Here is a 60,948-nt window from a genome sequence, read left to right as displayed (position 1 = left end):
CAGGATTGGTGATGATGAAGTAGTTGAAGTTACGAATTTTGTTACCTGGGAATCAAAACAGTCCCTGATCCGTGGAACAAGGAGGACAGATGAAGCAGACTAGCACTGTCAAAAAGGGCTTTCCTGGCCAAAATAAGTCTACTAGTATCAAACATAGGGCTTAATTTGAGGAAAAAATTCCTTAGAATGTACGTTTAGAGCACAACACTGTATGGTAGTGGAACATCAACTATGTAGAAAACGGGAGAGAAGAGAATTCAAGCATTCGAGATGTGATATTACAGAAGAATGTTGAAAATTAGGTATACTGAAAAAGTAACGATTGAGGAGGTTCTCCACAGAATCGGTGAGGAAAGGAATATATGAGAAAAACTGACAAGAAGAAGATATAGGTTGGTAGGCCATCTGTTAAAACATCACGGAACAACTCCCATGGCAATAGAGGGATCTGTAGAAGGTAAGGCTGCAGAAAAAGACAGAGACTGGAGCACACCCAGCCAATAACTGAGAACGTAGGTCGCAGGTCTTACTTTGAGATGAAAAGGTTGGCACAGGAGAGGAATTCATGGCGGGTCGCATAAAATCAGTCAGAAGAATGACGACTCCAGTAGTTCCCTCTGGAAAAGTGTGTGACATTACAGTTCACAGCACCTGGATCTACTGAACAAATTCAGCCTCTGGATGTTTATTTCTTACCGTGCCTATAAAACATGTTATCACAGTTTATTTAGCTATGTCTTAATGGATAGCCAGTTTCATGATGATCTCCACGACAGACTATTCTACATTCGGTTGCATGCCATCACATTCCATCAGTTCTCAGCACCCCGTTACACCAATATGGTCCTACATGCATTCTTAAAGAATGGACACCTAGCTGAACTTCGTGAACGGTTTGTGGCCCCCAATGAGTTCGCTTTCGATCTCGATGGTGTGAAATTTGTGATCACTGTGACACGCTATTTTTCATTTGGTATTTATGGTGCAAGTTAATGGTTTGTTTTGAACATCTCCTGAATGTCGACGACATCCATTTTCTAAAGTGTAATACATACATCCCACGGAAGGTTGATCTGTGCACCTCCGGAGCACTCATTTTCTGTCGCCCTCCTGATGCCCATGGTCAGCCGTTAGCAGCTAATATTTTTCCTGTCATGATTGTTAGCAGAACTCTTTCGGATGAGCCTTGCTAAAGACTGAACTTGCGGCCTCGCATGAAAGGCGTTCCTTGTTAGAGTGCAATGTATTCAGCACTCTGCTGTTTTCTTAACAAAGCTGTAAAAATGGAGCCACTAAACACGTAGGACGTACCACTCATCCAACCACAGTGTCACTATGTAAGCTACAGTTTCAGTTTTATAAGTATCTGACGTTGAATGAGAACCAGATATTCCACATACTTTATTAAAGGTTCGAGAAGTTTATTTGATGAAACAGTTATTATGAACACAGTACAGACATGTATCACATTGACCACACAATACAATAACAAAACTGCAAAAATGTTCAGGTTTACATTCGCATCCGGCGGAAGAGAGATCACAGAAATTATATATTATACCCAGTTGTCATGTACATAAGAAATTCTTTACCGCTATCGCAAAAGTAGTATGTTATTTTGTTGATGGAATTTCACATGCCTAAACACTCATTGACGAACATTGAAAGTATACCCAGGCTTCGCAAAAGCCAGTTTACTCCAGTGTCGTAAGATGTGAAACTAAAGCCACACTGAATGTGCAGTAAAGCGTGATCTATGGTTGACTTGAAAACGATAGACAGTCCTTACGCCAGCAGGTAAAGGGTGATGAAAAAGTCAGTGTAAATTTGAAAACTTAATAAACCACGGAATAATGTAGATAGAGAGGTAAAAATTGACACACATGCTTGGAATGACATGGGGTTTTATTGGAACAAAATGTCCGACATCTACATCTACATGACTACACTGCAATTCACATTTAAGTGCTTGGCAGAGGGTTCATCGAACCACAATCATACTATCTCTCTACCATTCCACTCCCGAACAGCGCGCGGGAAAAACGAACACCTAAACCTTTCTGTTCGAGCTCTGATTTCTCTTATTTTATTTTGATGATCATTCCTACCTATGTAGTTTGGGCTCAAAAAAAGTATTTTCGCATTCGGAAGAGAAAGTTGATGACTGAAATTTCGTAAATAGATCTCGCCGCGACGAAAAACGTCTTTGCTGTAATGACTTCCATCCCAATTCGCATATCATATTTGCCAAACTCTCTCCCCTATTACTTAAAAATACTAAACGAGCTGCCCTTTTTTGCACCCTTTCGATCTCCTCCGTCAATCCCACATGGTAAGGATCCCACACCGCGCAGCAATATTCTAACAGAGGTCGAACGAGTGTAGTGTAAGCTGTCTCTTTAGTGGACTTGTTGCATCTTCTAAGTGTCCTGCCAATGAAACGCAATCTTTGGATCGCCTTCCCCACAATATTATCTATGTGGTCTTTCCAACTGAAGTTGTTCGTAATTTTAACACCCAGGTACTTAGTTGAATTGACAGCCTTGAGGATTGTACTATTTATCGAGTAATCGAATTCCAACGGATTTCTTTTGGAACTCATGTGGATCACCTCACACTTTTCGTTATTTAGCGTCAACAGCCACCTGCTACACAATACAGCAATCTTTTCTAAATCGCTTTGCAACTGATACTGGTCTTCGGATGATCGTGTGCTCAGCCGCCACTTTCGTCATGCTTGGCCTCCCAGGTCCCCAGACCTCAGTCCGTGCGATTATTGGCTTGGGGGTTACCTGAAGTCGCAAGTGTATCGTGATCGACCGACATCTCTAGGGATGCTGAAAGACAACATCCGACGCCAATGCCTCACCATAACTGTGGACATGCTTTACAGTGCTGTTCACAACATTATTGCTCGACTACAGCTATTGTTGAGGAATGATGTTGGACATATTGAGAATTTCCTGTAAAGAATATCATCTTTGCTTTGTCTTACTTTGTTATGCTAATTATTGCTATTCTGATCAAATGAAGCGTCATCTGTCGGACATTTTTTGAACGTTTGTATTTTTTTGGTTCTAATAAAACCCCATGTCATTCCAAGCATGTGTGTCAATTTGTACCTCTCTATCTACATTATTCCGTGATTTATTCAGTTTTCAAATTTATACTGACTTTTTGATCACCTGGTATTTCGAAGTTTTCGGTTTTGAGTTTAGACCTTTCGAAACGGTTCTTAAATCGTTACATAACTGTAAATTTAACTGTCGATAGAAGAAAAGCCCTAAAGCCACAGAGTTAAAATATTCCTTTGCAATTACTTATACTCTAAATAGCGCCCAATACTTACGTGACTTTGACTTTTGGAACAGAATCATTTCACACAGTATGCACAATTTAGTTGTGCCAGAAGTGACTTCATTTACCCTCTGCACAAATAAGAAAAATAAAACTAACAAAAATACAAAGGAATGATCTAGGAACCTGAATTCAGCCATGCCCTTCAAGTTAAATCACTATCGGGCAAATCACTGGTTTTGCTCTGATACTTTGTAGATGTTGTACACTACTATGCAACTTGGTTATGACTCTCCTTCGTAGACACCTGATCGTACTTTTCCGCGCCTTCATTCTTACTTCTCCGCTCTCTCCTTAGATCTCGAAGAATTTCACTGATGGGACGATTCTTTGTCTCCGGTAGGAAAAAGAATATGTACACGTTACTGAGGAGACAACAAGTGCTGAAGAACCAGTAGCAGCCGTAGAGCTGCAACCAGTCGACGAGTATGACATACGACTTCATGACGAAGGTGGCGACCAGCATCTGGCAACCGAGGCCGATGGAGACGCCAACCGGTGCGGCCTCTGGAGCGAACAGCTCGTTGACGATCACGAAGAACAGCGGGCCGACGCCTATGGCGTTGAGAAAGAGCAGCAGCGACATGGCGGCCACAGGCAGCCACCAGATAGAAGCCACGTCCGATCCGCGGTCCTGGGCGAAGGAGTAGCCGCCCAGGGCGAGCAGGCAGGCGGCCATCCCGCCGTTGGTGGCCATCAGGAGTGGGCGACGCCCAGCCCGGTCCACCAGAGCGGAGGATACGAAGGTCGCCAGAAACTGCAGGGCGCCAACCACTACGGCTGACCAGGCCGCTGTCGAACTGTTGCCGGTTGCGGAGAACATCTGCACTAAGTAGTTCAGAGCTATCGTAACCCCAGCGAACTGCTGGTTGAGGATGATCATGACGACGGTAATGAAGCCGAGGCGGCACGTCCTGTCCTTGAAGAACTGGACCACCGAAAGCCCTCTCCCCCCGTTTTCCGACGCCCCACTGTCGAGATTCGACCGCAGCTGTTCCAGCTCCTGACTGACGTTGTGGCCGGCAGCGCGGAACCATCTCAAGGACTTGACAGCGTCGCCGTCTCTACCCTTGGACAGCAGATACTGTGGTGATTCGGGCAGGAAAAAGAACCCCAGTAGGTACACAATTGGCAAGATGACGGCCATAGCACAAACGATTTGGTACGAGGCTACGGCGCCCATGAGGTAAGCGATCAGAATACCACCATTGAAGAGGAGCCCAAAGAAAGTTCCGACAGCGCCCCGTATATGTTCCTGTGCCGCCTCGGTTATGTATGTCGTGGTGACCACAGGTGTACAGCCGGCAGCAAATCCAGTCAAGACTCGTCCCACCAGCATGGTGGCCAGTGATGGCGCCAGCATGATGATCACTCCGGCCATGGCCGAAATGGTACCCACCAGATAACCGGCGACCTTGTAACCCCAGCGCTGGCTTATGAAGCTGCAAGCTGCAGGGCCCACGATCCAAGCAATGAAGAGGACCGTCGCCACCCATGATGATTCGTCTTTATTCAGCGGCCGATCCAGCGGAGCGGTATCGTTGGCTGTCCCGTTGTTCTCCAGAACAGGGATAGCCACAGCCGACCACCCGACGACGTAACCAGTGTTCAGCGATATGAGGTTAGCTATAAAGAAAGAGCAGAGACTTTTAACACACATGTGATAGGCGAAGCGGAGACAATAACAAACTGTACCGTAATGTCTAAACTAATCTACAGTGCGGTCAAACTAAGAATCTAAAACTAATCTACAGGTTGGCTGAACCAAAACTTGTATCCTTCACTAGGCAACCTAAACGACATAGAGAGCATTAGAAAATTATCTAAATCGAGTCTGTATACCGAAAAAAAGTAGCTCAAGTCAAACGTGACCTATAGAAAAGTCACACAGAAATGTAACTTCATTTGGCTGTCCTTGTGAAATTTAACAGGTCTTTTGCCAGTAGGTCATCCTTACAAATTATCTGTGCTGCATGAGTTAAGGCTTCCCTATCAACCTGGGTGTGTTCAGTTCTGAAAAGTTTCTGAGTGAAGTGGTGATTGGACGTCTCAATACGTTTCTTTTTTATTTTTTGTACCCATTCGTGAATGATGATATTACTGTCTTATGCGTAGTTTACCTGCCAGCTTTATTCTTGCCATCCTGTAGATTCCAGTCTGGGTAATTGTTTTTTCTTTAATGGATAAAAATACACAAGTACACGTGTACACCACAAGCTCTGAATTGGAAGCCTTAATTGGCCCTTTATGATGCTGTTCATCATACATTTGAGTTAGGAATTTAATAGCCATCTCTGGTGACTGTTCTTTTAATAAAGCACGATACGTCTCTATGAAACCACCATCACTGTCAATAGAAAAGTCACGAAAAAGTGGTTAAAAGTTTAGTAGCAGCACACACCTGATGACGAATTACACAAAAATGAAGTTCACTGACAATCTGATGTATAAGATTACCAACTGAAAATAACTTTGGTATCAACTGAATAAAAACGTCAGCCTGTTTCTTTCTCTGAAAGGAAAAAAAATGAACTCAAAGCTTGCCTTAGTATCTGAGAGGATCTCCAAGAAACAGTGACACAGTTCTGTGAAATTATTGCTCCTGCAATCATATCATCTGGAAACGTGTTACAAGGTATTCATGTTTAAATGATGTTAAACGGTTCCTTATAAAGCTACTTAAATTCACAAAAAATCTGAAAAAAAAGTTTTACGCTCACAGGACTTCATAGCGCCTGATATTTGAATCCCGAAACTCTACGCTGTTATGGATCGGCTGCAAATGGTAGAGAACAAGCTGTCAAGATTTAAGCATCTAAAGATTTAAGACCGTAAGCTGTCAGCGGTTTGCATATGTCTTGGAGAAATACAGCCCATTAAAGTTCTTAACTTCAAGAATGACACCATTTACACAGAACACTCGAATTGCGATACTGCGTTTGGTGGCCCGTAGAATAATATGTACTACCGAAGCTATTCTGTGTGTTTCCATACAACAGATTCTGTGATAAAAGCTATTTAACGGAACCAGAAAATGGTGCTGTAAAGACAGCGAAGTCTCCTAAAACACCAAAAGTGTAACATGACAGCGTCAGATATTCAGCTGGATTGTTTATTGAAACTCGCGGCGTTTTAAGCTACGTTCAAGAAGTACAGAGCTGATGGATAACATTGGAAACTGTGATTATGATTGTAGATGGTGTAGACACATTTGGGAAAGATACATCTCCAAATCATAGTAACAGATATCAGGAAGACTTGCAGATGGTGTAAAGACTAGCAATTGCCCGTTGTTAAACATATATAACATTGCACATAAAAAAGGTAGATGAGGCGACTCGCTATCGACACTCACTACAGTTATACGCTGAGGACCATTGATTCACGAGATTGAATACCAACAGATGGCGTTTTGGCAAGTGTCGTGATAAGCAAGCGAAGCATAGACAATTGGGGAACCATTCTAACGACTGCACGGGCCGAAAATTCGGAGATCCACTGACATAAGCGACTCTGACGAAACGTAGGTTTGTTTTGACCCGGCGGGTGGGAACGAGCAACTCGGCGAAGCTGTTCGCGTGGTATTGACGTGACCATCAACGGAAATGGTTAAGGGACAGTGAAATCACGAGTAGCACACTATGCACGGCAGATTGACACGGGTCTCCTCAGCAGATGAAACACGGTTCATGTCACGAAAGGTCGATTGTGTTATCCCGATACGACGTCATCCAGGTGTATGACGGCTTGAAACATGCACCACGCCAGGGACGGAGGCTGGCGGGGCCAGAATTTGCTAGCGAGGTCCTTCGCCTGACCTGAGACCTCTGGTAGTAGTCCAAGTCATCATGACAACTGTGGTCAACGTAAACATTATTTAGGCTCGTTTACATCCCTTCACGCTTGATGCCTTCCGCGACATACGCACGAGGCGTGTTTTTTAAGTAAGTACTGTTTTGAAATTTAAAAAAAAATACTTGCTAAGATATCTCAATAATTTTATTTTCACATGAAAGCCTGCACCTTAATCTACGCACTGACGCCATTACAGTCCGATTCTTCCTTGCTTACGCTGTGTACTGAGTGATTAAGATGCCTCCGATAATTGTGAGTCCCGCCGACTGTGAAGTACGGGCTGTTACAAGATTTCTTAGTGCTAAAGGCGTAAAAGCACTCGATATTCATTGTGAGATCTGTGAAGTTTACGGAGAAAACATTGTCGGTGATGTAATGGTAATAAAGTGGGTGAGAGCATTTAAAGATGGTCGCGCAAATGTGCATGATGAACCACGGATTGGGCGTCCTTCGGTCGTTATTGAATGTTTGGTGCAGGAAGTGAACAATAAGTTGAGAGAAAACAGACGCTTTACGATTCCCTCCTTGCGGGATGACTTTCCTAATGTTTCTCGTAATGTTTTGTATGGCATTGTGACCGAGCACTTGAGTTACCGAAAATTGTGCGCACGTTGGGTACCGAAAATGTTGACGGATGTGCACAAAACCAGACGTTTAGACAGTGCATTGACTTTCCTTGAGCGGTACCACAACGACGGTGATGATTTCTTAAGCCAAATTGTTACGGGCGATGAAACATGGGTGACCCACGTCACACCAGAATCTAAGCAATAGTGCATGGAAGTTGAGCAAGGGCATCGTTTTGCTGCAAGACAATGCCCGTCCGCATGTGGCGAATCAGACCCAAGATCTCATCACATCTTTTCGATGGGAAACTCTAGATCATCCTCCGCACAGCCCCGATCCTGTGCCCAATTACTACCATCTGTATCTGCAATTGAAGAAACACCTGGGCGGTCAGCGTCTTCAAGACGATGACGAAGTCAAAACAGTGGTGATGCTGTGGTTAACAAGTCAGGCGGCAGATTTCTATGAGGAGGGTATTCAAAAACTGGTACAACGTTATGACAAGTGCCTCAATATTGACGGAAATTATGAAGAAAGGTAGATTAAGGTACAGGCTTTCATGTAAAAATAAAATTATTGAAATATCTTAGCAAGTCTTTTTTTAATTTCAAAACGGTACTTACTTAAAAAACACGCCTCCTATTTTCGGAAAAATCAGATTCTGAGGGGCGTTCGATAAGTAATGCAACATATTTTTCCTCGGCTAGTTCCGACAGAAAAATACTTCAGCCCCTATAGTTTCATGAAGCTCCGATAGGTGGTGGCGCTATACATAGCCTTCGAAATGTCGTCTTGTCGCGAATGGGTCGCGGATGTGAGTAGAAATGCATAAGATTGCATAAGACGTACATGTAGGAAAGCAACGTAACGTCAGCCAGGGCGCTGGGAAGCAGTAGAGGTTGTGTTTTTGTGGCAAGGCAGCTACATGACCTGGAGCTGGAGCTACATGGAGCTACATGACCAGCTACGACAGAATGTTCTGGAAGGACGGAAGGACACGGGAGACGCGTGTGATCGACGGGGATTGCATCAGACGGGCCTATACAAGCAGGGCTGCTGGTGCTGCTGGAAGATTCCTTCGACAATTACCTCAGACGCTGGACCTGAGTTACTCTGCCCTCGGGACGGGACTTCGTTTCTCGTGGCACTTAGCTGCACAGGGTACATGCAGGACAGCCCAACTTACATTCAATGTGTTGGTGTCTCGTAGGGTTCGACAGTGGTCTTATACTACCTCGAGTTTCATCTCAGTTATTTCATCAGAAGTATACGTCCTTTATCCCACCGAGTTCCCTTATGTGCAAAGAATTTCCAGCTTGTTTTGCCGCACCAGGACTTCGAGTTGGACGAACCACCTCATTTACTGAATTTAGCGTCTAGCTCCCACCCTGATCCGCTTACCGGAAACTACAGACGCGACAGTCTGTAATTGAGGTGCGTTCCAAGCAGAAAGCTCTCATTCAGTTTCTTTTGGTGGAAATGCGCAGTATCACAGGAATTAATGGGTGCTTACAGAATATCTACGGAGATCTAGCAGTGAACAATAGCACGGTGAGTCGTTGGGAGAGGCGTCTGTAATCATCGCAACAAGGTCACGCAACCCATCCGATCCCCCTCGTGTCGGATGCCGGCACACAGCTGTGACTCCTGGATCGTGCGGAGACTCTCTTTCGAGGTGATGGGCGGATCACAGGCACACGCCTCGCTGTTCACTGTTGGTAGCGATGACTTATTCGTCCGCCAGCTGGGTTGTTCAGAGTTTCTCGCAGCCTAGCCTAAGACCATAAAGAGGCACGAACGACAATGTGTGCGGAAATACTCGCGCCTTCGAAGCTGATCGTTAGTTTTATGTCAAACAATTTCACAGGCGATGAAACATGGGTTCATAACATCCAACCGGAAACAAAACGTTATACCTCAGCCGGTGAATTTATGGCGACGGTTTTCTGGGACTCTGAAGGGGTTATTCTGTTCGATGTCCTCCCTCACGCTGCAATGATCAATTCTGAGGTGTAAAATGCTACAATTAAGAAATTGAAGAAACTGCTTCATCGTGTTCGTCACCACAAAAATACAAACGAACTTCTTCTTCTCCATGAAAACGCAAGGCTTCAGTCATGTTTGCGCAACCGGTAGGAGCTCAGAAAACTTCACTGGACCGTTTTTCTTCATCCAACATACTGCCTGGATATCGCTGCTTCCGACTTCCATCTTCCAGGTCCATTGAAGGATACACTCCGCGGGAAGCTGTTGGTGGATGGTGGGGAGGTTATTGATAACAGCAAGACGTCAGCTTTAACGTCGACGCCATACAGGCCCGCCCAGTAAGGTGGTGTGAGGCCGTCGTATTGAACGGAGGCTATGCGGAAAAACAGATATTTACAGCCAAAAGAATGGGGAATAATACTATGAATTGGAGTCCTGAATAAGACCACCCTGGTTTCAGAAAAAAATGTGTTGCATTACTTATTCAGCGTCCCTGTTATGAATGCCGGACATTTGCCACACCGGACATTTGCCACACTTGCCCCTTCCCCAGTTAGCTTGCCTTCGCCAGGTAGCTTGAGTAGCGATCCCTCAGGTAAGGGACGCCCTTCCCCGCACTACCTCCGTCCGCTTTCAAACCGCCGTCTCCACATCTTACTCGATACAACCAGTACGTAAGGGACCTTTTTCTTCGACATCTTGGCCAAATACAGAGCTTCTTTTCCGAAATCGAAATATTTATAACTTTTGGGAAACGAAAGCAATACCGACGATTATGTCAGCATGTTATTAGTTCTGCCAAGTATAAATATAGATTCCTCTGTCTGTACGGTAGCTTCCTTTCACGCTTACTGATTGCGATAGAAACAGTCCATCGGCATGGGAGCAACAAGAAAGGAACGATGAAACGAGAATGCAAATGTACGCTAACCATTTCTTTTTTATCACTGCATTTGTGCCTATTTTAATTACTACAACTGCATACCCAAAAGACACTAGGGAAAGAATAAATGGGTTTGTGAATGTTTGAAAAGAAGAAGGACATACTCCATATTAATTTACTCTCTAAAAACATTAGTTAATAAAATGTAGTGGGACAATGTTCAAAACAACTGAAAACAGGTTCACTAAATAGAGATAAGAACATCTATGATTGACATGTCATCTAAAGTCGACTTACAATTTTAAAAAGTTATGAATAAGAAAATGAACTAATACAGAATGCTACGCTTGTAACGTACATTGTTGTTCTACATTGTTTAGCTCTGGTATTTACAGGGTCACAGAGAAAGCATCTTAGGTTCTCGAGGGAAAAGCCGTAATTGTAATTATCTGCGCTACAACAGAAACAAGAAGGACAACTTAAGGAAAAATAATGTGAGCTCACTATCGACTTTGAAGCAGATAGTTTCTGTGACTTAGTATGGGCAGAGGTTATGCTGGACAACCGGAATAAATTAATAACTGGCTCCTTTTACCGACCCCTGTCTCAGATGAAACAGTTGCTGAACAGTTCAAAGAAAAGAAAACTTGAGTCTCATCACAAATAGGTACCCTACTCATACAATTATACACTCCTGGAAATGGAAAAAAGAACACATTGACACCGGTGTGTCAGACCCACCATACTTGCTCCGGACACTGCGAGAGGGCTGTACAAGCAATGATCACACGCACGGCACAGCGGACACACCAGGAACCGCGGTGTTGGCCGTCGAATGGCGCTAGCTGCGCAGAATTTGTGCACCGCCGCCGTCAGTGTCAGCCAGTTTGCCGTGGCATACGGAGCTCCATCGCAGTCTTTAACACTGGTAGCATGCCGCGACAGCGTGGACGTGAACCGTATGTGCAGTTGACGGACTTTGAGCGAGGGCGTATAGTGGGCATGCGGGAGGCCGGGTGGACGTACCGCCGAATTGCTCAACACGTGGGGCGTGAGGTCTCCACAGTACATCGATGTTGTCGCCAGTGGTCGGCGGAAGGTGCACGTGTCCGTCGACCTGGGACCGGACCGCAGCGACGCACGGATGCACGCCAAGACCATAGGATCCTACGCAGTGCCGTAGGGGACCGCACCGCCACTTCCCAGCAAATTAGGGACACTGTTGCTCCTGGGGTATCGGCGAGGACCATTCGCAACCGTCTCCATGAAGCTGGGCTACGGTCCCGCACACCGTTAGGCCGTCTTCCGCTCACGCCCCAACATCGTGCAGCCCGCCTCCAGTGGTGTCGCGACAGGCGTGAATGGAGGGACGAATGGAGACGTGTCGTCTTCAGCGATGAGAGTCGCTTCTGCCTTGGTGCCAATGATGGTCGTATGCGTGTTTGGCGCCGTGCAGGTGAGCGCCACAATCAGGACTGCATACGACCGAGGCACACAGGGCCAACACCCGGCATCATGGTGTGGGGAGCGATCTCCTACACTGGCCGTACACCACTGGTGATCGTCGAGGGGACACTGAATAGTGCACGGTACATCCAAACCGTCATCGAACCCATCGTTCTACCATTCCTAGACCGGCAAGGGAACTTGCTGTTCCAACAGGACAATGCACGTCCGCATGTATCCCGTGCCACCCAACGTGCTCTAGAAGGTGTAAGTCAACTACCCTGGCCAGGAAGATCTCCGGATCTGTCCCCCATTGAGCATGTTTGGGACTGGATGAAGCGTCGTCTCACGCGGTCTGCACGTCCAGCACGAACGCTGGTCCAACTGAGGCGCCAGGTGGAAATGGCATGGCAAGCCGTTCCACAGGACTACATCCAGCATCTCTACGATCGTCTCCATGGGAGAACAGCAGCCTGCATTGCTGCGAAAGGTGGATATACACTGTACTAGTGCCGACATTGTGCATGCTCTGTTGCCTGTGTCTATGTGCCTGTGGTTCTGTCAGTGTGATCATGTATCTGACCCCAGGAATGTGTCAATAAAGTTTCCCCTTCCTGGGACAATGAATTCACGGTGTTCTAATTTCAATTTCCAGGAGTGTAGTTGGCAGTTACTTCAATCTACCTTCCCCATGTTGACAAAAATACATTTTCATATCCTATTGTAAATAGAAAATAACTTCCGTAATTGTTCTAAATGCTTTTTTAAAAATTATTTTTAACAATTAGTTGATGAGGCCATTCAAATTGTAAATGGTTACGAAAACACACTTGACCTCTTAGCCACAAATAATCCTGAGCATCATGACAGATACAGGGATTAGTGAACACGCAGTCGTAGAGAGGCTCATTTCCGTAACAAAGAAATTCACCAAAACTAAACGCGAAATATATCTATTTATAAAAGCAGCTAAAAATTCAGGTGACGTCTTTCTAAGAGATAGTCTCCAATCCTTCAAAACTATGTAAATGGAGACTATATGTGGCTTAAGTTCAAAGAAATAGTATCAACAGCACTCGAGGTATTCATACCAAATTAATTAATAAGAGACGAAACTGATCCCCCATGGTACACAAAACACGACAGAAAGCTGTTGCAGGAGCACCGCAAAAGGCACGTATAATTTAGACGAAAGCAAAATCTCCAAGATTGGTGAAGTTTTACTGAGGCTCGAAGTTTGGTGCGGATTTCAATGCGAGATGCATTTAACAGTTTCCACAACGAAACTCGCTATAGAAATGTGGCGGAAAATCCAAAGCGATACTGGTCCCATGTTAAGTAAACCAGTGGAAAGGCTCAAAAAGTACCTTTACTGCGCGACAGCGACGGTAATGTTACTGATGACAGTGCCACTAAAGTGGAGTTAGTAAATGCATTTTCCGAAATTCCTCCACCAAAGAAGACGAAGTAAATATTCCAGAATTCGAAATGAGAACAGCTGCAAACATAATTTAGAAGTAGATATCCCTGGTGTTGCAAAGCAACTGAAATTACACTGTCAGTGACAGAGGAAATGATCAAAAATGGCTCTGAGTGCTATGGGACTTAACATCTATGGTCATCAGTCCCCTAGAACTTAAAACTACTTAAACCTAACTAACCAAAGGACAGCACACAACACCCAGTCATCACGAGGCAGAGAAAATCCCTGACCCCGCCGGGAATCGAATCCGGGAACCCGGGCGTGGGAAGCGAGAACGCTACCGCGCGACCACGAGTTGCGGACAGGAAATGATCAAATATCTTTTCAAAAAGTCTGTAATGCGTAAGAAAAGTAGGTCTAATACATTTGTTCTGATGTCCTTTAGTAACAATTAATTTTCAGTAGTAAGTTCCTTGCTTTTGCTGACCTGTTTAAAGATAATCAATAATTTAGTAAGAAATTTTAATTTTTAAAGGAGTATATCTAAATGTACTTAAGTAGATTTACATCTACTATAAATGTTTGCAGTTAAACTTAAATAAAAAATATTTGAGGTGCCAAAATGTCTACCTTAGCATCAGATCAGTTTTGGGATGTCAATTTTAGGTGCAATTCAAGGGTTCAGTTCCCATTATCTTTTACGAAAGCGTATACTATCAGTTTAACAAACCATGATATTTTAGGTGATAGTTGCGATTCTGAAGCTTCAGAAAATTATTTTAGAACTCACAATTATTTAATAGTATGGCCATAATATTGGAAGGCAGAAAAAAGTTATCTTAACGTGACAACAACAGGGATACTTTTGTGAGGCTTGAAACACTTTTTAATTTTTAGATTAAAGGCTGATTCGCATCACACTTTGCACAGGCTTTGGAGCGTGAAAATGATAAATGACCATCTACCATTCTGGCGTGTGTAAAATCAGCCTAAACACGCTGAACTAATGTGCACTGTATTTACAATTACAACTTAATATTAGCTCCGATAATGCTGCTTCAATATTTTAATAATTTTATGTCAGTAACCTGCGAGGACTCGGTGGTATTCATAGTTTTTAATACATTATTTTTAACGTATTTTAGTCCGGTTTCTGAATATGGGCAATGGCTTTCAAGCAAGACCTAATGTTGGCTGTCTCTTCATAATTCTTTATGATTCTCTCTATCCTGTCGTCCAGCTTCAAGTACTACTTCTTCCTCTTCTTACCTTCAAGATTCATTTCCAATTTCATGTACATACAGTTTGTGAGCTGTGCTTCCTTTTTCAAGCACTCCACCAAATAGTTGATTTTAGGGTGAGGGTTTCCAATAATACTATTTAATTTGTTGTGCCACCCTTCAACAGCATTCGTCCTTCGGTGCCTTCTTCCGTAACAGTCCCACATTTCTATTGCGATATCCTCATTCTCTATCCAGTTATCCACAAAGTAGTCAAAAAATTGAGAGAACCTTCCGTTATCAGGAGCTTCTGCATGAGTCTCAATCCATCCATTGCTTACGTCCTCCAGTTTTACAACTGCCAGCGCTGCACACATGCTGACGTGAAGTTTTAAATCCTCGTTCTAGCGGTACTCCTCAGTTAGGCCGAGAACTCGAGTTCTTCTCCATAAACTCTTCTTCATATGGAAACAGAATCCATTTATTTCAGTTATGGGAAAAACTTGACGAATGGCCGATATCGCAGCTGCCTCAAAGTCTATCTTTACTTGTTTAGGACACCACTCAGAGGCTGCCTGTTTTATCAGACGAAACAGACGAACATATGTGTCTTTCTTCTTATTAGGGAGCAGTGCAAATACAGTAGGAAGAATGTCTGTTTCTTTAATCGGGCCTCCTAAGTCTACGTGTATGGTGTAGATCTGTGGAAACTGCTTGCTGCATCTCTTAAATGTTCCATCCATAAAAAATGGGAACATGTTTTTAAACATTCTTTTCCTTTGCTTCCACTAAAAATCATTATTCTCACCTCTAATCCATCGTCTTCCAGAAGAAAACTACTGCCATCTCCCATTATTAATAGATCATCATGAAGATCAATTTCTTAAGAGTTCTTAGGCTCTTGTTGGTTCCCCCACTCTTGACTCTATCGACGACGCGTGGTTCCCTTCATAGATTCTGAATTAGGCATCACTGTAACAAAGTCATAAACTTTATTATGTACATTTCCCATTTCATCCGCGTATATCTCCGATAACTGTCTCGAGACCTTCTCTTCGTTCTTTCCACTTTCAGAGCTGCATCGTCAGGTGGTCCACAGAGATGTTCCAATACGCTCAACACTTCTCCGTTCCTCGAAAGCAGCTTTCCCTTGCAATGATCCGCTTTTCGGCGTAAGCACATCCATGTAACAACACCTTCTTTAGATTCCCTCTGTTTAAGATACGAGTAACCTTTCTAATGAGCATGAGGCCCGCCCTTGTTCTTTGTAATAACTTCCATACTGATGGTCACGTTAGGAACTTCGAAAGCAAACTGGGCGGGCGGGTGAGCAGGAAGAGGAGGAGGAAGAGGAGGGGGAGGGGAGACAAGGGACCGAACCCTTCGGAGCAGGTAAAACCGTGGCAAATGTCCGGCGTGGCAAATGTCCGGTGTGGCAAATGTCCGGACACCCCTGTTATATCTAGGTTTCTTGATAAACAAAAGCCAAAACATATTCAGCCAACGAAAAAGATAATCCAACGACGTTCTTCGTTTTCTGTGGAAGAGCCTAAAACAACATATTAGACTAGGTAAATCTGGCTATCTAAAGCTATTCTTCGTGCAGCGAACAAGTGCATTTGATCTTTGTTGATACGTGCTACCAGTTTCGACATCACATTAATGACATCTTCAGGCCCCACACGTCATATTCGTAAAATCGCTATAAACGAAACAAGCCATATAACTGGATCCATGAATCAAATCACTATGCAACAGCTCGTTTTGTGTGGGGCCTGAAGATGGCATCAATGTAATGCCGAAACTGGTAGCACATAAGAAGTTCGTTAAATAAATTTCTACAATACATACGACTGTTGGTAAATTATTGCATCAAGAAAAGTGCATTTGAGGTACCTGGCTTTTACAATATGCAATGTGGTTATGGAACAGAAAATCTGTGGTCTGTCCGAGCGCTGTACGAGCTAAGCGTAATATCAAGTTCGGAAAAGATAAATCGATAACTTCCAAGAATGTTTGCCTATCGAAACTATAGGCTGCAAACGACAGATATTGAACGTGTGGTTCTGATTCGATCACACAACTGTGGTGGCGGGATTTATGACAAATTATTTGTGAGTTGCTATGATTTGTGATTTGCAGCGAAAACCTAAGCGATCTATGTTGGTAGTGATTTGGGATGTCTGATGTCGTAGACGGTTCTTGGGCCGATTGCCTGACGTGGAAGAATATAATTCCATGCTTATGTAACGTAGGGAATAGTTTGAATTTCTGTCGGAGATAGCCGGCCAGAGTGGCTGTACGGTTCTAGGCGCTACAGTCTGGAGCCGCGTGACCGCTGTGGTCGCAGGTTAGAATCCTGCCTCGGGCATGGGTGTGTGTGATGTCATTAGGTTAATTAGGTTTAAGTAGTTCGTGGTTCTAGGGGACTGATGACCTCAGAAGTTAAGTTCCATAGTGCCCAGGGCCATTTGAACCATTTTTGTCGGAGATATGGACTAATGCCGGATGACGAAAGGAGAGAATGTGTAGATTGCAGTGGGGCGAAATCCATAAAAGTTTGTAAGAAGAATTGTGATAGTGAAATCCTTTAGAATTTCATTGTGGAAGTTGTGGTAATAGAACGACCATCAGGATAAATTCATGGTTTGACTGTTCAGAATCATCGATCCAGACCAGTATAATTTTTGCAGCTTGCTGGATTAGAGAGTACATCCTGCGAGCAACAGAATCAGAAAGTACTTATCTACCCATACCGTGTGCAGCTATTTCGGGTTTTGCAGAGATGTTATGTAATAGTGACGAACGACAGTGTACCGATCGGTGGACCAAAAAGAGTAGTTGAAGAGGGCAAATAGCTCATAGTAAGAAGAAAAAACCAGAGAGGACGACCTTTGAAGAATGAAACCGAACATATGTTGATATTCGGTGCCATAGAATGACAGCTTGTAAGTACTTTTTGGTAAGAGTGTTCTCCGGAGACAAGGTAACTTTAGTCGGTTTGATAAAGCACTTTATACTGCCCCGTAGCAAAGTGATTAGAGACTGCATTCAATCCTACAAAACATTAAAAGCAGAAGAATTCAACCACGAGTTCGTGAACTATTGTGTAGAGTTCATGACTTTGGCTGATCCCAATGTAAACACGCAGAACGTCGAGAGGCTGTGCAAATCAATGAAATCATCCACTACAAGAGAAGGGCTTTCAGGAGAAATACCAACTCCACTTGTTGCAGTATCCGCATTTCCATAACTTACGGTTGCAAGGAAAAGTTGACGCATGTGACACTTTACTAGGGTGACCAACTCTCCCGTATTTCCCGGGATCTCCCGTATTTAGAGACATTTTTTCATAATCTCCCGGCTCCCGTATTTTCAGGCTCAGTGACCGTTTATCTCCCTTTTTTAACTTTATTTTTCTTATCACGTACCGGTAGGTAAATATATTTTTCTATCATTTAAATTTTGCACGCACTGTCAGGATTCGTTCGTAGACAGCAGAGACAACTGATTTTTTTTTTTGTGAATATTGGAAATGTTTTCATTCAAAAAGCAAAGTATTTGGAGAATTCCAACCTTAATATTATGGAATCTCACGAAGCTGTAAACTTACTAATTAGTAAAATTAGAGAGAGAAAGGAAGATAGGTTTTTTGGTAGTGGTACTCATAAATTATTAGCCTCTGTTCTTGATTTAAATTTGAAATCTAGTAGTGAGAACAACTTCATTGAATTCTATGATTGTTTATATTCTTACTTAGGTAGTAAATTTGATAACAGTTTAAAGAGTTTAATCGCACTATGTCTAAAAAGGGAACATGACATTCAATGACATGCATGAAGTTGTAGAATATCTTAAGCTGCATTGTATTAATGAAGATGAATTATATGAGGAGTTTTGTAGTTCTAATGATGCAATTAAATGAGCTGTCTCTTTAGATGGTAATGTTATCCAGAATTGGATACAGATTTTTACAACTTTGAAATCAAATAATGTTAATTTTGGAAACTTGGGTATGCTGGATTGCTTTCTTATGAGTATACCAGGAAGTAATGCTCACACTGAGAGAGTATTTTCTCTTATGAATAATAAGTGGACTGATGTAAGGAACAGAAGTAGCACAAACTTAATCAAATCTGAACTACAAGTTGCCATGAATTTTCCCTATTCGTGTAGAGAATTCTTTGAATTTGCTAAAAATGATGTAAAATTACTGACTGAGGCAAAATCTGTTGCAAAATATGTATAAGTAATTGTGATGTGTAAATAAATGGTCTACTTTTACAAACACTGCTTTGGTTTTTGGCGAACTTTTGCCGTGCTATAAATCTCCCTTATTTTTTGTCGAGGATATCATAATCTCCCTTATTTTCGTTAAGAAAAGTTGGTCGCCCTACACTTTACCCAGATTTTTGCGTGACATAGACAGAGTTTACCAAAATTATGATAGTAAGGGAACTCTTCCCGTACCATACACATTAAATGGACGTATTCATGACGACAACGTCGATGACGAGAGAGGTAAGACATTTCCTTTGTAATTACAAGTATTTTAGTCACCGTTCTCCTTTTGTCGTTGCTGTAGTGACCACTATAAACACTGCTCATAACTCCCGCCACCACAGTCGCAGTCATGTGGTCTATTTGGAATCGCGCGTTCGATGTTTATCGTTTCTGTCCGCGGTGTCGATAGGCAAACATTCTATCAGTGGAGGCGTACCATAGCCTTATGACATGACGTTATATCATCTCTGAACATGCTAAGAAGTGATCTCACGTTTAACATTAATCAGAGACAGTACGAAAAGAAGCATACGAAATAATTCGAATCCGTCCTAGTAAACTTAACACAAACTGACCATAAATTTAGCACTCCCTGGGGCTGGGTGCAAGAAACCGATCATTCAAAATTAGAAACATGAATTCAGATAGAAGTAGTGGTTGTGGTTGGGGGCTAGGAATGGGGATGGAGCAAATCTCTTTCTCCTTCTGCTTCGAATTTTCTTGCATATGGAAAGGCTGTGCTATCTTCACTGATTATTCCTCACATTTGCGCATGCTCGGATGACGTCACCCACCACCCAGTACTGAACTGTGCCAGAGATACGCATCGGCCCTGGCAGTCAGCTCCTGACAAGGAAGATGTTGAATGCGTTCGAGAGCTCGAGACTTAGCTAACATGACGCGACTTGCGAAGAGAAATTCCTGTACCTCTGAAAGAGAAGATCAGTTAGGTCCTTTCGTGAAAGGTCGATATTGCGCCAGTGGCCAGACTCACCAACGAAAGCGCCCAGGAACTGCGTGGCGACGCCCGCGACCGGCTTTTCCGACGCCATGGGTGCACGACCGCTGCCGCCCTGCTCTTCTCGCGGTACTCCGAGACGCGCGAGTTGGCGCCTTCTGCTGAAACGGCAGACAGCGCTCATAAATAACCTCGCCCTATCTGACAAGCCTAACACTCCGGGACGCCCGTGCCGTCGGACTTAACACAGCTCTAGCACGCACGTGGCGTTTAGTACTTGCTACTGTTTGCACACGTGACTATTTTAGTCTACTGTAAACGTTGCAGAATGGTACGTCAACAATGACTTCCTCTCGTTACGTAGAAGGCAGTCGTCCACTTATTGTACGCTCTGTTTTTTTAGGATTCGGCCCTCTGCTAAAGCAACCAAGTAGTCGGTATTGAGATGGAGACTCCTCAGTTAGGGTCGAGTTTCTCGTTTGGTCTATATTACTGGTTTCATCAGGCAAAAAGGAATACAAACGTCTCAAAAATGAGATCGACAAGAAGCGCAAAATGGCTAAGCAGGGATGGCTAGAGGACAAATGTAAGGATGTAGAGCCTTATCTCACTAGGGGTAAGATAGATACTGCCTACAGGAAAATTAAAGAGACCTTTGGAGATAAGAGAACCACTTGTATGAACATCAAGAGCTGAGATGGAAACCCAGTTCTAAGCAAAGATGGCTGTCTTGCCCGTCAGATCGCCGAAGTTAAGGGCTGTCGGGCTGGACTCACCAACGAAAGCGCCCAGGAACTGCGTGGCGACGCCCGCGACCGGCTTTTCCGACGCCATGGCTGCACGACCGCTGCCGCCCTGCTCTTCGCGCGGTACTCCGAGACGCGCGAGTTGGCGCCTTCTGCTGAAACGGCAGACTGCGCTCATAAATAACCTCGCCCTATCTGACAAGCGCAAAATGGCTAAGCAGGGATGGCTAGAGGACAAATGTAAGGATGTAGAGCCTTATCTCACTATGGGTAAGATAGATACTGCCTACAGGAAAATTAAAGAGACCTTTGGAGATAAGAGAACCACTTGTATGAACATCAAGAGCTGAGATGGAAACCCAGTTCTAAGCAAAGATGGCTGTCTTGCCCGTCAGATCGCCGAAGTTAAGGGCTGTCGGGCTGGACTCACCAACGAAAGCGCCCAGGAACTGCGTGGCGACGCCCGCGACCGGCTTTTCCGACGCCATGGCTGCACGACCGCTGCCGCCCTGCTCTTCGCGCGGTACTCCGAGACGCGCGAGTTGGCGCCTTCTGCTGAAACGGCAGACTGCGCTCATAAATAACCTCGCCCTATCTGACAAGCCTAACACTCCGGGACGCCCGTGCCGTCGGACTTAACACAGCTCTAGCACGCACGTGGCGTTTAGTACTTGCTACTGTTTGCACACGTGACTATTTTAGTCTACTGTAAACGTTGCAGAATGGTACGTCAATAATGACTTCCTCTCGTTACGTAGAAGGCAGTCGTCCACTTATTGTACACACTGTTTTTTTAGGATTCGGCCCTCTGCTAAAGCAACCAAGTAGTCGGTATTGAGATGGAGACTCCTCAGTTAGGGTCGAGTTTCTCGTTTGGTCTATATTACTGGTTTCATCAGGCAAAAAGGAATACAAACGTCTCAAAAATGAGATCGACAAGAAGTGCAAAATGGCTAAGCAGTAATGGCTAGAGGACAAATGTAAGGATGTAGAGCCTTATCTCACTAGGGGTAAGATAGATACTGCCTACAGGAAAATTAAAGAGACCTTTGGAGATAAGAGAACCACTTGTATGAACATCAAGAGCTGAGATGGAAACCCAGTTCTAAGCATAGATGGCTGTCTTGCCCGTCAGATCGCCGAAGTTAAGGGCTGTCGGGCTGGACTCACCAACGAAAGCGCCCAGGAACTGCGTGGCGACGCCCGCGACCGGCTTTTCCGACACCATGGCTGCACGACCGCTGCCGCCCTGCTCTTCGCGCGGTACTCCGAGACGCGCGAGTTGGCGCCTTCTGCTGAAACGGCAGACAGCGCTCATAAATAACCTCGCCCTATCTGACAAGCCTAACACTCCGGGACGCCCGTGCCGTCGGACTTAACACAGCTCTCGCACGCACGTGGCGTTTAGTACTTGCTACTGTTTGCACACGTGACTATTTTAGTCCACTGTAAACGTTGCAGAATGGTACGTCAATAATGACTTCCTCTCGTTACGTAGAAGGCAGTCGTCCACTTATTGTACACTCTGTTTTTTTAGGATTCGGCCCTCTGCTAAAGCAACCAAGTAGTCGGTATTGAGATGGAGACTCCTCAATTAGGGTCGAGTTTCCCGTTTGGTCTATATTACTGGTTTCATCAGGCAAAAAGACCATCCGGTCGACCCAGCGCTGTCGGCAAGCGGGCTGCACTCAGCCCTTGTGAGGCAAACTGAGGAGCTACTTGACTGAGAAGTAGCGGCTCAGGTCTCGTAGACTGACACAAGGGCAGGAGAGCGGTGTGCTGACCACATGCCTCGCATGTGGTCAGCACACCGTATCCCCATCCAGTGACGCCTGTGAGCTGAGGATGACACGGCGGCCGATCGGTACCACTGGGCCTTCGTGACCTGTTCGGGGAGAATTTTTTAGGTTTTTTGTGTAGGCTGTATACTATTACGTTACATATTTCGAAACTCTGACCACTTATAGTTGAAAAGAAGCTTAGAAGCATTCTATCCTTTACTACTGTATAGACTTTTGTAATTTACTTTTAGTTTCTTTTGGTACATATAAAGTTAAGGATAAGCATATTGTTCTCCTAAGCAACTTCTGCTAACTTACTGTATCTTTCACTGCTGGTACCATATATGACGTTTTCCTCTGAAGAATCGTTGTTTAATGTACGTCCTTCTTTCCCAGTAAGATTCCCCACCATAGTTTTGTTGTCTGGTTTGCCATAATTTATTAAGATTTCTTTTTTTACTTTTTTTGTAACTCTTCGTGGAGGTATTACAGTGACATATCGGAATGTGAGCACATTGCTGCTTATACAGCGAAGTTAGTTGAGGTTAATTTAATTACAGTCACTAAACCATTCGCTGCTTGATTTATATTATTTCCAGTGTATCGTCTTTCTGTTCCCAAAGTTTTCATAATTGCAGAATTCAAACTCAAAGTTTGTGTTTATGTTGTTGTTGTTGTGGTCTTCAGTCCTGAGACTGGTTTGATGCAGCTCTCCATGCTACTCTATCCTGTGCAAGCTTCTTCATCTCCCAGTATCCACTGCAACATACATCCTTCTGAATCTGCTTAGTGTATTCATATCTTGGTCTCCCTCTACGATTTTTACCCTCCACGCTGCCCTCCAATGCTAAATTTGTGATCCCTTGATGCCTCAAAACATGTCCTACCAACTGTCAAGTTGTGCCACAAACTTCTCTTCTCCCCAATTCTATTCAATACCTCCTCATTAGTTAAGTGATCTACCCACCTTATCTTCACCATTCTTCTGTAGCACCACATTTCGAAAGCTTCTATTCTCTCCTTGTCCAAACTGGTTATCGTCCATGTTTCACTTCCATACATGGCTACACTCCATACAAATACTTTCAGAAACGACTTCCTGACACTTAAATCTATACTCGATGTTAACAAATTTCTCTTCTTCAGAAACGCTTTCCTTGCCATTGCCAGTCTACATTTTATATCCTCTCTACTTCGACCATCATCAGTTATTTTGCTCTCAAATAGCAAAACTCCTTTACTACTTGAAGTGTCTCATTTCCTAATCTAATCCCCTCAGCATCACCCGATTTAATTTGACTACATTCCATTATCCTCGTTTTGCTTTTGTTTATGTTCATCTTATACCCTTCTTTCAAGACACTGTCCGTTCCGTTCAACTGCTCTTCCAAGTCCTTTGCTGTCTCTGACGGAATTACAATGTCATCGGCGAACCTCAAAGTTTTTACTTCTTCTCCATGAATTTTAATACCTACTCCGAATTTTTCTATTGTTTCCTTTACTGCTTGCTCAATATACAAATTGAATAACATCGGGGAGAGGCTACAACCCTGTCTCACTCCTTTCCCAACCACTGCTTCCCTTCCATGTCCCTCGACTCTTATGACTGCCATCTGGTTTCTGTACAAATTGTAAATTCCTTTCGCTCCCTGTATTTTACCCCTGCCACCTTCAGAATTTGAAAGAGAGTATTCCAGTTAACGTTGTCAAAAGCTTTCTCTAAGTATACAAATGCTAGAAACGTAGGTTTGCCTTTTCTTAATCTTTCTTCTAAGATAAGTCGTAAGGTTAGTATTGCCTCACGTGTTCCAACATTTCTACGGAATCCCAACTGATCTTCCCCCAGGTCCGCTTCTACCAATTTTTCCATTCGTCTGCAAAGAATTCGCGTTAGTATTTTGCAGCTGTGACTTATTAAAATGATAGTTCGGTAATTTTCACACCTGTCAACACCTGCTTTCTTTGTGATTGGAATTATTATATTCTGTCTCATACATCTCGCTCACCAGATGGTAGAGTTTTGTCATGACTGGCTCTCTCAAGGCCATCAGTAGTTCTAATGGAATGTTGTCTACTCCCGGGGCCTTGTTTCGACTCAGGTCTTTCAGTGCTCTGTCAAACTCTTCACGCAGTATCTTATCTCACATTTCATCTTCATCTACATCCTCTTCCATTTCCATAATATTGTCCTCAAGTACATCGCCCTTGTTTAAACCCTCTATATACTCCTTCCACCTTTCTGCTTTCCCTTCTTTGCTTAGAACTGGGTTGCCATCTGAGTTCTTGATATTCATACAAGTGGTTCTCTTATCTCCAAAGGTCTCTTTAATTTTCCTATAGGCAGTATCTATCTTACCCCTAGTGAGACAAGCCTCTACATCCTTACATTTGTCCTCTGGCCATCCCTGCTTAGCCATTTTGCACTTCCTGTCGATCTCATTTTTGAGAAGTTTGTATTCCTCTTTGCCTGCTTCATTTACTGCATTTTTATATTTACTCCTTTCATCAATTACATTCAATATTTCTTCTGTTACCCAAGGATTTCTATTAGCCCTCGTCTTTTTACCTACTTGATCCTCTGCTGCCTTCACTACTTCATCCCTCAGAGCTACCCATTCTTCCTCTACTGTATTTCTTTCCCCCATTCCTGTCAATTGTTCCCTTATGCTCTCCCTCAAACTCTCTACAGCCTCTGGTTCTTTCAGTTTATCCAGGTCCAATCTCCTTAAATTCCCACCTTTTTGCAGTTTCTTCAGTTTCAATCTGCAGTTCATAACCAATAGATTGTGGTCAGAATCCACATCTGCCCCTGGAAATGTTTTACAATTTAAAACCTGGTTCCTAAATCTCTGTCTTACCAGTATGTAATCTATCTGATACCCTTTAGTACCTCCAGGATTCTTCCAGGTATACAACCTTCTTTTATGATTCTTGAACCAAGTGTTAGCTATGATTAAGTTATGCTCTGTGCAAAACTCTACAAGGCGGCTTCCTCTTTCATTTTTTCCCCCCAATCCATATTCACCTACTATGTTTCCTTCTCTCCCTTTTCCTACTGACGAATTCCAGTCACCCATGACTATTAAATTTTTGTCTCCCTTCACTACCTGAATAATTTCTTTTATCTCGTCATACATTTCATCAATTTCTTCATCATCTGCCGAGCTAGTTGGCATATAAACTTGTACTACTGTAGTAGGCATGGGCTTTGTGTCTATCTTGGCCACAATAATGCGTTCACTGTGCTGTTTGTAGTAGCTTACCCGTACTCGTATTTTTTTATTCATTATTAAACCTACTCCTGCATTACCCCTATTTGATTTTGTATTTATAACCCTGTAATCACCAGACCAAAAGTCTTGTTCCTCCTGCCACCGAACTTCACTAATTCCCACTATATCTAACTTTAACCTATCCATTTCCCTTTTTAAATTTTCTAACCTACCTGCCCAATTAAGGGATCTGACATTCCACGCTCCGATCCGTAGAATGCCAGTTTTCTTTCTCCTGATAACGACGTCCTCTTGAGTAGTCCCCGCCCGGAGATCCGATTGGGGGACTATTTTACCTCCGGAATATTTTACCCAAGAGGACGCTATCATCATTTAATCATACAGTAAAGCTGCATGCCCTCGGGAAAAATTACGGCTGTAGTTTCCCCTTGCTTTCAGCCGTTCGCAGTACCAGCACAGCAAGGCCGTTTTGGTTAATGTTACAAGGCCAGATCAGTCAATCATCCAGACTGTTGCCCCTGCAACTACTGAAAAGGCTGCTGCCCCTCTTCAGGAACCACATGTTTGTCTGGCCTCTCAGCAGATACCACTCCGTTGTGGTTGTACCTACGGTACGGCCATCTGTATCGCTGAGGCACGCAAGCCTCCCCACCAACGGCAAGGTCCATGGTTCATGGGGGGGATTGTGTTTATAGCTTTACGTTTTCGCTAGAAATGAAGCGGGGCATGTCACAGGTTTGACAACAGCGACAATCTGCAGACCAGAATATCCAAGGGCCTCTACCATTCTGGCTTTTCTCTGCATGTAAACGAAGCATTCTTGATAAAGAGCATGTGTACTCCCCATTAAAGCAGGGTGTTTAGTACCCTAGGTAAAGCCTGATAAAAAGGTTAAATAATGCTCACTTCTTTATCGGCTGTTACAGAAGGTTTGTGATGAAGCTCAGTAACGGAGATCAGTGACGCAACAATACAGCGTTCCGTTTTTAGGCCAGCCTCTCCCAGCAACTGCTAACCACGGAAGAAAATGTCGTCTATAATGTTGCAGACAATGTCATCGTTTTGTGGACCTATAGGAGTAGGTTCCACGGAATAATGAGCCATGGTGCATGATGCACACAGGTATGTTCATGGTCCTGTCGAATTTCTGACAACCCATAGAGACTAAGCAATAGTCTGGAGCGCATTCATCTGGTATGTGTTCACTGAAAAATGAGCTCAGATGTTCATGGAAACATTTAGGACCCAGTATGCTTCCTGTGCCGTGTAAATAACTTTCGATGGCATCTTGTCTATATAAGCATACCACTTGTCCAGAAAGCACAGACTATTTTAAGGTGGTTCAAAGTCGCGTAAATTTTCCAGCAGGGGTAGCTCAAAGTCCTGACCCCGGCTTTGTTTAACATATTTGTAACGAATGAGAACTCATATTGGTCGTCAGATAAATACCCCAAGACGCCCTGTAAGCGCTATTCTCTACGCTTCAGGAAGAATGGAGACACCATTCCACTTTCAGTATATCAGAAATTGCAAAAAGGCTGCACAAATTATAAGCTGTGACAACAGAAAACGAACGTCAATTAGAGTGTGGCACTTTTAGTCTGCATACCGCAGTTCGAGAGCAAACTATACACAATTAACGTATGGAACCGGCTTCCACAGAAATGGAAAGATACTATAACTTACTGTGAACTAAGATAATAAAAAGGTGTTTTCAACGACTTAAAAAAATAATTTTCTTTCAACTTAAGAAAATAGAATTTCATTTCTTTGGCTGTGTATTTTAGACGTTAAGCACATATAGGACGTGAGGCTGTATTTAGGTTCATTACGTTTTTCCGACATTGCTTCAGTGTGCCATCTCCGTTCTACATGTGACTGTATTGTGTCTCACACGGCACGATTGACATTAAGCCAACCGTGTTAAAATGAAATGTTGAAAACGACACTGATAAAAAAATGAAATGAACCGTGCCTTGGCAATCTGAAAATTCGTTATAGATAAAAATGTCCAAATGCCGAGTTTCGAAGCAAGATCTGTGACGTAATGCCCTACGACTGCAACAGTTGAGGAAGAATGACGAATCTGTTCAAGACTTTAGTCTTTACTTAATTCTCTCATTCTTTTTCCTCGATAACAAAGATTGGAAAAACACACATGAAGGTCCATGACGATATAAAGAAGTTAAAAACCTGGTATTAAACGAAACGCAAGAGTATTGTCCTCTATTGCTGCAAGTATGAAAACGTATTACATAACTTTCAATTTTCGTTTTCTCCATTACAGAAGAGAAATAGGATTTTACTGCTGGTAGACGAGAAAATTTTCATCAGAACAATTTGTTTACCACAAGATAGTAAGTATGAAGTCTTTATATGCCAAAACTCTCCTTGTCACAGACTATATGGAGCAACAGATTCCGACACATATTCTAGAAGAGTGAGCAACCATTTCACAACATTATGGCGGCGACATCTCGTAATGTGGAGCCATTCAGACCCATGTGGCTTAGAACGCCGTCTAGCTACCATCAGCTCAGCTGGACTAGTGGATCCAACGAACGCACATCTCAGTCGATGGTGTGTAATATGTTCTCATTAGGATTCTGGTCATGCCATCTGGGAGAGGAATACAGAGGTACCGTCATCTCTATAGTGTTCACAAGCCATTCTCATGTGTTTTGGGGGGTTATAGATGGTGCGTTGTCGTGGTGAAAGCGCTGACAACCTGTGAAGTTCTGTAGCCGATTAAATGAAGGCATGTACACGTTCTGTACTTTTCAGCTTCTTTTTCCGCGGCCACTGTTATAGAACCTTGTTCAAATCGTCTTCTGGGACTATAATAAAAGTCTTAAATAGACTACATTCGATTAGTTTTGTTTTAAAGCATCTTTAGTGGTTACTGTAACAGTATGGTTTTGCTTATGATTCATTTTGCTAGGATTGTGGACAGTTTTCAACCTTGAACGTATTACTATTAAACGGTATTTTTTCCTACTGCATTTTTCACGTTCCGCTGCACATACATGCTAAATTGTTGTACACAGCACTTTCACTAACATGAAGTAAGATTACATTTTTAAGTTCTGTGGGTCCATTGCCGTCTCGCCAGCTAGTGTAATTTGTTTTGATAATGCGGGTTGCGCTCGTCTATTGTTTTCGTTGTCGGAGTGTGTGTTACTGCTACATCTCTCTGTCTCTCTCTCTCTCTCTCTCTGTCTGTGTGTGTGTGTGTGTGTGTGTGTGTGTGTGTGTGTGTGTGTGTGTGTATACTTCTATGTGTGCAATTTATGGTACAGCGATAGGTGATCTTGGGTGGACGCATTGCCTGGTTTATGTGATACTATTTTTGTGACATTTAGAGGACTTATTATTTATCTACTGTATGTTTTATTAGTTAGTGTGGTTGCTAATGTTTGGTATTTTACTGTATGTTTCTTTTTTACGATTGCTTCTTGGATTTTGAAGTTTTCCTGTAGGGTTACGAGACACTTCTTCTTATTCAATCTAGTTTCATGTCTGTCTTTATTGTGGTGAGGTGGTGGTTTTCTTGTCGAAGGTGTTATGAATATGTTGAATGGCTGGTTCCAAATTCCCATGCTCTTTAATGTTATTTGAAACAAAGTAAAAAGGAACGTACAACAGCTTGGAGATATGGCACCAGCCATTCAATATTTATAGACTATCTTCGCCAAAAATTGCCACCCTATCACAATTAGATATTAAAATTGTCAGATTCAGTAAAAAGAAATATCTACTAATTTCTACCAGAAAACTGTCAAATCCAAAAGGCACTCATAAAAAAGAAACACATACTAAATGATCGAAGCAATATTAGCAACTAAATGCTATTTAAACCAATAAAACATACAGCAGATAGCTAACAACCCCTCTAGAAAACACAAAAATAGTACCACACAAACTAGGCAATATCACCCACTACTGCATCATAATGAAGCAATAATCCAATAATTTGCACAGAAGATTGGACGTATATGCTTCCCGTAAATACACACACACACACACACACACACACACACACACACACACAATTTGAGAGAGAGGGGTGCGGAGGAGGGAAGGGAGGGAGGGAGACGGAGAGAGATAGAGAGAGAGAAAGAGAGTAATAACAGATGACTCCACAACCAAATCAAAAGATGATCACATCCTGCATTATAAAAATAAAATACACGAGATAGCAAGATGGCATAAACCTAAACAGCATCGTAAGGTAAATACGAGTATATTTCATGTCAGTGAAAGTGCTGTGTACAAAAATCCATCCCATTGATGTAGAAGAACGTTAAGAATGAATTAGGAAACAAAAATCCGTGAGAAATGATAATAGTTCAATACTCTTTAATGGTAGTGAGTAAAAGCATAAGAACTGCTCACGATCCTAGCAAACACCGATTGTGTTTTAAAATAAGCAAAGACCGTGTAACCTAAATAGGACTTTTATTACACTGAAAAACGATGGTATTGGTCTATATAACGATGGTAGATGCATCAGGGATTGCATTTTACTATGTGTAAGCAATGTCCACAATAGGATAACTCCACTATGGAATCGGTCTTCCTGGCAAGCGATATGCGTTGCATTATGTGGTTTTCGACGTTATCGTACCCAGTGATGTGCCTGTAGCAATGTGTACAGCCGTCCATCAGTCGAGACCTTTCGCACGACTCGAGCATCTACGCTTGTGCCCTGTAATGTGCAGTGAGCAGAGGTACATCTCCTAGGTGGCGACGTTTGCACTCCACACCTGGGGGTTCCTGGGTTATAGTTGTTTACTGGTTGTTATTGTTCACCAGCAGTGAACTGGCAAGAGATCCGCTGCATTGTGGTCCATTCATCTCCTATTGCAGTCCTTGGTCTCTCTCACTGCCGTGTTGTTCCTCGCATCAGTAGACTGTGACACGGTAGGTTTCCCAGAATCTAAGTATTGATGATACACGTTTGATCCATTGGGCCGTGGAAAGTACAATTTCCACACGGTTGCGGAAATGGAGTGTTCCATGTGCTGTGCTCCCACGACCTGGTTGAGAACAAATGCACTAATATCCTGTGTTCTTTGGGATCCCCCACCCAGTTGTATCCTTATGTGGATCAGTTTTCGCCTATAAATGACCGTGGTTGGCGATCGGAGACGCAATTATAACTGGCGGACACACGCGTGCAGCAAGACCTCAGTATTGTTTTCACTAATTGCTCTAAGCACTGCAGACCTACGCTCTTACCATACGGTCTTTAATTTTGAATAACTGGAACTGAGATAGTAACTTTACAAGCAAACAAAGGGGAGGAGAGCACACAATATAAGTCATAACCACTTTGAAATGCGATATACACGGCCTATGGACAATATGGAGCCTACGCATCTACTGCTTTCACTGCTTTCATTACCGCAGCAAAAGACACTTTCGTCAGCACGGAATAAATCCGTTTTGAACTAGAGTCACTTTTATGTAAAATAACATTGACATGTTGAGTTAAGAGATCATGCTAAGCATTGAAGATGCATAGCTACTGTGGTAGGGTTATTTGTAATTTTTGTACCTAATGAACATCTTACTTTAACATTATCTTTACACAGAATTGACCACTGTCTGAAAATGAATCTTAACACTGAAGTCTGCTGGTAATTTTTAACGTGAAGAATTTTTGAAATGATAGTACACGAATGCAACGTAAAGAAAAACACTTTCCTGCACTTTCGTTGAAACATAAGTTTAGCTTGATACACTCCATGAATCAGTACAATCGAATTTTCTGAACAGCACAGTAATAATCTTTTTGTATTAACAAAAATGTGCACAACAGCTTTTGTTGTCTTCTTCTGCAACTGCTTCTTTTATGCTTCTCACTCTGATGAAATAGCTGGTACTTTGTACACTGATGCTTTGCTTAATATGGCACTAATAATTTAAGCACTTTATATAGGCCTACGTATAACCAGCTTATGATCTGAAAAGGTTGCTGATTAACTATCTCAGTATGTGAAAGGGACACACTGAATATTTACTGAAATAGCAGCACTGTGATGAAGCTTGTTGCTTTTAAGCACTTAACTTGTATTAATTTGTACAATAGGGCGACGAATCATGACTTTTACAAAATGTCCATCTATATGAAAAATAGAATATACAAACTTCACCACAGAAAGAAATACTTCATTCCTTTTGTGGTGTTGAGCAATGTATTGCAGCCTCTGACGATATTTTGCTACTGATGGATGGTTTAGCAGCTGTTACACAGTGGCTTCCATGTCGTAATTCCCACCGTAATATTTGGCCAGTACAGTGGGTAATGCTGCGGCCTAACGTCTGTCGCCCTCACAGCAAACAACGACTTCCCCCTGGTCCTTGAAATAACATTGCCGCCTCTGTTTGGTTGACAAATATCTGCTTAATACTGCTGAATTATATGTAGCAATAATTTCCCGTCCACCCGGGGCCGTTTAACAATGACTGTGCTCACTTTAATCACCACACAGTACAGTAGGTGGACATCGCACCACACACTACTTCACAACCTTGTCCACCCACAAAGATGCCTGTTCTGGAACTTTTCATTGCAACGTTTCTCCCGCCTTACCCTTCTGCGGAGAAGTACTTTTAGATTTTAACTTAAGCCTAAAGTCATGACTCGTTACATCTTTAATTACAAGGGTTCGTAATACTTAACAATATATAGAGATTAATACAAAAAATTTTATTTAAGGCTATAAATTTAAAACACAGTTTCAGATTATTGGTTGTGTACTTCGCAGGCTGGTGGCAGCACCTTACTGACTAGCTGTCTTACTTTATCCTGCTACCATTAGATCGCATATCCACCTTCCGTACTCTATCATATCACTGCTAGCTTTATACAGGCTTTTTTACAACTGCCCTGCTACTGATCGTATTTTTTAAGTTACGACAGAAAATAGCGAAATAACTTTTATAAAATAAAATGGAACAATTCCCACACGTTGTGATGTATACTTGTGTCGCTACACCTTCGATATCCTATGGTCGTCTCATGGGGTCTGCCAGCGAAACTCGTTTTTTCCTGCTCGTTGACTTGAGTAATTGAGTGTCATATTATTTCTCGCTTATGATCCAAGATACCACATCAGTGGATCAAGCTGCTCTTGAACCCTGTGTCTCTTCAACATGAGTAGTTACATGCACGACAGTTCAAAATTAACACATGTAAGCCCCTGTTGCTTGTGTTACCGAATGATGTTAGGGTCATCTCAGAACAAGTCCAGCGAAATAATTAAAAAAGTGAAACTACGCGTATACACAAATAAAACAATTAATGGCTTCTGGACCCAATGTGGAAAATACTTTCACACACAAGTCATATGTGCTTAACTCTCGTATTCTATGAAGTCTGCTATTACAATTCCATTGTTTTGCCCAAGTCTTTGAACAATATCCTGAACACTGGCTTTCCACGACAGTTTACTATCTATTTGAACACACAGAAATCTGAACTGTTCAGTCTCACTAACCATATGCCCATTCATTAGAACATCATATTTAGTTGAATTGTGTGTTAGAAACTGTAAAAACTGGGCCTTGTGGTGATTTAGCGTTAGTTGACGTTCTACAAGCCATGAACTACTATTTGAAACAGTGCCAACATTGCACACAACATCCTTCACTACCAAGCTAGTGTCATCAGCAAATAGAAGTATTTTGGAATCACCTGTAATACCAGAGGCACATCATTTATATAAATAAGGAACAGGAGTGGCCCCAGCCCGGATCGCTGGCGTATTCCCCCTCCCCGTTTAACCAAGCCCCACTCGGACCCCACATCGTAGTCATTCTCACTACTGTGCTGTTCTTAAAGTAAGAGGTGAACCAATTGTGAGCTGTTCCCCGTATTCCATAATGGACCAACTTCTGGAGCAATATCTTATGATCAACACAATCAAATGTCTAAGTTAAACCAAAAAAGATGCCTAAAGTTCAAAACATTTTGTTTTTTGTTTAATCCATCCAGTACAGAGAAAAGAGAATATAGGGTTTTCAGTTCTTAAACCACTTCTGAAACCAAACTGTACATTTGACAGCAAATTATGTGAAATGGAATAGTCACTTATCCTTACATACACAAGGGTTACACAGCATACAGGGAAAGCGGAAGAAAGTCAGCGGCTACGTCACAAGGCAGACGAAACTGTTTGTTGATTGATCGTGACAGACGCTCATTAAGAGCATTGTGGTGAAAAATAAGAGGACGACAGCGGAAAAAGTCACAGGAGGACTGAATGCCGCACACGCGAACCCTGTCAGCAGTAGTGGAAATGTCCGTAACACGAAAACGTGGTGCCGAAGTCATGAAACCGGGACTGTGGATCACTGAAATAAAGTCATTTGGTCGGATGAGACTTATTTCACTGTTTCTAACATCTGACCGAGTTTTTGTCCCAAGAGCAAAATATAGCCGGAGTACAGTGTTGATTTGGCCAGTCTTATCGTGGTATTCCATGGACGGCGTTCTCTGTAAGAATGCATTGCTACCAAGGATGTTGTGAGGACAAAGCTGATCAGGTACGTTCCATGGTGTAATATTTGTTACCCAGTGTGGTCCCAGCCGACAGGGCCCCTGTTCACATAGTTCGCATGTCCCAGGACTGGCTTTGCGAGCACGAGTATGAAATGTCGCATCTCCCTTGGCCAATTCTGTCACAAGACCTCACTATTACTGAAACTGTGTAGTCGACTTTGGAGAGAGCGGGGCGTTATCGCTGAACACCATCATTGGTAACTGAAGTCGCCACTGTTATTCAGGAATAATGACATAAGTTTCCGTTGAAAACCATACGGGACTGTATCCATTCGGAGCCCAATGAAAGCTGTTTTGATTGCGAACCGGTTTTCCGCAAGGTATTAGACGAGGTAATGTGTTGTCTTTTTGGTGTTTCCATATTTTTGTCTACCCCCTGTATTTCGAGGAGAGGTATCACTGCTGTCAGCTGCATTGGGAAATTACCCCGAATCAGCGACGACGAGCAAAAATGTGTACCAGACCGAGATTCGAACCCAGGACCTCTTGCTTACTAGGAAGGTGCGGTAACCACTCTGCCATCCGGAACACATATTATCGCAACTAGGCGGACTATCTCGGCCGACCCACACTCCCATCGAGGGCCACCTATCCGCAATCCCTGTCCATTTCCTGCATGTTCGCTCTTATGAGATTCCCAAAGGAGCTCGGACATACGCATCCCTACTGAAGATGGTGGGTCCATTACTCAGCTAGGCCAATCAGATTATATAAATGCGGGGTGTCCGGTGGCGCTCTATGAGAGAGTCGATCGGCCGCGAGGCGTGCTAGATAGTCCGTGCACTTGCTATAACGCTGTGTCCCGAATGGCGCAGTGGTCAATACGCCTGCCTAATAGGCAACAGATACCCTGTTCCAATCCCGATCCACTACACATTTTCAGTCGTCGCCCGGCTGTAATTAACAGCAGTGATCTCTTCCCTTTCCTTTCGCCACTCATTCCGCGTAATGTACCGATGCAGTGATCCGCCCCCACACTCCACTCCCCTTTCCTTTCCATTCTTCCCCTCTCCAGCTTCAATTTACGTATAACAGCGTGGCGTCCTTTCGGACGTTGGATTGGATTGATTGGGGAAGAGACCAAACAGCGAGGTCATCGGTCTCACCGGATTAGGGAAGGAAGTCGGCCGTGACCTATCAAAGGAACCATCCCAGCATTTGCCTGGAGCGATTTAGGGAAATCACGGAAAACCTAAATCAGGATGGGCGGACGCGGGATTGAACCGTCGTCCTCCCGAATGCGAGTCCAGTGTGCTACCACTGCGCCACCTCGCTCGGTGACGTTTCGGACGTGTCCGAAAGAAAAGACACCACGCGCTCATATAACAAACTGTACAACACGTACCCAGGAGGGACTGCACTATGTATTTCAAACTCTTTTACACTATGTGATCAAAAGTATCCGCACACCTGGCTGAAAATGACTTACAAGTTCGTCACGCCCTCCATCGGTAATGCTGCAATTCAGTATGGTGTTGGCCCACCCATACCCTGATGACAGCTTGCACTCTAGCAGGCATACGTTCAAACAGGTGCTGCGAGGTTTCTTGGGGAATGGCAGCACATTCTTCACGGAGTGCTGCACTGTGGAGAGATATCGATGTCGGTCAATGAGGCCTGGCACGAAGTCGGCGTTCCAAGACATCTCAAAGATGTTCTGTATGATTCAGGTCAGGACTCTGTGCAGGGCAGTCGATTACAGGGGTGTTATTGTCGTGTACCCACTCCGTCATCGGCTGTGGATTGTGAACAAGTGTTCGATCACGTTGAAAGATGCAATCGCCATTCCCGAATTGTTCTTCAACACTGGAAAGCAAGAAGGTGCTTAAAACATCAATGTAGGCCTGTGCTGTAATAGTGCCACGCAAAACAAAAAGGGGTGCAAGCTCCTCTACGAAAAATATGACCACACCATAACACCATCGCCTCGGAATTTTACTGTTGGCACTACACGCGCTGGCAGATGACGCTCACCGGGCACTCGCCATACCCACAACCTGCCATCGGATCGCCACGTTGTGTACCGTGAGTCGTCATTCCACACTACGTTCTTCCATTGTTCAATCGCCCAATATTTACGCTCCTTAAACTAAGCGAGGTGCATTTGGTATTTACCAGCGTCATGTGTGGCTTATGAGCAGTCGCTCGACCATGAAATCCAAGTTTTCTCACCTCCCGCCTAACTGTCATAGTACTTTTAGTGGATGCTGATGCAGCTTGGAATTCCTGTGCGATGGTCTGGATAGATATCTGCCTATTACACAACACGACCCTCTTCAACTGTCGGCGGTTTCTGTCAGTCAACAGACGAGGTCGGCCTGTACGCTTTTGTGCTGTACGTGACTCTTCGCGTTTCACCTTCGCTATCACATCGGAAGCAGTGGACCTAGTGATGTTTAGGGGTGTGGAAGTCTCGCGTACAGACGTATGACACAAGTGACACCCAATCACCTGACCACGTCCGAAGTCCGTGAGTTCCGCGAAGCGCCCCATTCTGCTCTCTCACTATATCGAACGACTACTGAGGTCGCTGATATGGAGTACCCGGCAGTAGGTGGCAGCACAATGCACCTAATATGAAAAACGTATGTTTTGGAGGTGTGCGGATACTATTGATCTTATAGAGTATATCTTTTGTAAGGCGTCACGATTTTAACGTTTGACGGTGCACGCACCAAGTAATATTTCTTACTTCTAGTACATAATCATGTCGTTTAGTCTCCCAAGACTAATTTTTGTTTGCACTAAAATATTTCCTACGGTTTAAAGAAAACTGGTTTTACCCATTAGCAGAAATTCGTTCTTCAATTTGATGTAAGCGCAATGCTGCATATTTAGTACTTTGTGCTACCGAATTTGGGAGTGACAGACATTCTGTTCAACGAAAGTATTGTATTCTCCTTCCCCGGCTTGCTCCCTGTATTTCACTCTGAGGCATAATTTTTTAGTTCTGTTCCATATTTCGATATTACGTCTTTTGTCATATCGCGCAGTTGTTGTGAATGTAGCTTTTGATAATGTTTGGCGCCAGGTAATATTCCTGGAATTAAAGAAATATTGAGCGTAATCTTTTAAGACTGTATTTTCGTCATTTCCTTTTGTATAAAGGAACATTTTCCTTTTATGTTTATTATTAGTGGTTCACAACCATCAGTCACATGGTTTAATGTGTATTAGTTTATGCACCTTGGTGCCACTATACATTTTATAATGCCACCTGGTAGCAAAAGAATATCTTCTTGGTCTGCACTCTGCACAGTTGTTTCTGTAGTTTGCGGATGTTTGTCATACAACTTGAAACGCCATAGCTACGTGCAGCAATCGCTTCTGGGTAGCTGTACTACGGTTTGGACCAAGCGATTTCAATCAAATGGAGTTCTGTAGCTGTATATTACTTTGTTTTATGAAATATTTTTGTACTGTTTGCAAATATCTGATGGTGAATTTTTAAACATTTGATTGGTAGTGATCCTCTCACCGTACGCTATTTAATTACAGGACGTGTTTACAACAATTCGGTTGCACAAAATTTTGTTAGTTGACCACGGTTTCGACTGCAGTAGGGCAATCTTCATCAGAATAAAAAAAATTACATGGAATACATGTAACAACACCATTGTTTAAAACTTCTGAGCAAAAGTGCTCTCTTCAAACAGAAATGTCACAGGAATAAAAACTAAAATGTAAAATTTAAAAGCCATACTTTTACATTTTAGTTTTTATACCTATGACATCTCTGTTTGGCGAGAGCACTTTTGCTCAGAGGTTTTGAACAATGGTGTTGTTACATGTATTCTATGCATTTTTTTTATTCTGATGAAGATTGTCCTAGTGCAACTAGGTCAACTAAAAAAATTTTGTGCAACCGGATTGGCTGTATATACGTCCTGTAATTATCTGATGATGGATAAATTCCAAAACGCGTTATGTGAACAATAATATCATTCCTAGCCTGATGTCTGACTTAGATCTTTTGCGACCCAGTCAGCTTATATGTGTTCTACACATACTGACTATTGTAATAATGGTCTTGTACCTTGTGCATGATATTATGTGATGTTTATGTTACCGCTTGTCAGTTCTGTTTTCATCTCAGTGATGCCTTGCCATTTATGGAGTATTTTATTCCTTCTTTTTGTGACACGCATTCTCTTGTCGTTTTATTGCTCGTATAATTTTTCCGTCAAATAAAGTACAATATATACTGCCAGATTGGCCACTAATTTTCTGTTATTTCTTAACGTTTTTATCTGTTGCAGCATGACTCTGACGAGCCAAAGCGTATGTAAACACTGCCTTGACGCAGTGGTGACACCGGTTCCCGTCAGATCACCTAAGCTAAGCGCTGTCGGGCTGGGCTAGCACTTGTATGGCTGACCATCCGGTCTGCCGAGCGCTGTTGGCAAGCGGGGTGCACTCAGCCCTTGTGAGGCAAACTGATGAGCTACTTGATTGAAGAGTAGCGGCTCTGGTCTCATAAACTGACATACGGCCAGGAGAGCGGTGTGCTGACCACATGCCGCTCCATATCCGCATCCAGTGACGCCTGTGGGCTGAGGATGACACGGCGGCTGGCCGGTACCTTTGGGCCTTCATGGCCTGTTCGGGAGGAGTATGTTTAGTTTCACTGCTTAACTGGGTGCTAGCCCACCTTCGGAAAGCAATACAGCAGTTATCTCGCGTAGCATGGTTTCCACAAGTCCTTGGTGGGTTTTCAGCGGTATGTGGCACATGATGCTTAGGCGCAACTCAGGAAATTCGTAGAAATTGCAGGCCAGTGGTTTGTGAACGCGGACCCGACACGAGTAGCGTTCTACTTGTGCTTCATCTGATTAAGATTAGGCGATCAACGTGAATTCTCTGTCTTGCTCCTCAAACCACTTTAGCAAGATTCCGGACTTATGACAGTGACAGTTATCCTTCTGGAAGATACAGTCAGGGAAAACATCAAGCCATGAAGAAATGCTCATTAACATTCTTTGGTCCACAGTTATCATGGTGCATTCCATCACTATCACAGGTCCCATGCAAGCACAGATGAATGTCCCCTACAGGTCTGTGCCCAAGATGAGGTGCATGTTTCGAACAACAATTCGCCTGAATGGCTACACAACTTAACAAGAAACGCGGAACTGGCCGCTGTTCGCGAACAGCTGAACGTGTTGATGGCCGCGGTCAGCCGTCTTCAGGCTGCTGCCTCGGAGTGTAGCGGCAGCGGGGAGTCTGGTGCGTCGCATGGTACACCCCAGGTGTTACATGCTTCACCCACTGTCCCTGCTGTCGAGACATCTTCGCGGGTACCGGGCACGGTTGGGCCACCCTCTCCCCAAGGGGAGTGGCGGGTTCAGCGACGTTCGTGGCGCACGAGTCGGAGGGTAAATGCGGAGGCTGGCCGTGTGGCATCGCCCGCTCTGCCTGTGAGTGGACATGTGGCCGCTCCTTCAGCAAGGTCCGAGCAGGCATACCGGTGGAGGGGTTTATTAGTTATTGGGAGCTCCAACGTTAGGCGGGTGATGGAGCCCCTTAGGGAAATAGCGGAAAGGTCGGGGAAGAAGACCAGTGTTCACTCTGTCTGCATGCTGGGGGGTCTCATCCGAGATGTGGAGGAGGGCCTGCCGGCGGCGATAGAGAGCACTGGGTGCACCCGACTACAAATTGTTGCTCATGTCGGCACCAATGACTCCTGCCGTCTTGGTTCAGAGGTCATCCTCAGTTCGTACAGGCGGTTGGCGGAATTGGTGAAGGCGGAAAGCCTCGCTCGCGGGGTGGAATCAGAGCTAACTATTTGTAGTATCGTTCCCAGAACCGATCGCGGTCCTCTGGTTTGGAGCCGAGTGGAAGGCTTAAACCAGAGGCTCAGGCGATTCTGCGGAGATCTGGGGTGCAAATTTCTCGACCCCCGCTATCGGGTGGAGAAATGTAGGGTTCCCGCTGAATAGGTCAGGAGTGCACTGCACGCCGGAAGCGGCTACACGGGTAGCGGAGTACGTGTGGAGTGCACATGGGAGTTTTTTAGGTTAGAGAATTCCCTCCTTAGGCCCGACAAAACGCCTCCTGAGACGCGGCAAGGTAGGAGTAGGCAAAATGCAACAGGGAATAACAATACTGATGTGCTAATAGTAAACTGCAGGAGCGTCTATGGAAAGGTCCCAGAACTGCTCTCATTAATAAACGGTCACAACGGCCATATAGTACTAGGGACAGAAAGTTGGCTGAAACCAGATGTAAACAGTAATGAAATCCTAAACTCAGTTTGGAATGTATACCGCAGAGACAGGCTGGACAGTGAAGGGGGAGGCATGTTTATAGCGATAAGAAGTGCAATAGTATCGAAGGAAATTGACGGAGATCCGAAATGTGAAATAATTTGAGTGAAGGTCACGGTTAAAGCAGGCTCAGACATGGTAATTGGATGTCTCTATAGGCCCTCTGGCTCAGCAGCTGTTGTGGCTGAGGACTTGAACGATAATTTGGAAAATATTTCGAGTAGATTTCCCCACCATGTTATAGTTCTGGGTGGAGATTTTAATTTGCCGGATATAGACTGGGAGACTCTAACGTTTATAACGCGTGGCAGGGACAAAGAATCCAGTGAAATTTTTTTAAGTGCTTTATCTGAAAACTACCTTGAGTTAAACAGAGAACCGACTCGTGGCGATAACATATTAGACCTTCTGGTGGCAAACAGATCCGAACTATTTGAAACAGTTAACGCAGAACAGGGAATCAGCGATCATAAAGCGGTTACTGCATCGATGATTTCAGCCGTAAATAGAAATATAAAAAAGGTAGGAAGATTTTTCTGTTTATCAAAAGTAACAAAAAGCAGATTACAGAGTACCTGACGGCTCAACACAAAAGTATTGTCTCAAGTACAGATAGTGTTGAGGATCAGTGGACGAAGTTCAAAACCATCGTACAATATGCTTTAGATGAGTATGTGCCAAGCAAGATCGTAAGAGATGGAAAAGAGCCACCGTGGTACAACAACCGACTTAGAAAACTGCTGCGGAAGCAAAGGGAACTTCACAGCAAACATAAACATAGCCAAAGCCTTGCAGACAAACAAAAATTACGCGAAGCGAAACGTAGTGTGAGGAGGGCTATGAGAGAGGGGTTCAATGAATTCGAAAGTAAAGTTCTATGTACTGACTTGGCAGAAATCCTAAGAAATTTTGGTCTTATGTCAAAGCGGTAGGTGGATCAAAACAAAATGTCCAGACACTATGTGACCAAAATGGTACTGAAACAGAGGATGACAGACTAAAGGCCGAAATACTAAATGTCTTTTTCCAAAGCTGTTTCACAGAGGAAGACTGCACTGTAGTTCCTTCTCTAGATTGTCGCACAGATGACAAAATGGTAGATATCGAAATAGACGAAAGAGGGATAGAGAAAAAATTAAAATCGCTCAAAAGAGGAAAGGCAGCTGGACATGATGGGATATCAGTTCGATTTTACACAGACTATGCGAAGGAACTTGCCCCCCTTCTTGCAGTGGTGTACCGTAGGTCTCTAGAAGAGCGTAGCTTTCCAAAGGATTGGAAAAGGGCACAGGTCATCCCCGTTTTCAAATGGTTCAAATGGCTCTGAGCACGATGGGACTTAACATCTGAGGTCATCAGTCCCCTAGAACTTAGAACTACTTAAACCTAACTAACCAAAGGACATCACACACGTCCATGCCCGAGGGAGGAGTCGAACCTGCGACCGTAGCGGTCGCGCGGTTCCAGACTGAAGCGCCTAGAACCGCTCGGCCATTGCGGCCGGCCCCGTTTTCAAGAAGGGACGTCGAATAGATGTGCACAACTATAGACCTATATCTCTAACGTCGATCAGTTGTAGAATTTTGGAACACGTATTATGTTCGAGTATAATGAATTTTCTGGAGACTAGAAATCTACTCTGTAGGAATCGGCATAGATTTCGAAAAAGACGGTCGTGTGAAACCCAGCTCGCGCTATTCGTCCACGAAACTCAGAGGGCCATAGGCACGGGTTCACAGGTAGATGCCGTGTTTCTTGACTTCCGCAAGGCGTTCGATACAGTTCCCCACAGTCTTTTAATGAACAAAGTAAGAGCATATGGACTATCAGACCAAATGTGTGATTGGATTGAAGAGTTACTAGATAACAGAACGCAGCATGTCATTCTCAATGGAGAGAAGTCTTCCGAAGTAAGAGTGATTTCAGGTGTGCCGCAGGGGAGTGTCATAGGACCGTTGCTATTCACATTATACATAAATGACTTTGTGGATGACATCGGAAGTTCACTGAGGCTTTTTGCGGATGATGCTGTGGTGTATCGAGAGGTTGTAACAATGGAAAATTGTACTGAAATGCAGGAGGATCTGCAGCGAATTGACGCATTGTGCAGGGAATGGCAGTTCAATCTCAATGTAGACAAGTGTAATGTGCTGCGAATACATAGAAAGATAGAGCCCTTATCACTTAGCTAAAAAATAGCAGGTCAGCAACTGGAAGCAGTTAATTCCCTAAATTACCTGGGAGTACGCATTAGGAGTGATTTAAAATGGAATGATCATATAAAGTTGATCGTCGGTAAAGAAGATGCCAAACTGAGATTCATTGGAAGAATCCTAAGGAAATGCAATCCGAAAACAAAGTAAGTAGGTTACAGTACGCTTGTTCGCCCACTGCTTGAATACTGCTCAGCAGTTTGGGATCCGTACCAGATAGGGTTGATAGAAGACATAGAGAAGATCCAACGGAAAGCAGCGTGCTTCGTTACAGGATCATTTAGTAATCGCGAAAGCGTTACGGAGATGATAGATAAACTCCAGTGGAAGACTCTGCAGGAGAGACGCTCAATAGCTCGGTACGGGGTTTTGTTAATGTTTCGAGAACATACCTTCACCGAAGAGTCAAGCAGTATATTGCTCCCTCCAATGTATATCTCGCGAAGAGACCATGAGGATAAAATCAGGGAGATTAGAGCCCACACAGAAGCATACCGACAATCCTTTCCACGAACAATACGAGACTGGAATAGAAGGGAGAACCGATAGAGGTACTCAGGGTACCCTCCGCCACACACCTTCAGGTGGCTTGCGGAGTATGGGTGTAGATGTAGATGTAGATTCATCCAGTGAGGAGGCACGTTTCTATAGATACACGGTCCAGTCTCGATAATCGCGTGGTCTTTGCAATTGTAATTGACGAAGTCGATGGGTCAACGTGGGAACACCTATTGACAGTCTGGTGCTGAGCTCCATGTTGAACAAGATGCGCTCAACAGTGTGTTACGAAACACACGTCCTGTATGGATGCCGGTACGGCCTTGACCTATCAAATCTCTAGCTCCTAGATTTCTTTCATACGACTGTTGCGTCATCGAGAACCCTTGCGGGATACGGGGGAGCTGGGAGTAGCGGTCCGGGTTGAGCGGGATGTGAAGACAGCAAGATCTGCTTGAAACGCGATGTGTCTGGTGTCGACCTGGCAACGGAAGGCAGAGTGTTCGGCGCGAGCTACAGTTTTACGATTGGAAACAGAACCCTGTTGGATTGGTGCTACTAACATGGAGGGGATGGGAAACGACCGCCAGACGACAGTGCATGAATTCTGCAGCTGGTAATCCTGGAAGAGGAGCGGTATTTCTACCTAGTTACGTCTGGATCTTCAGCTGAGTTTTAGGGTACGTTCTTCAGTGATAAAATGTTGAGTGTGTAAAACTCCAGCAGCTTTTACACGCCCCTTGTCTTCCATTTGTAAGCGTCCATGTTTGTAGTGGATTCCCGAACGTTATTTTAAATAACTCAGTAACGGTGCTCGAGGGCGGTGCTACCATTGCATGTGTAAATAGTGATTCAGTAATAGCTGTTGCCACTTGTATTCTGTGGGCATTTTGTGCAAGGGTCTAGGATTAGTTAATCTTACATTTCGTGAGGCTCTTGTAACTGTAAAACTTGAGATCACAGTGTGGCTCATTAACGTGCAACTATTTCCTTAACTAAAATAGTTTCTTTACTGATCGTCTGAGGCCTTATTGCGTTCAGTGTAAGGCTTCCGTGCCCAACCGAATTGTAAACGATGTCACAGTGACGTAGTCCAATTGAATATTGCTCTGTCCTGTAAGCGGCACTAGATGTGCACTGAAACGCCGGATTATCTGTCTCTGAGCTGGAACAGCTCGTGAATATGTTGTTTGTTGTTATAGTATTAATCTTAGCTGCTGGATAATGCCTTTGCCAGTTACCTATTTTGTTGCTGAATGACAACTCGATTACTACCTATTAGTGTACGGTCTTCCATATAATGATTCGGGAATTATTGTTTTGTAAAAATAAATCATTGTCTGTGTCGAGTTTTATCCCTAAGCATTTCTGAATATGAATTATGCTCCAGAATTAATTTTTTTTTAATGCATCTTTTATTCTACATGTTTGAAAGTGTTACAGTTTGTAGATACATCCTTTAGGAACAATATTTTTATTTCTCCACATAATTTCCATACCTCTCAATTTCCTTACACCATCTTGGAACCAGCACCTATATACCCGCACGGTAAAATTCTGGACCTACCTGTTGGAGCCACTGTTTGGCAGCGTGCACAAGGGAGTCATCATCTTCAAACATTGTTCCAAGAAGAGAGTCTTTCTGTTTCCCAAAGAGATGATAGTCACATGGAGCCAGGTCAGGACTGTAAGGCGGGTGTTTCAGTGTTGTCCAGCCGAGTTTTGTGATCGCTTCCATGGTTTTTTGTTTGACATGTGGCCGTGCATTGTCGTGCAACAGCAAAACATCCTGCTTTTGCCGATTTGGTCGAACACGACTCAGTCTAGCTTGAAGTTTCTTCAGTGTCGTCACATATGCATCAGAATTTATGGTGGTTCCACTTGGCATGATGTCCACAAGCACGAGTCCTTCGGAACTGAAAAACACCGTAGCCATAACTTTCTCAGCAGAGGGTGCGGTTTTGAATTATTTTTACTTGGGTGAATTTGCATGATGCCACTCCACTGATTGCCTTTTCGTCTCTGGTGAAAAATGATGCAGCCATGTTTCATCACCTGTCACAATTCTTCCAAGAAATTCATCTCCACCATTCTCGTACTGTTCCAAAAGTTCGCTGCATACCGTTTTTCTTGTTTCTTTGTGAGCCACTGTCAACATCCTGGGAACCCACCTGACACAAACGTTTTTTAACGCCAAAACTTTCAGTATTCTGCAAACACGTCTTTCCCCTATCCCAGCGTAACGTGACAATTCATTCACTGTGATGCGTCTGTCAGCAGTCACCAATTCGTTAACTCTCTGCACATTGTCTGGAGTGTGGGCAGTACGAGGCCTGCTGCTGCGAGGACAATCCTCAATATTGCCGTGGCCGCTTTCATCACGTAACCTGCTTGCCCACCGACTAACTGTACTGCGAGCGACAGCAGCATCTCCATACACCTTGTGGATGTTTCCCATTGTCTCGTTTTCACAGCACAGGAATTCTATGACAGCACGTTGCTTCTGACGAACGTCAAGTGTAGCAGCCATCTTGAAGACATGCTGTGAGGGCGCCACTCACGGGAACAGGTTGAACTAAGTTTGTAAACAAGGGGGAAGGATGTATCTACACACTGTAAAACTTTCACACATGCAGAATGAAAACTGTATTTTTACAAAAATAGCGTGCATTTCTTTTGGAGCGACCCTCGTATTATTGATATGGGTGGCCTGTGATTCACTTTTAATCTTTGATTAATTCCATTCTGTAATTTTGTTTTAACTCTCTGTTTTGAATAGTCAGTGAAGTGCTCTATTAAATTCAGTGGCCCGTAAGTGGCTAAATATTGAATTAACTTTCATCATTTAGAGTTTGTTATTATTAATCTGTTGTAAATACTTGTGTGTGCTTTTACCTTTTCTTCAAATTCAGTAAGGCCTTCATCTGTACTGTTCCTGTATTTAATTCAGTTCATTTGCGGGGTCGTTCGATGATAAAAATTTTAAACCGTTCTAAAGAGTTTCTTTGGTAAATTAACAAGCCTGTTCAAGAAAATCAAGAAAGACAGTATGTAATGTTAGTTGTGGTTAGTAATGTAACGTGCATTTCAAATATCTTGGTTTCAATAAATGTATCAAAGTATTACTCTGCATCACAGTCACTCAACACTCGCTCCGCCCACCTGCACGGTACAGTGTACCAAAACTGCACTCTGTCGCTAAATGTGCTACATATTGCCTCCTGTCCTGTGTGACAGAGTGGACATGTTCTGCGATGTGGCGTGGACGTCCAACAATCTGTCACCTTCTCGTGGTTTCCGTATACGCTCACGGCAGGACATCCAGTCAGCCGACTTGCTTCATCCTTTGGGAGACGCTCATTCCACTGTAATCAGCTCTTTGACAAAGTCGCTTATATCAACAGTTTCCCCATCTAAAGACTGTATCGGCGCTGGAATGATTCCTCATTCGCCTCTGCTCCCTTACTACATTATATGATCAAACGCATCTGAACACACCTATGTAATGCGGAATTGGCCACTAGACGTTACGAGAAGCAGAGTCGCAAGTATAAAAGGAGGTAGGGCGTGTTGTGTTGTCAGTAGAGAAACAGGAACAGCAGAGGTGGTCGATCAGGAGAGTGTAGGGATTTCGAACGTGAACTAGTCACTGGATGTCGTCTGAGTACCAAATCCTGTAGGGTCATCTCAACCCTTCTAAAGTCGCCTAAGTTGCCTGTTCACTGATTTTATTGTAAAGTTGAAACAATTAAACAATACCAAGCAGTCCCCTTGTGCTGACATACAGGGGAAGTCGACTATTGTAGAGGGTGGGTGTAAACGATTGCATTAATTCAGCGGAAGCGATCATCCATGAGAGCCAAAGTGCTACCAGCAGTACAGATAACACAACGACTGTGCGTGGGGAGCTAAAAAAAGGGATAAAATGATGGAGTAACTCGTAAGACAAATATTTGTGATGTCAGTGCTAAGCGACACTTGGAGGTTGTTGTGACTCACAATTCACAATTTTTCACAACACAACTTTAATTGATGTAAGTTCACACGGTTGATGACTGAACATACAAACGAAAGGTAACAATAACGAAAAAAGTCTCCTAATTGAGGCAAACAAATGTTAACTTCTTATTTTCCACAAAGGTTCGTGGTAACACACTCACACACTAGTCACAGTCCAGTTCCGAGACGAAGACGTAATGTTCGACGGTTGCAGTACTCGAGGTCGGCCAGTTCCGAGACGAAGACGTAATCTTCGACGGTTGCAGTACTCGAGGTCGGCATCCGGCGTTCCTGCCCCTATATAGCTGTCTCCAGCCAGTCAGAATTCGGTGTAGTGATACTTCCTGCAGGCCGTGGCTCGAGCTCCTCCTGCAGGAAGTAGTGCTCGGAATGTCTGTTTCCAGTATCTTGTGTGTAAATAGCCGGTGTTTACCCTGGTGCTTTTGGGCACGCCTTTTGGCATAGGCAACCTCATCCTCTGTGGTGTTATATGGGTTGCCGGCCCTAAGGGGCTACCTTGGCTCCGGTATAACGGGTGTAGTGTAAAGAGCAATGCCACTTGAGAATGACTGGAAGAGAGTGATGTGGAGCAATAAATCACATTACACCCTACGGCAAACCGATAAAGGGGCTTGGTTTCGGCGAATGACAGGAGAACTTTATCTACTATCACATATAGTGCCAAAAATGAAGCACGAAGAAAGTGATGTAACTGTGTGGTGGTATCTCTCGTGGTTAGGCTGTAGTCTTCCTATTGCGCTTAAGAAAATGCTAAAAGCGGAAGAATATGAACACATTTTACAGTACGGTATATTATGTACAGTAGAATAACGGTTCGAAAACGAGGGCTGTTTGAATCAGCAGAATAATGCACTCAGAAATCAGCGTCTGTGAGGCAGTGGTTTGTGGACTGTAAGTTTCCTCAAATGGACTGGCCTGTCCGAGTCTCGACCTGAACCAATGGAACAACTTTGTGATGAGATAGAACGTCGACTTTGTTCCAGACACCAGAGTCGAACATTAATAAATTCTCTGGTTTCATCTACATCCAATGGATGGTTCAAGGCCGAGAGTACCCTGTACGACTATTGGTCCTTTCATTTTCTGTTCCACTCACAAAGAGAGAGAGACAAAAACGGCTATCTACATTCATGCTCATAAATTAAGGATAATGCTGATACACGGTGAAACAACGTTCTGGTGGGTGGATTGCGGTTTTAAATCACGTCGGGCGCTGGCAGCAGTCCACATACGCAGAGGTGTGTTGGTGCATGTCAGAGTACGGTGCAGCGAGCAAGTGTGCAAACGTTATCAGACGTGCTAATGGTGACTGTGTGTTGAAAATGGCTCAAAGAAGACATAATGATAACGTTATGAGGGGTAGAGTGCTAGGGCGACTGGAAGCTGGTCAAACACAGCAGGTCATAGCACGGGCCCTCCGTGTACCACAAAGTGTTATCTCAAGATTACGGCAACGATTCCAGCAGACAGGAAACGTCTCCAGGCGCTACAGTACGGGACGTCCACGGTGTACAACACCACAACAAGACCGATATTTCAACATCAGTTCCCGCAGACGGCGACGGAGTACTGCAGGTAGCCCTGCCCGGGACCTTACCGCAGCCACTGGAAACAATTGTCTCCAGACACAGTCTACAGACGACTGAACAGACATGGTTTATTCGCCCAGAGAACTGCAAGGTGCATTCCACTGACCTCTGGTCACAGGAGAGCCCATAACGCCTGGTGTCAAGAACACAGTATATGGTCATTGGAACAGGGGTCCCAGGTTATGTTCACGGACGAGTCCAGGTATAGTTTGAACAGTGATTCTCGCCGGGCCTTAATCTGGCGTGAACCACGAACCAGATACCAGCCCCTTAATGCCCTTGAAAGGGACCTGTATGGAGGTCGTGGTTTGATGGTGTAGGGTGGGATTATGATTGGTGCACGTACACCCCTGCATGTCTTCTCCATAGGAACTGCAACAGGTCAGGTGTATCGGGGCGTCATTTTGCACCAGTATATCCGCCTTTTCAGGGTGCAGTGGGTCCCACCTTCCTCCTGATGGCTGATAACAACGCACGGCCCCACTGAGATGCCATCGTGGAGGAGTACCTTGAAACAGAAGACATCTGTGGAATGGAGTGGCCTGCCTGTTCTCCAGATGTAAACCCCATCGAGCACGTCTGGAATGCTCTCGGTCGACGTATGGCTGCACGTCTTCAAACCCCTACGACACTTCAGCTGCCCCGACAGGCACTGGTGCAAGAATGGAAGGCTATACCCCAGCAGCTGATCGATCACCTGATCCAGTGTACGCCAACCCGTTGGGCGGCATGTGTACGTGCGCATGGCGATCATATCCCATACTGAAGTCGGGGTACCTGCGCAGGAAACAGTGGCGTATTGTAGCACATGTGTTTCTGGACGGTTTTCTCAACTTATCACCAATACCGTGGACTTATATATCTGTGTCGTGTGTGTTCCCTATTTGCCTATGCTATTGGTACTAGTTTTGTGTAGTGCCACGGTGTGTGACACTATGTTCTACAACTATCCTTAATTTATGACCATGAGTATATATGCTTCTGTACGAGCCCTAATCTCCCTAATGTCATCTTTCTGGTCCGTACTCGTATAGTGGCAGCAGCAGAATCGCCCTGCACTCAGCCTCAGATGACTGTTCCCTAAACTTTCCCATTAGTGTTCCTCGAAGAGAACGTCTTCTCTCCAGTGATTCCCTATTGAATTCCTGAACCATTTCTGTAATACCAGCGTGGTATTCGAACCTACCGCCCGGCTCTGAACCGCCTCTGTGTCTTCTCTGAATCCGTCCTGGTGCGGATCCCAAACACGTGAATAGTATTCAGTACATTCGGTCCACTTTACAGATGAACCACACTTCTCTAAAATACTCCCAATAAGCAGAAGTCGACCATTCGCCTTCCCTAGTATAGTCCTTACATGCTCACTGCATTTCGTTTTGTTTTGTAACGTTACGCACAGTTATTTAATCTACGTGACTGAGCCAAGCAGCACGCTACTCATACTGTGTTCGGACATTTTGGCTTTCTTTTTCCTACTCATATGCATTAACTTACATTTTTCTACATTTAGATCTAGCTGCCATTCATCACACTAGCTAGAAATTTTGTCTATCTTGTATTCTCTTACAGTCCCTCAACGATGAAACCTTCCCTCAAACCACAGACAGTATCATCAGCAAACAGTGGCAGACTGTTGCTTACCCTGTTCGTAATATCATATACCTATATAGAAAATAACGGCGCTTCTATCACACTACTCTTGTGTACTCTCGACGATGCCCATGTTTCTGATGTCGAGGACAACACATCGGGCTATGTTACTTAAGAAGTCTTCGAGCCACTCACTTATATCGGAACCTATTCAGTATGGTTGTACCTTCGTTAACAGTCGGCACTACGGCACCGTGTCAAATGCTTTACGGAAATCTAGGAATATGGAATCTGCCTGTTGCCCTTCATTCATGGTTCGCAGGATTTCATATGAGAAAAGGGCACACTGAGTTTTTCAAGACCGATGCTTTCTAAAACCATGCTGAGTTGGGGACAGAAGTTTTTTCCTCTCAAGAAGATTTATTATATTGGAACTGAGAATATGTGCAAGGATTCTGCAGCAAACTGTTGTTAAAGGTAGTCGTCTGTAATTTTGCAGGTCCGTTCTTTTACCCTTCTGAAATACATGAGCCACCTGTGCTTTTTTCCAGTTATTTGAGACTTTTCACTGGGCAATAGATTCGCGATAGATGGAAGCTAAGTAAGGGGCAAGTGCTGTAGGATATCCTTTGTAAGGCATTTGACGCAGGGTGCCATTCCTCCTCAGACATTCAGACACCTCACTGAAAGTGTGCCCAGAAGAGTTCCCGTCTTCATAAACGCGAAGTAGGTATTCACCACATATTAGTGTCTTCTAATTGGTCACTGGCTACATTTTATCAGGTAGTGTGTACTCTCCTCACCGCTTCACGTGGCAGCAACACCACCTGGTGTCATTCACTCTCGCAATTTGCGCTTTAGTGTGCATTGAAACAGCTTATGGTTTCCGGATTCAACCTGCAAAGTACTTCCGCACTCCAGACAAATTCCGTGTTTAAGTCTTGTATCCTATAGATACTTCTGGTGGAGTTTCATTTTTTGCAACGCACATTTGCTTAGCATTTCTCTACGGATGGATTACGGTCTTCTATGGCTCTTGACTAATATGTGGCTATTTCGTCCTTCAATTTTTTCTAATACAATATTAGTTCTCTCAATTAATTTTCTTCTTTTCTTTAACGAATCACCATTTTTCCTCCTGCTAAATTTTCCTTTTCCATATTCATATTGCAGTATTATTACGTGCCGTGTTAGGTATTTGTTTGTTACTAACAGAGTGACTGAGTCACCGCACCAGATGAATCATAAGGAACTGCGACTACTGACTTTTTTATTTCCTAATATTTTAGTTTACTAGATTGCTCACAATTTTTCTGTCAAGGTGGTTGCTAGTTTCCCAGGGGCGGCTAAAGGAGTAAGCTGGTCTGCTTGGACTACTGTGCGTTTAGTAACATCAATCCCTGGCGTTCCGCTGTACGGTTCGTCACCATGACAACAGGTATCGAATTTATAGAAGGTGCATGCTAACAAGCATTCCTTACTGATAACGGATTCCATTTTCGCCCCAGTTTTATCTTATAACTCATGGAATATTGTATTTCTTTCTTTTTTCGCTGCTGGTCGGATCTCTCGTATTGTTATGTCAAGAAAGGAAATGCAAGAAAGACACGCAAGTCAGGTCGATGATACATTTTCTGTTCTTTCGAATACCTAACGTAATATAATTAGTAATAACTTACCCGAATCCATGTGCTGCTTATATTTAAATAACCAACGTTCCGAAAACAACTTGACGATCCGGAAGTTAGTACCATTTTGCACTTGGCCACTTTGATTTCTGTTCGTTATTAAAGAACACAATTCTAGGTTACTATTGTGAAGATTCCAGTAATTATGTGTTACAGAGTTAAATGTCGTTAAAACAAGATGTACTAGTATAATGCCACTTACGTCCTCGCTTTCTGGGACCATGACAAAGAACTCCCAGCTACTGCAGGCATTCACGCAGACAGTAAATCACCGCGCAAGGTGGCTCCAGCCATGCTCATCCTTTTATGAACGGCGTGTCGCTTGCAGAGATATTTGTTTTGTCTCCGGCTGCTACCAGCTGTGCGCAGTGCTGTATCCCGTAACACCTAAATAGCAGATCTACAATGCAAGAAGAGAGAGCCAAATACTGTTTAACATTTGATACATACACTCACTTCTTTGTCTCTAATAGATGTTCTTTATTAGCTAATCCGACACTGATTATAGGAGTAAAAGAAACAGGACAGTAAAATAGAATTAGGGATAGGACTATACGACAGAGGTAAATATTGACAGTGTGTGGCAGGTAGGGGAAACTCTAGAGAGACTGAGACGGAAAGAAGTAGAAAAAAAGTGTGTAAAATTTCACTCAGTGTAACGTAACAGATTGTTTGCTTCCCATCTCTTTCTTCCATTAGCAACTTCAAAAATTCAAAAGTCAAACCAACATTATACTCACCTCACTCAGCGATTCGTCTGTTATCATTCGGAGTAAATACTACATTTTGCAACTTTTCAATATTTGGTAGGCTTATCAAGAATATCTATGCAGATCTTTCAAGCGCTATCGCTTTTTGAATATCAATAAATATATTTAATATGTTATACACCTAACCTGCCATCAGGAAACCTGCAACCGGGTCATATGGATGAGGTATATCCTACGTATAAAAGGAAAACTCTTTTATTAAAGCACTGCAGATACACTTTTTACATCAGTTTACACACATACAAAATTTTATCACGTATGGTGTACACACTAGTTATTCATGTGAGTTTATAACTTGAGTAGTGTTGCATACTTAAATTTCACAGACATCTTCTTTTGCTAGGACGCTCACGTACTGTACAGTAAAGTATATTCTAAAAAAAAAAGCTGAACATCGATACTCTTAATCACGCTACTGATTTATTTATTCTGACATTTTTATTTTAAAACACTTTCGCCACCGATCAGTACACAAGACTTACACACTCGATATTCGGAGCTCGGAATGTTTCCAGCAACAAAGTACAGTATATCAGCGTATGACAGGCGATGTTTACTGAATGCTAAAGAATATTGTCCGGATTTTTAATGACAAGAAGGAAAAAGCGCATTAACTCCAACTGTTTCGAAACGTCGTCGAATGCAGTCAGCATTTTTGTAATTTCATATTGCAACTTGCGATACGTGTGACTAGAGCCTCCTTCGGGTAGACCATTCGCCGGGTGCAAGTCTTTCGATGTCCGATGTGACGCCACTTCGGTGACTTGCGCGTCGATGGGGATGAAATGATGATGATTAGGATAACACAACACCCAGTCCTTGAGCGGAGAAAATCTCCGACCCAGCCAGGAATCGAACCCGGGCCCTTAGAATTGACATTCTGTGGCGCTGACCACTCAGCTACCGGGAGCGAACCATACTGCAGCTAATTGTGTGGCATCAGGTAATGTTACTTTTCATTCGTATTTACTCGACTACGCCACGAAATAAGACGGATACCGCTGATATCTGGCTGTGTAGGTCATTATAGACACTGCTCCATTAAATGTGTTTTACTTACTAAAGCACATCCTAATAAAGTATAGTAGAGCTTTGTGAAGCCTTTGACCTACCCCAAGTTCAACAATCTGAAAGCATTCAGTGATAACCACGTGGAATACGCATATAAATGAGTCTTTAGTCTAGTTGCTGGCAATCGTACAGAATACAGAAACAATATCAGCATAATACCTCGTTGTGTTAATTACTTAGGAAATCAAAGGCTTCTGTTTCTCTCTCCCTCTCTTTAGTTTAGGTTCAACAAGTGTATTAAATAAACAGAAAAAATATGGAGAGAAAGCGAAACTGGAGCTTAGCACCTGGTCGGCGACGACGTCGTCACGGATGGAGTACAGGGTCAGATTTGACGGGAATGAGAAGCAGGAGCAGTCAAGGTCTTGCTTTTAAGGGAAACCTTCTAATATTAACCTTAAAGAAGAACCCAAAACCGGAAACCAGGCTAATGGTGCGGAGTTTGAACCCTAATCCTCCAGAATGCGTCTGAACCATCACCCACCTGACACGATACGAATGGACAAAAACTCGAGCTGCACAAAATTTAATTGCTCTGATCAATTTAAGGAACCCCATAACAATATTAACAGGATACAACGTGATCCCATAGCACACAGACTGTGAAAGAGTGTTCATTTGCTGACCGGGTCATCCGACACACTTTATAACGTATTAAAAAAGCTCATCATAATATTCGTATCAAATACATTTGTAAAGCCCAATCATTTTGAATGTCAACAAACGATTCAGTATTCCGAGCAGCTAAAGACGCTTTCCAATGGATGTAATAAAACTCACATGTGACAGTGTAGACTCGATTGTCGTTTATTTTAGCTACAGAAGATATATCAAGAAACAATATTACATTCTGAAGGAGAGGACGTGTACCCTTCTGAGGAGTACCCATTGTAGCGTTTATGTGGGAGAAGTTGCAACTGTGTGATGCATGATTATTTCGTTACTCTATACAGAATACATGCCCTTCACTGGTAGTTCAGTAAAATCTGAACAGGTTGAAATTGTCACCATTCTTTCGTAACTTAGAAGAGTTTCTTTCAAGCTACCGTGTGCCTACACCTCGAGGAGATTCTCCATCTTTCAAAGTTTCTTACCGAAACGCTGATTTTCTCCTTCTTTACCGAGAATTCATTGCTTTTGTTTTTGAAAAAATAGATCTTGTAACAATTTGAATGTCTGAATGGCAGCCGAGATGTGTTCTGGTAGTTCTCTCGGTAGCACACTGAGCGTCGAACTTAGAGGTCAGAATATCGGTACAGATTTATATGTTCGAATTTACACACATTCATTTGATTACAGCTTCCAATATGCAACTTGATTATGGCGACAATAAGAGGTCCTCTTCTAAGCAGGCAACATGCATCAAAATTCTCTGTTTATAGCTGCTTACTCATTTACTTCGCCGCGAATAATAATCTGAGGGAGTTTTAAATATTTATGAAACTTCTGGAATGGGCAGGGTCCGTTAGATATCTTCACCAAACGGTATGTAGATATTTGACGTTGCATGCAAATCTGCTTATAGACTTTGGCGAGTTACCCTTGTGGGCAACATATTCAGGATGGTTCAATGGAACCTGAATCGGTCAAAAGTTCAGTATTGTATGCAGTCTAGCCGAACAATAAAATTTGTCGTACAAGAATTACTAGCAGATTTTCTTCCGAAAAAGACAATGCGTCAATTCTGCTAAGGGTCCACAGATGTTGTAGAATTGGCAAATGACATCTGAGTCACCCAGTAGTTGATAGTGTTCAGGGTTCGTTTGTACACTTCACTGTTAAGCTAAGTTTTCGTCTCTGCTACTGGGACTCGGTCGTATGGAGAGGACTGGAGTTTTTTCTTCTTCTTCTTTGTCTCCCCACTAAGTTCAGAAATAATGTCTGCTATGGGCCTGTTCATTGTCTCTGGCAAGAAGAAAAATATGTAAACGTTACTGAGGATGCAACAAGTGGCGAAGAACCAGTAACAGCCATAGAGTCCTAACCAGTCTAGCAGGACAACATACGACTTGATTACGGCTGTCACAATGAACGTGTGCGCTGTGAAGCCGATCGAGACGGCTATGGGTAGCGCTTCCGGCGAGAAGCTCTCGTTGATGACCACGTAGAGAAGAGCGCCGATGCCAATAGCGTTGAGCACCAGCAGAAGCGACATCGCAGCGACGGGCAGCCACCACACTACGGTCACGTCAATGTGACTGTCCTTGGCGAAGAAGTACCCGCCGAGGGCAGCGAGGCAGAGGGCCATGCCAGCATTGGTAGCCAGCAGCAGCGGTCTGCGACCAGCGCGGTCCACCAGCGCCGACGACAGGAGAGTGGCCAACAGCTGGAGCGCCGCTACGACCACTGCTGACCATCCAGCCGAAACGCCGTTCTCCGCCTCCGAGAACATCTGGACCACGTAGCTGAGGACTACTGGGCTGCCATTCAGCGACTGGTTGAGGTTGAGCACGATCGCTGTGACGGTGCTGAGGCGACAGGCGCTGTCTCTCAGGAACTCAGCGAGAGACATCCGAGTGCGTCCGTCATCTTGAGTTCGAGCATCCGCATCAGCCCGAAGGCGTTCCAACTCTTGGGCGACGTCGTGACCAGCACTGCGGAACCAGCGAAGTGACTTCTCGGCTTTGTCCTCTCTGCCTCTGGACAGAAGATACTGCGGCGATTCGGGTAGGAAGAAGAAGCAGATCAGGTACAGCAGAGGGATGACGAAGCAGCCAGTACAGACTACGCGGTACGAAGAGGTGGCCCCAACGAGATATGCTACGAGGATACCGGCGTTGAACATGAGAGCGAAGAAGGTGCCCAGCGCCCCCCGCACGTGATCCTCGGCTGCCCCGTTGATGTACGTGGTGGACACGACGGCCGTGCAACCCGTGCCAAGGCAAGTGACCACCCGACCCAACATCAGTACTGGGAAGGAATGCGCCAGCAGCACGATGACACCTCCCAGGACCACCAAAGATCCTGCCACGTATCCAGCAGGCTTGAAGCCCCAGCGATGGCTGAAAAGACTGCACAGAGAAGGTCCAGTTGCCGAGATGAGGATCACGAGGGTTATCATCCATGAGGTCTCGCCTTTACTGAGGGGTCTGTCCAGTGGCTGTTCCATGCCTGCTGTCCCATTGCTTTCCAGCACCGGAAGAGACACAGCGTTCCAACCGACGACGTAGCCAGAGGCCAACGAAATGAGATTCGCTGCAACAAGAGAGAAAATTCGTCATTCATTGTACATCATACGTTGTATGGATAAATGACAGGTATAACAATCGTTTCTTATAGGCCTACATGTATCACGACTGGAAACGTTCTCTAGGCATTTTGGATTTGTATGTACAACTGTAAGTAGGCTGTATAGATTTTTTTATTGGTAACGCCACGCAGCGCTCTGTATGAAAATCACTGGCTGTGCTGTGCAGTCTGTGGCTGGTTGGCACTGTTGTAATACTCGCCATTGTAGTGTTGGGCAGTTGCCTGTTAACAGCGCGTAGCGTTGCGCAGTTGGAGGTGAGCCGGCAGCAGTGGTGGATGTGGGGAGAGAGATGGCGGAGTTTTGAGAGCGGATGATCTGGACGTGTGTCCATCACAGACAGTAAATTTGTAAGACTGGATGTCATGAACTGATATATATATATATATATATATATATATATATATATATATATATATATATATATATATTATGACTTTTGAACAAAATACATTGTCTGTTCTCTATCAAAATCTTTCATTTGCTAACTATGCCTATCAGTAGTTAGTGCCTTCAGTAGTTAGAATCTTTTATTTAGCTGGCAGTATTGGCGCTCGCTGTATTCCGGTAGTTTGAGTAACGAAGATTTTTGTCAGGTAAGTGATTCATGAAAGGTATAGGTTATTGTTAGTCAGGGCCATTCTGTTGTAGGGATTACTGAAAGTCGGATTGCGTTGCGCTAAAAATATTGTGTGTCACTTTAGCGAATGTCTGAGTTCGTTCAGTTTTGCTCAGCTGTTTGAAAAGCAAATAACGTAAGAGGTTTATCAGCACAGTCAATCATAAATTTTTCTAAGGGGACGTTACACAACTATCTCTGTACGGAATTTCGATGACTGAATTAACTAACTTCGTCATTTAATGACTAAGTTAGTTTGGATTTTGCGTATTCTATGGATCACATTCCCGACACATCGATGTGATGTGGAAGTCGTCGGAAGGTTTTCAAATAAGGAACGTGATCTGCGAAAATATAGCTACATGCTACCCATTTAAATATCTGATGTTTCTTTCTTATCTTGGTCTACGACAAAATTTGATGAATGTAACCCAATGCTTACATAAAGTAAGTACACAGAAAATCATCTGTGGATTAAAAGGAGTTGTCCTGCAGAAATGTCTGCAGTTTGTTTGTGAGACTTTCGTGATCTGACAACACCTTCAATTCACAAGGCAGATGGTAAAATGTTTTTGTGGCTGCGTATTTTACTCCTTCCTACGCAAGCTTAGGGTTCTGGATAGCGGAAGATATTTTTGTTCCTGGTCTTACATTTCTGAATGCTACTTTTAAATTGAAACTGATTCTTATCGACGAACTTCAATAAGAGATTAAGTATACGTATTGTTAGGCTGTGTGTAATTCTACTGGTTCCACAGTTGTAGCAAGACAACGTACAACTACAGGCTGTACAATTCTCATATTATTTTCTTACGCAAAACCATCACACCGTAAGAAAGAGTGGTAAAAGAAACTTGATGGATCGAATTACATGTGAGAATTAGCTGACAGTCCACGTTTCAAGCTCCCTATCTCACTGTAACAGTTCTGATTAATAAGTTGTTGACAACTTTTAGCTCTAACACTTTTTTCATTCAGTTACCGTCTCACAGTACGTTTTCTACATGTGTATTAAGCCCCAATGTGCCCATTGCGGTGTACGTCTTATTATTCACGACACCCCCGCGCTCAGTATCCGTACATTTCTATTTTAAATATCAGTCAGATACTAGAGAATTGATGATTCGTGATTCGTAGGAAGAGTAATTAATTACTGTTTTTGTTCTCTATCAGAATACTGAAATGTCGGAACAAGGGTTTTCATAATACAAATTGTACTGCTAAATGTCAAATTTTATCGTAACGATAATAAAGTTTTACTAGATTGTCTTGCAGTTTTCAGAGACAGAGTGTAAGTAACGATAATATCGTCAAAGATAGAGCTTTAGACATTTCCGTACATCTTTCAAAAATGGTTCAAATGGCTCTAAGCACTAAGGGGCTTAACATCTGAGGTCCTCAGTCCCCTAGAACGTAAAACTACTTAAACCTAACTAACCTAAGGAGATCACACACATCCATGCCCGAGGCAGGATTCGAACCGGCGACCGTAGCAGGCGGGTGGTTGCGGACTGAAGCGCCTAGAACCGCCCAGCCACAGCGGCCGACCGTACGTCTTTCTCCAGGCTAATAGTAATTACAATTTTTGATAAGACAAGTTTCAAGAGCTAGCAGACTTTCATCTATGGACTCGCTTGCACTACCAGAGAGATATTGGCAGTCTGCCATCATTCAAATTGTGTGAGATTGTATATAGTAACAGATCAATAAGACACGAAAATTACAGACATATATCGCCTGAGTACACTTTCCAAGATATAAAAGGAAACATCACTAAGCTACAAACAAGCATCGGATTTGTCCATATATAACTAGTCACGTAGAATTTTAACAGACGGCCATAATACGCATTTCAAGAAGTAGCTTTTTTTCAATACATGCAGCTAGTCCCATATACTTACTATATGTCTGCGTTCTGAAATGGTTGAAGTTCATCAAGTAAATGATTTCGAGCTTCCTTCCCATTTGAAGAGTTTATAATGAAATCGTCATAGATTTCAAATTCTACGAGTTTCCGTATGGCGTGCAAGTATGAATACTTCGTGCAGTCCCCTTACCAAATAATGAGTTTCGACAAGCATCAATCGAACTACGAAGAGAAATTTGGTTTTGCATTAGAATTCATGGAGAATAAACAAGATTTTCCGATGTCGTTTTAATTCTGCCAAAAGACTTCGAACATCAATTGAACGGAATACAAAGGGAATTGAGAATAATAAAAATAAAAGAAGAGAACTAAATTGTTTCGGTAGGTCTCCGAATGCGTCAGTTATTCATTAACCTTTCTCCTTTGAAGCTGTTACATACACAGTCCAATCACATTAACGTGACCTCCTCCTGCGTTCGATGTCAATGTCCAACAACCGCTCACAGACGGCAGATGGCAGCAAAAGCAGTTGGGGGTATATAAAAACGTGTCGCCAAAAACAATGTGGTCGTAGAAATAATTTGGTAATGGAGCGATTTATCTGACGTCCAGAAGTGCGTGATCGTTGGCTTTCGTGCCGAGGGTGGAAGCATATCCGAAACGGCCAATATGTAAACTATTGGCGAGACGCCATGGTCAAAGTATACCGTGCATGGCAAGATGGCGCTGTCCAAAACCGGCAGTAAGGCAACTGTGGATGGATGGATGAATGGAGAGGGTTTTACGGGCGCACGAAGGCGAGGTCTTCAGCGCCCGCTCAGTTACAGATTGAGACGGGTGTCAAGAAAATACTCAGACCAGTAAGATAAAACAGAATGTAAAACACATGTAACAATGTTGGAAAAATATGTGCCTACCCACAACGACGAAGCATACCGTCAGCAGTAAATTATGGACAACACAAGAAGAAAGTGGTAGAGGGAGCTAAAACAGTATAGCAGGTGGAAGTGGCTGGCTGACCTCAAGGAAAAAGGGAGGAGCCAGCCACTGTACAATACAGTAAAACCTCCAGCCTAAAAGTTTAGGCCAGAGTCCAGACACATCAGGAAACTTTAAAACCCTAGACACACAAGTCCCCAACAACTTGTGCTTCTGCCCTTGCATCACGGTATAAAATGCAGTATGTTAAAATGTGCCGGACA

General features: G+C 43.6%; 2 protein-coding genes across 2 annotated transcripts; both read right to left on the bottom strand.

The window, feature by feature from the left end:
* Positions 1-3,226: 3,226 nt before the first annotated feature.
* LOC124803396 (facilitated trehalose transporter Tret1-like) lies at positions 3,227-20,073 on the bottom strand. Its single transcript, XM_047264580.1, has 2 exons — positions 20,016-20,073; positions 3,227-4,983 (listed from the first exon to the last, which is right to left on the bottom strand). The coding sequence occupies exons 1-2, from the start codon at positions 20,071-20,073 to the stop codon at positions 3,569-3,571; spliced, it is 1,473 nt and encodes a 490-aa protein (XP_047120536.1). The 3' UTR covers positions 3,227-3,568.
* A 1,757-nt stretch (positions 20,074-21,830) lies between these two features.
* On the bottom strand, positions 21,831-57,122 carry LOC124803395 (facilitated trehalose transporter Tret1-like). The gene is made up of 2 exons (XM_047264579.1): positions 56,020-57,122; positions 21,831-22,020 (listed from the first exon to the last, which is right to left on the bottom strand). The coding sequence occupies exons 1-2, from the start codon at positions 57,120-57,122 to the stop codon at positions 21,831-21,833; spliced, it is 1,293 nt and encodes a 430-aa protein (XP_047120535.1).
* Between the last annotated feature and the right edge of the window lie 3,826 nt (positions 57,123-60,948).

This window comes from Schistocerca piceifrons, chromosome 6, assembly GCF_021461385.2.
Source record: "Schistocerca piceifrons isolate TAMUIC-IGC-003096 chromosome 6, iqSchPice1.1, whole genome shotgun sequence".
Lineage (NCBI taxonomy): Eukaryota > Metazoa > Arthropoda > Insecta > Orthoptera > Acrididae > Schistocerca > Schistocerca piceifrons.
This window is presented reverse-complemented; position numbering and strand designations above follow the sequence as displayed.

What these genes read in the sequence shown, in the direction of transcription:
- LOC124803396 (XM_047264580.1), bottom strand. Translation starts at nt 20,073, where the DNA reads ATGGCGTCGGAAAAGCCGGTCGCGGGCGTCGCCACGCAGTTCCTGGGC. An exon ending in GTTCCTGGGCGCTTTCGTTG is followed by an intron (nt 4,984 to 20,015) that starts GTGAGTCTGGCC and finishes CTTTCTTTATAG; the next exon opens with CTAACCTCATATCGCTGAAC.
- LOC124803395 (XM_047264579.1), bottom strand. Translation starts at nt 57,122, where the DNA reads ATGGAACAGCCACTGGACAGACCCCTCAGTAAAGGCGAGACCTCATGG. An exon ending in GTGACAGCCGTAATCAAGTC is followed by an intron (nt 22,021 to 56,019) that starts GTATGTTGTCCT and finishes CTGCCGTTTCAG; the next exon opens with CAGAAGGCGCCAACTCGCGC.